The 60,948-nt window shown below is 39.6% G+C and overlaps 2 protein-coding genes across 2 annotated transcripts in view; both read right to left on the bottom strand.

The window, feature by feature from the left end:
* Window positions 1-200: 200 nt before the first annotated feature.
* Window positions 201-27,311, bottom strand: ENTREP1 (endosomal transmembrane epsin interactor 1). Its single transcript, XM_062641032.1, is given in 12 exon segments — window positions 201-1,126; window positions 1,128-1,268; window positions 2,401-2,687; window positions 4,784-4,933; window positions 8,598-8,673; window positions 9,285-9,414; window positions 14,391-14,509; window positions 14,629-14,733; window positions 15,463-15,591; window positions 16,915-17,025; window positions 24,088-24,144; window positions 26,797-27,311. Coding segments are annotated over 12 exon segments (1,782 nt in total). The 5' UTR covers window positions 27,208-27,311; the 3' UTR covers window positions 201-1,060.
* Window positions 27,312-57,615: 30,304 nt separating this feature from the next.
* RFK (riboflavin kinase) overlaps window positions 57,616-60,948 on the bottom strand; it is a 4,058-nt gene continuing 725 nt past the window's right edge. Inside the window, exons 2-4 of the mRNA XM_062641018.1 lie at window positions 59,778-59,929; window positions 58,356-58,458; window positions 57,616-57,804 (exon numbers count right to left, since the gene is read on the bottom strand). Coding sequence (XP_062497002.1) covers window positions 57,674-57,804; window positions 58,356-58,458; window positions 59,778-59,929 — 386 coding nt within the window. The 3' untranslated portion in view covers window positions 57,616-57,673. The remainder of the gene's footprint in view (window positions 57,805-58,355; window positions 58,459-59,777; window positions 59,930-60,948) is intronic.

The raw sequence follows: 60,948 nt of genomic DNA, 5'->3' as shown, positions 1-60,948 counted from the left end.
CAACATTTAAGAGCTCAGGAATTAACAAATGCCATTACTATAAATTTCTGGGATTTCCCTTAGGAACATGAAGCATCAAGTCAATTGTGAACCACTAGCTGGACTAGGACTCCACCTCCTGACAGGAAAAAGTCACTTGCTATTTATCAAATAGGGTGCTTTTTACACCAGCAGGTATGGTACATATGTCTGTAAGTCAGCACAGTCAGTTGTAAGATCTCAGTTTGTATAATGAATTGTAAATATACTGGTGAAAGGTAATATTGTGATTGCTTGGCCACTGCAAGCCAGAGGGCTCTGGTAGTATATAGGGACCACAATGAAAACACCACCCATTACTGGCCTTTGCTTAGGTGGACACCTGTACATAACCCAAAAAAGGAACATGGATAATTTTGTATATGTTTGATAAATAGCCAGAGGTGTGAATTCATGGGTCACTGGCCTAGTGGTTAAGATTGCCCAAACAATGTTAAGGTGTTACTTAACTGCTGCATATATGCTTCCAGCATGGATGGTAGCTGGTACATAATAAGCACCTCTACTAGGAAGTAAATTGCTATATGCTAAGGAAAACAAAAGAGAAAAAATTTACAAAAATATCAGTGGAGATATGGAAATGCACACCAGATGAACAGGGGCACTGACACTGACCCTGCTCTCCAATGAGATACAAAGTGCACACATGCATTAACTGACCTTGCCCCACCTCAGTAAACCAAGGCATAGGGCTGTTCTGCCATCTCTCTTGTAACCTGAGGTAAAAAAAGCAAATCCATCCTAACTGGTGACAGACTAAAGAGGTGTGACAGAACAGTACTGTACTACAAAAAGACTAGTTGCACCTGAGAGGCCAATACAGGCCTGATTACAATCTGCTTAATAGGCTTTGTAGAACAAGCATCCCCTTAAAAGTCTGAGCGTGGGGGTGTAAAAAGAAAATGGATTATCAACACGCTCTTCCACCCACCTAGTTTGAGAAGGGCAGAGATGATTTTCCTATGTAGCACGTATGTCTGACAGACAGAAGCGCTCTACAGAGGAATAAACATAAACCAGCTCAAAGTACAGTTTCCCTGACAACACCAATAACACTATGAGGCTGTTCACGCTCTGCTTTCCGGATCCCCCTCATCGTTCAGTTCATCTTTATCTGTGGTGAAAGTACTCAGGTCACCACAGCTCTCCAGGTGAAGCAGTCCGGGATGCTGACTGGGAAGTAACGCATGGAGATTCAATGGCATGGCTTGATGAGCAGGTGACAGCATCTTTAAAAGGGGAAAAGAAAAAAAAAAATCAGATCTGTTTTTGGGCTCTTGTTCCATTAAAACGGTTTCCTACCCAACTAGGAAGAGGCTGATTGATTGTTATTCTTTAAAAATAGCAGACAGCCCTACAATCAAAGAAAGCTAAGACTAAAACTACTGTTTGTCAAGGAGGCATGGGAAGAGCGATCCCAATTGGGAAAAGAAGTGAGTGTTGCCTCTTTTTATCTTTAAAGCTGCATGAGAATTATCTCACCCCAAACCATGGTGTGTCAGGTGTCGCTTAATAGGAACCCAAATGTTGCTTCCTGCTGAAGCCACTTGTCTGTAATAACCTTCAGGCCAGGTCTATCAAATCCTCATGAGAAACTTTTTTTTTTTTTTTTCCCAAATGGTTCTTCTGTCAAATTTGATGAGGCTTTTGTTGCCTCTAGGCTGCAGGAGGAAATTTCACTTTATCTGCAGAGTCTAAATTACAGTCTTTAATGTGTTTTATGCAATAACCAAAACCAGTTGTCACAGCAAATCAGTTGTACCTTGCATGAATCAACTCATCTATCCAAATGGTCTCTAAGCCACCAGAACATTTATTTGATAAGGTCTGTAATGTCTGAAACTTCTGAATACTCATTCCATGAATGTAAGCACATATTTTCTACTTTCTGCTTTTCTCCTTCTAGTGTTAGAACTTAATTTTATCCTAGGAGCCAATCATAAAAAAGTTGTTTCTAGGGGGTTGACATAAAAATTTCCTTGTCAACCTCCATTTCTTCCAGTTTATAATAGTAAGTGCTTTATTAACACCTCTTCCCTATATACTGCCACACTCAGTATAAAACACTGTCACATTATTTATAGCTCCTGATTCTACCACAGAAGACCATCTCCTTTAGCTTGTAAGTACACATGTATTCAGTCTTCTGAAAACTGTCCTGACCATGTGCTAGGGAGAGCAAAAGACATCATAGCTGCATAGCCTCTCACAGACTTCCTAAATAAAAATAAAGTACTAAAGGAAGTTAATTGGGTTCAAAAACACTGATACATAAAGCAGAGTGGCAAGCGTAACCCTATACTCACAAATGAAGGCCGACAGGTTTCCACATCGTTTGTTAACTACAAGTGATAAAACTACCTGCTCAAGGAACGTGGCACTGGTGATAGCTTCTGCCATATGTTTCTCATCTGATTTTAAAACAGACTTGATATTTTCCACCAATTCGTGTATGTCAGGGCTCATGCTGCAGGACTGCTCTAGGATCCATGCCACAAGCTGTTTCGTGTCTGTGTAAGACTTGTAGTCTATCAAAGATCTAGGTCTTCCCCTCAAAGGTCTTTCTCTCAAACTGTTCCGCAAGGTGACAGCAGAGAGTGGTGGTTTTACTTCAGTCTGTGTGGCAGCTTCATAGCTGGGCACTGCCTCTGAAGACAAAGACCAAAGAAAGCAAACAATCCACCTGGTTCACAGTACTGTTATTCAGCAACTACCCCCTGAGATTTCAACCCTGGTTCAGCAATGATGTGGTGCACATTGTAACCATGCAAAGCGTAAGAGTCCGGCATGGTTATGGCAGCATGCAAGGCTTGCTCTGTAGTGCATTCACTCTAGAGAAAATGCCTGTAAAATAGAGTCGTACATAGCTATGTTGAGTGTGTACCACATGCCAAAGGGTCTGGAGGGACATTTCTGGGAAAGAAATGTTTGCTAGTTGATGTACATCAATTCCTTTCTCTTTTGCTTCTCTTCTGAACAGACCTGAAATGAGCCTGGAGTGTTAAGGTTGATGCACAGTTATAAAAGCAAGGTAAGCAAAGCTTGAAGGCTTTTATGATCTCTCCTAAACTCTGTAACTTTCAGTTATTACCAGTAAAATGACTACTTACAATATATCTTACTTACAATTTTTATATATATATATATATACAAGGTATATATATATATACAAGATACATATATATACACACAAGGTATATATATATACACACATATAAAAAAATATGTACTTACAAGATAATTGCTTGTCAAGATAGAAAAAGCTAGTAATACTACAAAGTGGACATTTAATTGAGGGGAAAACCAGAAAAAAAAAACAAATAAAACAAAACAAAACAAAAACAACAAAATAAACCATAGCCAAAGACAGCACCCAAAAGCCTTGAAAAGAAAAAAAAAAACAACAAACAAAACCAATCAAACAACAACAACAAAAAAACAACCAACAGAACACTGAAACTCCAAAACAAATACCTTGCAAGGACTAAACTAGGGCCAAGACAGAATCTGTTCCACTGTCTTTGTTCCAAATAAAAATCCAATGCCTTTGAGCCAAAAATCATCATCATTTTGGCCCCATTAAAAAGAAAAAAAAAAGTAAATATACCCACATAGAGGTTGTTCAAGAAGCACTTTAATGTTGGCTTTATGCCTAACTCAGCAATACCAGGCAGAGATGCAAAACTTGCCAGCAAGAAGAGCCCTAACTAACTTGAAGCAACTTCCTTTGTTCTGTTGCAGCTGAGTTCCCTTTCTGCAGCAATCATATATTTAACTCTCAGGTCCAGTGCTGAACAGACCTAGCCTCAGTTACACTGAGCCTAAGGAACCCAAATACTTCTGACTGATGGAATCTCTCAACAGTAAAAATGCTCTGCTCCACTTTCACAACTGTGACACAGCAATGGCTCTGTGTCATGCAACTACTGCTTCAGCAGCAGATTCTGCAGAATGCTGTGGTGTAAGCTGATAGGAGGAAAAGAATAGCACATGATACATCAGAGACATAAAAACACTCCACAGATTAGTAAGTGTAATCTGGGTAAGTATGTGCCCAATATTTAACATAAATGGTTGTCACTAATGTGTCTCCTCTCTGCTTACATTTTGTGAGTGCTAATATGCAGCCACTATCAGGATTCCAGTATCCTTTAATAAAAAACTGCAAGACTCTTGACAAGTGGATTTTTAAGACTCAGCAGAATCAATGACTCTGCAGTCACACTAGCAGCTTTCCCATAGCAACTGAATTGGATGACTGACACAAACGTAGCTGCAACAGACTTCATCAGCTTTCCACTGTGTTTTTTCTGTATTGAGGGTTTTGGGAGTTTTTGATGCTATGAGGAATGAGAAAAGGTATGCAAATTTATAGGCTGGTACCAACTACCCAAGCTAATGTTGCTTAAAATTGCTTACTCTGACAACTCTTGAAGGCTTTTAGATGCCAGTGTATGAATACACTGAGAAATCCTATGTGCTCCCTCCCCCTCATCTTCCACCATGCCTCCCACCTCCCCAGGCTGACAATGCCTGCTACAGACCCTGTTCCTAGATGTGAAAGCCTGAAGAGCGACAAGACTAAGGTGCTGGTTGAAGAATATTTGGCATCTGCTGCAATGTAGGTACTCTGTTAGGAGACAGTAGCTGATTTCTGCACGTACGAGGTTCAAGGTGCTAGCCTTCTGACAAATGGTCTTTTAAGCACCGATTACGTAAGCACTGATAGAGAAAATCGAGTCACCTTGGAGCAACCGACAGTACAGCAGAGAGTCACTGTTGGACCGTTTCATCAAAGGATTGAAGGCTCTTCCGCCGGCTCTGTCTGCGAGCACCCAGCTTGCATTTGAAGGGGAACGGCTCACTCTGCTGGAAGGCTCAGGCATTTCTTCACCTGAGTAACCGGGAATTATAAAGATGAAGGAAAATCATTTAGAATAAAGCAGATCTGTAAAAGCCATTATTAGAAATTACTACTGATTTTTTTTTTCTCCTCCATAAATGTGTAACGATTTAACACAAAAGTTTAAAGGTGCATGTATGTGCACATATACCCGCACTCGCCAGTAACACTGGTCTAAAGCCTGCTTAAACCCTGTAGAAACCTGTTCAGTCTCAGCTACGGCAGCTGCAGTAGCAAAAAAATGCAGCTTTGCCTAGTAATGACCTCATCTTAAACTATCTGATCAAAGGGAGCTATAGCTTTCTTTGACAGAAAACCAAACCCCACAGAGGCCGAATCCTCCTGCAGATCAGCTGTCATACCAAGATAGGGCAGCATATAGTCAGAGGTCAGTTACCATTTGTAGTTAGGTAGCTCAAAGATCACTCACCAATCCATAGAAGGGAATCAAAGACCCTTTTCATGAGATTCTTTAGTAAAAGTTTTTCCTGAATTCCTGTGATATGTTTCATTTTTCAGGGTAGGGTTATGTGCTGCAATTCCTACAGCTGCCTTTTAGTGAAAAAGGACAAGATGAAGGTATGTGTTTCTCAACAAGCTTGGTTCTTTACCTTCATCTGACAGCACCTGGCATATTATAGAAAACAACATTCTTGCTCATGCAAGACCAAAAAAACAAATTAATATACACAGCCTTCAGAACATGGCAAATGTTTGTGCTGCAACTGTAATGGAAATGTGTCAGAACATTCAAGAAAATTAAGGCTTGGATGACATGTATTTGTTGAACATAGCACCTTATCTCCTACTGAAATGCAATCTAGAATCTTTAAAGAGAACAGTGACAGAACCTATATAAAGCAGATACCAGCCTAGAAAGTCAGGAGGTAGGAGCCAGGAACCAAGCATGGCAAACCAAAAATCAGTCAGGATTAAAGAATCCATCATCAGCATAAAATTTTAACACCAGTGGAGCTGTGCCAGCAGTCAGTCTTTGAGGTACAGTGCTGCTGGTACTCTGGAGAAGTTGGAGTTTCTTAACTACTAAACAGATGGAGTAATCAATTTCATGATCTTTTGATAATTCTCCATTCATATTAATGTTTCAGATGTCAGAGAGATAACTGACTTAAGCTGCTGCATACTGGACGTGTGCATACCTAGTATGTGAAGATACACAGCAGCTGCCAATAATAAGCTATCTGTAGAACACTGCATGTCTTCCTACTTACAGTCACCAGGGAAAGTCCGATTTCGCTTTACAGGAGTGCTTTTTAAGTCAGTAAAACCATTTTAGCTGGCTTAAAGAAGCTTACATCTCCTGCAGCCAGCAGGCAGGACTCCCCGAGTTCTGCTGGCAGACAGTAGTGCGTAGCTTCAACTTCTGTCGGGAGCTACACTTAGTCAGTCCTGATGATGCCAAGAGGATCATGGCATCATACACAAATGCCCTGGCATGACAGACTATCAGCATAAACTGAAAGTTCAGCTTTTATTTATAGACTGTCACTCTACATCAGCTGAGACAGCCCATGGAGTTACCCTGACACAATTCCAACACGTCCCCTCATTTTGAATTTTCCTCCTGCTGAGGTCTAACCCCAGTAGGCTGTTAAGCCCCACACAGCTGCTCACTCACTCCCCCTCTGGTGGGAAGGGGGAAGAATTGGAAGGGCAAAAGTGGAAGAGATAAAGAGTTTGGGGGAGTGCAGAGGGCAGACACCGAAGCACCACCAACAAAACAAACCAAAGAAAAACCAAGTGGTGCATAAGCAGTAGCTCACCATCAGCTGACTGATGTCCCTGAGCAATGGCAAACTGGAAAACTGCCATGTGGCATGGGGCATCCTTTTGCTCAGTTGGGATCTGCTGTCCCAGCTGTGCCCCATCCCAACATCTTGCTCAGCCCCAGCCTACACACTGCAGGGGTGAAGGGGCAAAGTAAGAGATGGAGCAATCCTCATTGCCGTGCAAGTACTGCTTAGCAACAGCTAAAACACTGGTGTGTTGTGAGCACCATTTTGGTCGGAAATCCAAATCAGCACCATATATGCTGCTATGAAGAAAATGAACTGCATCTCAGCAAGGCCCAGTATACCCCCCTAAACACGACTAAAGGATGAGATACTGCTCAGCATATTTCCTTTTCTTAAATTCATTGCTCTTAGGAAACCTTGGCTTCTAGAAGAGGCAATGTTAATATTCTTTATTAAGATTACTAGCCTTTTAATTTGGAGGAAAAGAAGAAAAAGGAGAGAGAAAAAGAAAGAGCAGGAGAGGAGGGTATAATTTATCACATGTGCTCAGGTCTGCTTACTTGCAAAGGTAAGTTTTTAAATATAAAGAACACCTCAAACAGTACCTCAGCATAAGTTTGGTGGTGGTGTTTGCTTTTGTGTTTTCACTTTTGGTTTGTGGGTTTGGGTTTGGGTGGGTTTTTTTCCTGCCTCTCCTTCACAACATCTTGCATTTTTTACAGTATTGTTTTCCTATTTTCCATTCTCATAACTTTAAGCAGTCACCATGCAGCCTTATGTTTGATATCCCATTTTTGTTTGCGCTCAAAGTGCCCAGAGACAGCAACAGCAGTTTTATTAATGACTCTTGAGAATTAAACTTTTTGCTACAACTCTTGTGAATTTTTTCTGGTTATCACAACTGATACGGTATCAGAAGCATCCAAGTGCTTGTTTTCAGAAATCTCAGGTAGACTGCCAGAGTGTAAGGGAACTTAGAAGGACTTGTTATTTGTTTGAAATATTACTTACTGTAAATTTTTTTCCTGCTGCCACTTGGCAGGGACAATTCAGCTGATGAACTTCACACCAAGGTTTTCCTATAGCTTGAGAAGTAAGTTGGCAGAAGAGAAGCCACAGTCAAATAAAAGATTTGTGGCTCCCCCGCCAGCCCAACTGTGTTTACTCTCTATATGCTTGAGCTGTGAATGTTGTGCAGATAGGCAGGCACATAGCCATCTGCTGCACAAAATATTCTCGCCCATAATGGCAAGTTCAAGTGAAAAGTGGAACAGTTGCAAAACTTGCCTGTGACTTACCTGGGAGCTGATAACATTTAGGTGCAAGTGTGTATCACAACAAAGATTAGGCTGAAAACAACTTGGAACCATTTCCATTCATTTTCTAAAACAATACTGAGCAAAGCTGGATGTGGTATCTACACGTAGTCTAGCTAATGTCCTGTAAGTATGCATGAACTATGTATTAATTAATTCTTCTGGTGCAAGGTGCATAATAGAGTAATTCCTGCATTTAGCTCAACACAGTCTAGCTTTATTTTATCATTTTCCTGTTTTCATCAGCAACAAACTGTCAACAGACACCATCAGTACTCAAAACAAATTGAAGCACTGGAGCTGAGCGTTCTTTCCTACAGCACATGGACTTATGAGTCAGTGGCCATCTTGCAGATTCTTAAAAAGGAAATATATCTTTGTTTCCGTATCTTAAAAACAAACAACTTTTTACATATTTTAATCATTAATTGCTGTCCTACTGCACAAAACAATTATGATTCTGTAGCTCTCTGGCTTGCAGTATTGTAGCTGTCTTTCAAAGAAGTAATAATGCTGCTGCTACATTAAGTCATCTGGGCTGGGTAGAACTGTCAAATACAAATTCTAAAGTACAGTTTTTACCTTGAGAAGCCTCCCTGTCACTCACTTCCTCCGGATCACCAGCAACTTCCATGACATGTATTTGGAGTGCACTTTCCTGGAATAAAATAGAAAGGTTCAAAAAATCACAAGCCACCATCTTTTTTCTGGTACTAAGACCTGCAACATCCACTTTACAAAAGTGAACACGTCTGCTTAACTGCACAGTGACTATGTCATATATATTTAATCCCACTCCAAAAACAAGGCTAGTGAGTATCTAAAATTAGTGTTCATCATCCAGGTCAGCCAATTCTATCCTGCTGAGTATTTTCATTTTCTGTGAAAAAGCACCTGTCTCCTGAAAACACCAGTGAAAAGGCATCAGTGAGCATAGCAAAACCCTGACCCAGACCCACATGGGAGGGAAGTAAAGGAAGAAGGCAGCACAAGTGTCCTCTAGAATAACCAGCAACAGATGTGCCCAACAGCACATTCTGCTCTTTTTCCAATGTGTGGACAGAGTTTTCCAACTGGGGAACTTTTGCATTCTAAAGGTGGTTTATTAAAGTCTTCAGTAAAATTTACAGCAAGCCACATTAGTAAACACACATGTTCTCCTGCTATTCTGAAATTTAGAGATACTGGACTTATGTTTACCATACCTCAGTGCAACTTCACCTCTGTAGTGGAAGTACAAGCTACACTTTAAACTCCTGTGGGCCATACCTGCTCAGAGCTGTTCTCGCTCTGCACAGCTTCATAAGGAGGAGGTGGCTCCAGAGGACAGAACACTTCAATGCCCTTGATTCGTGACCCATAAATATGGGGCAATGGAATCACATCAGAGCCAAGCATCCTGCAAAAAACAACACCAAGCAACTCCTTCAGTATGGCCACAAAAGATTATCTGCTACCAAAGTCCACTGGCTTTCCTGTGCCAGCTCATATTTTGGGATTTTTCCAATGTTTTCATCAGAACTTCAAACATCTTTGGGCAGTGCAGCATCCAGGAACCCATTTCAATTTTAGTTCTCAGAGATGCAGTTTTGTTTCAAGAGATTCAAATACAGGTGGTTACTTAAAATGCAGCAACCTGCTCTAATTTTTGTGAGCTACCAAATTCTGAATTATAACTGAAATTCAAGAGACTTCTAATCTCATGTTAAATGTTCAGATACAGCTGCATAGAATAAGGCAAACTCAAACTAAAGGCTGTTTTTGCGATGATGCTCAACTAAAATTTGCATAAGCTAAATGTACCTCATGGTTAACTTTACTTCTCAGTTTTCCAAGAGTTCTATGAAACCTGGAATGCAGCAGGTATCTTGAAGACCTTTTGCTATATCATCTTACTCTTAGGAGGTAGCTCAGAGAAGGAAGAAATCAGCACAGCGCCTGGAGAAACTTTTCGGCAAATGCCAATTTTGATAACGTAAGTTTACATTACACTGTTAACACTGGAACAAAGTGTGGTGGTTGACAGCAGAGCTACCAAGGGGACCTTCCCCATACATTCTTCAGAGAAGTCTGTGACCCAAAGTATCTCAATTCTTCTCTGCATTTTATTCTATTCTAAATTTCTGATTTGGTACTGAGAAGTGACCTCAAGCAACACACAGAAGTCCACATTTTGCCCTCTGGACCTATGTCAGACTTGCAGCTATCTCTTGCAGCTAGTGGATGCAACCTCTCTACAAAGAAATGTTACACACGAGCAAGTCCTTCCTCCCGGAGTTTAGGGCTTCTCAGGACACTGATGGAAGGAAAAACGATGACTATGAAAATGAGTTTCTTAAAAGGTGAAGGGAAAGGGCAAAGTGAATGGCTGCTTACAGAGAAAAAGAATAAAGCTTCCAAAAAAAGAAATGGGAGCACTTTTGTGAAAAGGTCCTGGCAAAATAATGGGGGTAATGCATAGAGAAATTTGAGGAAAAGAAAGGAAATGTTTTCATAACTAGTCATTGGGTGTTTTAATCTTAAAAATGGGGGAAATACAAAATGCTACAATAGTTTTTAATCTCATTCTATTTCCTCTGTTCCTTAAAGCTTCAGAATAATTTTGGAGTACGATGAACATCGATGCTCTGTTGTCACTACTTCACGTTTTTCTAGTACATTCATGCTGAGCTTACATTCTGTGTAGGCCATAAAATTACATACTTCTTAACCCTTAGTTTTGTTTTTAAACATGTCTGATCTGGCCTTCCCAGCTGTCACACCTTGAAAACTGATCTTGCATCCAAGAATTATATCATGTTACAACTTTTTATAGAACATGCAACTAGAAAAGCATTCCCTTAAGTCGCGTAATATAAAAGTAATTTCCAGGATGTGTACATTTGTCAGTCTGTTCTTTAGCTCTTCATTTCCACTCTCCCTTTTTATGTAAGAAAGTCGATTCCTGCGTAAAGCCTGCAGCTCTTTGAAGTGATGATACAGGAAGGTAGGGAAGAGTCTATTGCCCAGAGACTGTTCCAGACCATGCGAAGGCTCTGTACCACTGCTAGTAAGCAGGACACTGAAGGGGGAAGGCACATCCTTAGTGACCTCTTGAGCACCTTCTGCGTTCATGCCTCAGTGGAACAGCAGAATCAAGGTTTTGTCCTCCCGAAAACTTTAGTGTTGCGGTAGCAGGAATATGTTCAATGGTTAAGAAACAACTTTCAGCAGCATATGGGTGCAATTTGAGACACATACTGAATCTGAGAATACACAACTTGGATAAAGAGAGTCGCATTTTGGCAAATGTCTCTAGTCCCCAAATGGTACTTTATACTGGACGGGGGTAGATTTCTAGACTCCAGGTGACTGGATTGCTCCCCAATATGGATCACCTCTTCCCTTAAACTCACATGCCTTATGACATTTTGTATTTTATTCTTCACATGGGAACTCAGCTGTAACTCCCAATGTTGTACCAGTCCTGAAAAACAACTTTATTGTCACTTCCTTATTTATGAAATAACAAGATAAGAGGTAGAAGTTGACCAGACATTTGTAAAGCTGTTTTGTTTTGTCTACTACTAAATAAGATAAATATAGAAGTTTTCCCATGAACAAATGAACAAGCCAATTAATTGGTTTTGCAGCATCTCGGGCTCTGTGATTTAAAGGATGGAGAACAGCTACATGTTCCAGATATGTTCTTGGCACATGTTTTGATCACTGCAGTGTTCCCTTTGTCAAAGGAATGTAACTGGTTTAGAGTCACCCCAGGTGAAGATTGCAGGTGGTGGTTCACTATCCTGGGTGCAGTTTCTTTCACCCCTCTTTCCCACAAAGGTTTTGGATTGGAGTCCATGGGATGTCACCATTGAAAGCCAGGTCACAAGTGCAACACGGTGCTCAAGGTAGAGTCTGGGTGGGGAGGTAGAAGTGTGAGATGACGCGGCTGAGTAAGAGAAGGCCGGGTCCCATCCCATCCCATCCACTCTGCTGGATCCAGACTAGAGTGAGTCATATTCCCCCATTTGCCAAGAACGGAAATTGACTCTTGTCTGTTGTTTTCATTTCTGCGCTGCTGCATAACTACCCTGAGCACCTTGAAAAAAGTAGCCTGACTTCAGAAAGAAGTCACCATCACTTACATGTTATTATCAACAAGTTTTAGTGCAGTCATAAGCAAAGTAGCTATCCAATATTAGACCGCAGAAGCCTTAAATAACTGTTCAGCAGCCCTTACTGTGCTGAAAATAGACAAAGAGAAATAGTGTTGCTGGGAAGGAGATAACCATCTAGAATGACATGCCAGATAAAGAACAAAAGTCCCATTTTAAAGCAGGGAAACTGTGACAAACATATTTCAATAAATACCTATATTCAAAGGGATCAATTGTCTTGGTTTAAGCCCAGCTGGTAACTCAGAATCACGCAGCCGCTCGCTTGCTCCCACCCCTTTCCTTCCCCACTCCCAGAAGGATGGGGAGGAGAATCGAAAGAATGTAACTCCCACAGGCTAAGAACAGTCCAGTAACTAAGGTATAACACAAATCACTGCTGCTGCCACCAGTAATAATAATGATAAGGGAAATAACAAGGGAAGAGAATACAACCGCTCACCACCCACTGACAGATACCCAGCCAGACCCGAGCAGTGATCTAGCCCTTCCGGGTAACTCCCCCCAGTTCATACAGTGGGCATGACGTGCTGTGGTATGGAATACCTCTTTGGCTAGTTTGGGTCAGGTGTCCTGTCTCTGCTTCCTCCCAGCTTCCCCTCCTCCCTGGCAGAGCATGAGACTCACAAAGCCCTTGGTCAGAGTAAACATTACTGAGCAACAACTGAAAACATTGGTGTTATCAGCGTTGTTCCCAGGCTGAAAAATCAAAAACAGCTCTGCACCAGCTACTAAGAAGGAGAAAAATGGCTGCTACTGCTGAACCCAGGATATCATTACACACAGACACACCATTCTCGTTGGATAACTAGGTTCAACCAAGACTTGCATTGATGATTTTTAGTAATGTTTGGAAATCAACCCCAGTCTTTGGTGTTTTAGATGATTTAGATGATTCCTGTGAAAGGGACTTTTTCTAGGTAATTCCAAGATCTGTAATTACCTCTACAAGGGCCACAGAGTCTTCAAAGTCATGCATGCCATTTCTGATGAAACTGAAATAAACTAAACAGTTTTGAATACTGCAAAAAGCAGGATTTTTAAAGAAGAGCAGAGCAATACGGTCTGCCTCAGTATCATGATGTTCTATGTATAAACATTGTGTGCTCACAACAGAATAATGCAGCCTCATTTGAGTCATAAGCGAACAAAAAAGCTAAACTGTAAGTTACTGGGAAGAGTGCAAATCCACCTGTAGAATGAACAATAACAACATCCAGAAGTCATCACCAAACTGCAAGTAATATAGATACTAGTAAGTCCCAGTACAGCAAAATAATGGAGTTGATGCCTAATTGACAAGCTACATGATTTTTAGCCGTACTGTTCTTCAAAACAAAACAAACAACCCCCCTGCCAAATTTACATTTTAATTTTTTATCAGACTAACTATACTGAAGACGGCATCCTTCTGCAACATGAAGACTTTCTGCGTGTTTTCTTACTCATGGGAAAATTTATACAGCTATTATTTTAACCTCCTCCCAATACTTGTTGCCTTTGTAGTCATGAACTGAAGAAAAAAAAAAAAGCAGCAGAGGGATGTAGGGGACAAGTAGAGATTACCATGATTTGTGACTATCCTTTTCAATATGTAAACTCATCCTCCTTGTGCACTCTCACTCCTCCTCCATTCCACAGCTGCCACTGTGAAGGAGCCCTGCAGTAACACCAGGTACAAACCCTGCCTCACAGTTCAAAGCTGAGAACCAAGATAAGGGTAGTGATTACCCATCCTGGCAGTACCATCAAAACATACCCTGCAATCAGCCCTAATTGCCAAAGAGTGAGAAGGAGAATCACTGTGGCAAGAAGGTCTGTGGGGGATCAGGCTGCCATTCAGGGGTCTCTCACACAAGCCTTGCCAAGAGATTGCTCTTGGCTTTCTATCACTGCATTGACAGCATCATAAAAGCTTTCAGCCATGTCAAATCATGGTATTTGTCTTACCAAGAAGCAGTTCCTACAGAATCTAAAGTGAAAACCACAAAATTATGCCCTTCAACAATGCTGTATTTATACTGCCTCTTAAAAAGCTTTTCCTTCCCCCTGTCTACAAAGTCACCAGCCTTTATCAGTAAATAACAGAGAAAATGGTCTTGAGAAAAATAAAAAAAATAAACAAAACAAAACAAAAAAGAACAAACAAACAAAAAAACCCCACCAGATTATGCAATATTCCCAAAGACACTAAAAGAAAGGAAGAGAGGCTTACCTCCAAGTCACTCGTGGAGTAAAAGAATTGAAAGTTGAAAAATAGGAGGGAGGTGGCACAGGTGGGACAAAATCATCAAGATCCAAAGTGTGATCTTGGTCTTCAGCCTGAGATTCACCCTAATCAAATGAAACTTCTGTTAAAAACCTTCTGAGACACAAAAACTTGCTGAACTGTGTAATTCAGTAATGCTGTTAGTACTGCTGTTTATAGCAGACAACACCTTGTCCCTACTTACTATGCAGGATCTTGTTGCAAAATTCTGTAAGCAACGCAGGGTAGCCGCTACCAAGCAAACTGTGATGGTGAAAGCATTCAGGGCACAAAGAGCAGAGACAACTTTCTGAAGAACATGAAGATTATGGGTATTAAAAGATTAAATCAAGATATTTGTAAAAGTACTAAGTATAATAAGCCAAGACAAAAACACACAGAGAAAACACAAAGGTAATCATGACAATTACTTCTTAGGAACATATATGATGAAGCCTTCAGGACAGGTAGTTTCCAAGGTGGGAGAAATTTGCAAAAGCTTGTTTTGTCCTATTGTATCCTAACAGAGAGATCCAGAAATGTTTACCACTCAGATGTGATTTATAGTCCATCTATTAATCAATAATTACAACCTTCCTCTTAACCTTTCTGTGGGAAATCCAGTGGTGAGATAATTGCTATTAAAGAACTGTCAAAGTACTTTTATTTTTAAGAGGATGCTGTTTGGAAGTTGTATTTTAACAGTGTGTAAGCCAAGAAAAGCTGAGACTATCAAAAGACCAGTGAAGGCATCAAATTTACACCATAATTACTCATACAATCTTGTCTGAAGTCAACTGTAGTTTTGGTTGCATAAAACACAGAAAGGACAAGAACTGTACATTGTATTAGCAATGCACTGGTCAAAACCTATAGATGAGGAAAAAAAACCTGTTGCATGTTAAAGAGCTTCTGACTGGTCTGGAAGACCAGAAAAATAACAGAATTTCTCTTAGTAAACACTGCAGTAACCTCAGCAAAGCACAGTTGTGAAAGCGGGGATACTATCAAAGCAGTCATGTTAGTGTGTGTTGGGTACCTTGAGAAGAAGGTGAGAAGCACTGCATGACTTCAGGTGGTATAACGTCAGCACAGCCTCTTCTTCTGTGCATTTAGTGAGATGAAATTCTTCACAGCAAAAACAAATCTTTTTTTCACCCATATCCACCTTTGAAAACATGAAACTCCACTTTTTAATTTATAGTGTTTTATGCAACATTTTTACCTGTACAATACAGAGCCCATGTGTTAAACTATACCTCTGACTTCAATACAAGCTTGCAGAACTTCCATATGCTGAGAATTCACACATAATAAAGCTATATTATGCAGACTTCTTATTTGAATAGAAGCATTACTGATAAGCTCAAGACATGTAACTACAACTCAATCAAAGCTGCACTGCTTACTAAGCACTTTTAATATCCATGCTCCTTCAAACACACAGCAGTTTGGAAATTCCTTCTTTGACTGATGTCTAAGCCACTGTATAGGGAGTGATTCACAAGTGTATTTTGCATCTCTGCAGATAGAATGAAACCTACAACTATCATTTCAACCCAGGCAAATCAGTAATAGTTTTATCTGTACACCACTATTATTTGTAACGTCCAAATGAATGTTGTCATCTTAGTTTTCAAGCAGAAATTCAGTGTTTCTGTATCTAGATGTAACTGGCTCAAACTGTCAAAACTGTCAAACTCAGGAGAGTCACAGTGTTAGAGACCTTTCACCTGCATAAACCACTCTACAGAATAATTTATGATTTCAGGAATGCCTTTCAGCTGTACCCTATACTTCCAGCATCAGAGGGCTCCAAAATTCCTGAAACATTTTCATCACCTTTTCTGGATTAACAGTAACAGTTCTCAACTCTACTTTCTTACATTGATACTGAGCGAATCAAGCACTTGCAATCTTGGACTCTCACTTCAATACACCTACTGGCATGGTGAGGAACCAACAATAGCTTTCCTGAAGTAATAAATGAATGAAAACTAATATTCAAAAATCTTTCCATTAACCTTATAGTCCTTCAAACCTTTACACACAATCATCTTTATCACCAAGTAACCCTGCATCTTTCAGTTTTAATTATTTCACAAATTCTGGTTCCTACACATTCTTCTACTTCTCATGATACTCACACAAGAAATATCTTTTGCATTCTGTCCTTTCTTTTGCAGATTGCTTCTTCCCCAAATAGAAGCATTATGAAAAGCTAGTGTGATTTGATCTACTTATTTTTTTCTTCATAGTTCTTGCTGTAAGGTAGTAACAGTAATTGACCTCACCAAGTGAGGCAAACCAGGAAAAAAAACAAATGCACACAGAGATTATATTGACTGAGCTACTCGTAGGTAGCTCATCAGTACCTATTCATGTTTTTTTCAAGAGTTTATCTTTTTTATGTTACGATAAAAATCCTTTATGCTTGTCTTAAATGACTATGATATTAAAGAAATAAATGTAAATCAGTATGGCTGCTCACCAAATCGCATCTGGGTACACTGGACACAAACCGAATGCCTTGATACCCTAAGATAAATCCAGACAGGCTCAGCAGAACACACGTAACAGACAGCGCAACAAATAGGTTATCCTGTAACAGCAAAACATAGTTAACAGCAGCAGAACAGGATCACAAACCTAGCTCAAGGGAGCCTCTGGCAGTGCAAATTTCACTCCCAAATTGAAGCTGGGAACAACACTACTTTTCAAAACTTTGTGTGACTTCAGTGCCCCAGGGTGTCTTATCTTAACCCAGTAGATGATTACTGCAAACACCTGTGTCTTCTCTCTCTCCTTATTCTGCCCTAATAAAAACAGTAAGTGCAGTAATAAAATACATTGAATCATAGAATCAACTAGATAGGAAAAGACCTTTAAAATCATCAAGCCCAGTCATTACACATGCAACTATTGAAAAGTACCTAAATGTTCTTCTGGAGTGTGAAGTATGTCTTGGAAGCCATCCAGCTTCCACTGTATGTCATATCCTTGCGATGAGTTTACCTCTCAACACATTCAGATCAGTAAGAAACATCTTAAGAGGATATTCATTATGCATAGGATTTCCAAAACTATTTTGCAGCACATATAAATAAAAAATATTTGTCCCAGTACAGTGAGGACAGAGACACTTAAAAGACCTTGGTTATGTTATTTTATTTTCCTCTGGCTACTAAAACCACTGTCAGAGTACTGTAAGACTACTATTTTAGAGACAAATAAAAATAGCAAATTCCTCTCCTGACATGTTTAAATTTTAAGCACCTAATACCGCAAAACAAACATCTGGTCTTTAATTAAAAAAAAAAAAAATCCTAGTTAATAACAGTCTGCTCACTTAGCTGGCTTTTTGTCAAAATGGCCTAAATTTAAAATGCAGGAGGTGACAAAAATCTGAGGAAGAAAAGAAACTCATGAGGGACACCGGCTCAGCTCTGCTCCAACTAGCTTTACAGTGGATCCAGCAATAAGAACTTCCTAAACATGCACAAAGTCAGAAATTGCTTTCCAAATTAGCTGACGTATCATGGCTAACTACCTAGGAAGCCAGACCAAAAATAAATCAGAGCTGTTGCATGAATTATGATCCTGTTTACTCAGGTTCAGGGAAAAATAATCACCCCTGAATGGACAAGAGCCAATGAGCATTACTGTGCAAGCTCATTCCTTAAATTACAACATCTCATTACTAGCAGGCTTTCCAGAATTTTGACCATAACATTACCACATTAGGTGGGTTTTAACCTCAAAAAAATCCCAATAATTAAAGTTGCTATTAGTACTTCTCTGAAGAGGATAGGGACTATTTTGCATTTGATATACTAAGAACAATCAATAATAAGAGGAACAGTATTTTCTCCTGGCTTTGTAAGTGTAAAATGACAGATAAGAGGATTTTAATGTTAGTAAGCACTTCGAGTGCCATTTGTTTTTCTGTACACAGAATTTGATCTTTTTCTTTTTATATTAACTCCATGCTCAGTACTCAGATGAATCTGAGTAAAAAACACATTTGAAAAGCACATTTCTTGTGCTTTAATCTAAACTATCTCAGTTACCCTTTTCATTAAAATTACACTGAGAAAAATAAATTGATAGACACAGGTATTTCATACAAAGAAAGCTTTTTGCCTGTGTTCAACACAGGGCACTGTCAAGTGGAAATTAGCCAGGTTTACAAGTGAAATAGAAACTGTTCCAACATAAAACATCTTTATAGAATAAATCGTAAGAAATGATATTAAGGAAAAAAAAGAAGTACATTTGTCCTTTTTCCACTGATGAAGAAATAGAGGTCCTTGGAGGTCCTGAGCAAAGAAGTTACTTGGCCAGTGGAATAAGTCAAGAAAGACTTAAAAAAAAAAAAAAAAAATACACACACACAAAAATAACAAACCAAAAAAACCCAAACCGAAATAATTCACATATAAGTTTCTCCTTTGATACAGAAGGTGCAATAGCAACAATCCAGTGTACAAGTACATAAAAAGTTGTTATAAAATCCTGACTCCTTATGTAATGGTCTACAAAATCTTGAATAAAAATAACAGATTTTTCTAAATAAACATGTTAAAATTAAAGACAATGGAAGAAATTTATCATTATTTTTAATATGCAAAGGAAGGATTATAATTTCTACATTTATGTTCTAATAAATTCTACCATTTTACCAAAAATGTAATCTTGATTTGGTTTTTATTATATGTATAGTCTATTTTTGACTGCATAACCAACTATTCAGACAATCCCATTAAAAAGGCAAAGCTAAAAATAATTCTTCTACATACAATCTAAAACACTAGCATGACCTGAACCATAAAATATACACTACATATCCAACAGTGGACAAGAGAATATATTATATTTTAATGCCAAGAGAAAAAAATCCTTTTTCTCTCTGGTCCATCTGATCAGTATTTTCACAGAATCATTGAGGTTGGAAGGGACCTCTTGAGACCATCTACTCCAACTCCGTACTCAAACAGGGTTGTCTACAGCAGGCTGCCGAAGACCATGTCCAGTTGGTTTTGAGTATCTCTACAGATGGATACTCCACAAACTGTCTGGGTCACCTACACCAGTTTTTGCCTGTCTTCACAGTAAAAAAGTTGGGGTTTTGTGTTCACATGGAATTTCCTATTTTTTTTCAGTTGTTTTTATAGCCTCCTATCCTGTCAGTGGGCACTACTGGAAAAAGTCTACTCCTTTTTTTTTCATTTCTTCTCAACAGCTGTTTACAGAGATGGAGAAGATTCCCCCTAAGCCTTCTCTTCTCCAGGGTGAACATCCCCAACTCCTTCAGCCTCTCCCCAGATGAGAGATTCTCCAGCCCTTTCATTATCTTGTTGGCCCTTCACTGGACTTGTTCCAGTGCGTCCATATCTCTCTTGTAGTGAGGTGCCCAGAGCTGGACACCGCACTCCTAGTGTGGCCTCACTGGTGCAGCAGGCAGGGGAAGGATCACTGCCCTCAGCCTGCTGGCAAGTCTTCTACTAGTACCGCCAAGGACACCATTAGCTTTCCCTGTCAGAATAGTACTTTGATGTCTCACAGATTCATACAATCATTTAGTTTTGAAAAGATCTTTAAGATCGTCAAGTCCAATCAACAACCTAGCACTGTGAAGTCCACCACTAAACCATGGTCAGCTTGTTGGCCACCAAGATCCACATGTTCTTTTCTGCAGAGCTGCTTTCCAGCAAGTTGTTCTCAAGTGTGTACCAGGGTAATTTCCCTGCACTGGCAGGACTTTGCATTTCCCCTTGCCAAGCTTCATGAGATTTCTTTCAGCCCATTTATCCAGCCTATCCAGGTCCCTCTGAAAGGCAACATTTTACTCAGTTTTGTATCACTGTGAATTTTCTGAATTTGTGAATTTGCACTCTGTCCCATTGTATAGACTATTCATTAAGATATTAAGTAGTATGAGTCCCAGTATCCACCCTTAGGGCACAAAACCCTCTACTGACCTCTGGCTAGACTTTCTGCCACTGATCAAAACCTTCTGGGCCCAGTTGTTCAGCCAGTTTTCAATCCACCTCACTGTCTACTCATCTAACATGTACCCTGTTAGCTTATTTTACAAGCTATATTGCCCTGCAGATGCAAATTTAAACATCTCTTCCATCACTACTCACCTACAATAAAACCAGGTGTTGCACTTTATCTCAGTGAAAGAAGATCCCACCCACAGGTAAACTAAGACAGAAGTACTCCTCAATTTGTAATAAACAGGCAAAGACAAACATACTATTTTAAAAGCCAAACAGAGGTAACTACTAACTGCAGTGACAAAAATGGAAACAACTCAAATTATGGCTATAGTTTGGCTCACAGCCATCATCTTCTGAGCATTAGATGCACATGAACTGTGAACAGCTGCAGAAAGTCTTGAGGAACATTTATATGAAATAAACTATAGGAAAGCAAAGTGAATTCTAATGTCAGATACAGTATTTATGTCTTGCATGGATGATCTCTTCCAGGTAAAAAACCATTATACACTTTGAGGACTCTGCAGCAGCATAAACTTGCATGCTAAGGTTCTGACCCTGTCACAAACAGCCTACCCATTCATTTTGCATGGGTAGACTGCTTGTTGTCCTGCTGCTGCTGTTGAAGCTGATATCTAATGCCAGAGAGGAACTGCTTTCACTTTAACATGCATAAACAGAGGAGTGATGCCCAAGCAGTCACTTCAATAAATGGAAGAAAAAACATTTGCTTCATCATCATCAACTCATATCTGTTTACATCCTATGTGTATACTTGCCTTCTAGGAAAAGGCAAGTCAATGCATCAATTTTCCATATATACAGCAGCAAGCATTACTTCAGCATTAATTATGGCACATTACTAATCTTCTATCAGTTGTGAGTGCTATTTATTGTACCATATGAAGACCTGAACTACAACTGTCAACAACAAAAAAACCAACACAAAACTAAAACACAAACTATTTCATTTAATTAAAAAGTCACATACTTTTAAAGACTACATTAAAACACACCATATGAATGAGAGAAGCTTTTTCAGCATAAAAATCAATGATTAAAAAAACAGAAGAGAACTGACTTCAACCTGATTATAGAGGTTAAAAACCTCTCTAAAGGCTTTTCACAGTCTCACACTTAAAAGCATATTTCTTTTTATTTACTTAGACTGACTTTAAAACCTTTGCATGAACACCATTTGTTGACTTAATAGTGAAGTCCTGCATGTGAGCCAAGATGTTAAAATTGAGATATTTTACTTCTAAAAATCCAGACAAACAGGCACTGCTACAGTAATTCTCACCAAAGCCAGATGACTTTGCTTATTATGATGCACATGGATAGGGCAAGATTTTATTTTGGGTTTGTTTTTGTTGTTTTTTTTTTGCAGGGTTAGGGTCATGGTATGCAGCTTTTGTTCACAGTGCTTTATATTGCTACTAGCAGGGCTAAGATTTAAGAATGTCACTTCACTAGCACCAGTATTTTGGCCTAAACATTAAATTTTAGTTAAATTGATGCAAATTAGTCGAGGTGCAGATATCAAGAAGGCCATAGCTAGCCCTGAAAATCTTTATTTTAAAGCTGCTGGAACATATTTTTCTTCTGATGAAATTCTCCAATTAAATAAAAGATACACTATAAATTTATTCTTCAAAAGTTTCCAAGGTTTTACATAAACACTGGAAATCCATAAACTTCTGTTTTCCAACAAAGAGCTGTATTTTTTTTGTCATAAGAGCTAAAATACTAACACTTTTTGAATTTTACAGTTTTAGTTTTAGTTACAAATGTCATAACTATAAGCCACAGCTGTATAAGGAGTCTTACGGCTAATGTATTTAGGAAACTTGCTTTTACAACTCATACAACTCCTTATAATTCCCAAGAGAAAATGTTCAAGTTACTAAAGGGCAGTTATATTAGAAATTTAGCCCAAAATAAATACACTTCAGAAGCTAATAACGTGTCCTTGATACACTGTAGCTAGTTTAATGCATGATTTCTTTCATCTCATGAAATGTTCAATGCTAATTTCCTTTTTTGCACATATAATAGCGTATTTCAGTTGCAAGGGGCCTATAACAATTAGTTATTGGACAACTAGTCCAACTGCCTGACCAATTCAGGGCTGACCAAAAGTTAAAGCATGCTGTTAAGGCCTTGTCCAAATGCCTCTTAAACACTCACAGGCTTGGGGCATCAACTGCCTCTCTAGGAAGCCTGTTCCAGGGTTTGACCACACTCTTGGTAAATAAATATTTTACAGTGTCAAGTGCGATCTAATCTGGCTTCCAAAACACCTAAAACACACAAAAAAAAACCCCAAACATATAAATAAATACAGCTTCATAGACTCATATAACCACGGAATAACTGTGGCTGCAAGAGAGCTCAGGAGGAAAACTCTATCCTCCTGCTCAAAGCAAGGTCAGCTATGAGATCAAAGCAGAGCTGCTCAGGGCTTTAATCAGTCTCATCTCAAACTTGCCCATCTGCTGCAGGACATCACAGGGCAATCTGCTCCAGCCTTCGAATGTCCTAAAGATCATTTGATATAAAGGAAAGGATCAGGAAGAGTTTGGTGCTTTCATATTTAAGTAAAAGTAGGAAGGGCCCATAAACTTCATACAAAGGAGAATATGAAAATCTGAAGGAGCAACAACAGGCAAAAGGGAACTATGTCAACAATATGCTGTAGAAACAGCACAGAACACAGGCAATATAGAAACAAGGAGCAGTGTGCAAGCCTCAGGCATTTTGAAACAGATGGCATTTACATTTATTTTCAGGAAAATATGGTCGTTCCAGATTGGGAGCCACAGACACCAAGCTCTTCTTTCTATCCAAAGAACCAGTAAAAAATTTGCTTTGCTCTGCCTGTGCTAACCAATGCACCACTGAGAAACAGCAATTCATCCACAGCTCACACATCTGATCCTTGGTACTCCTCACTGATTACCATGTGGATCCTGAGGAAGTACTGCATAAAAATAAAACAACTGCTTTGGGCTGGTAAACATCTTCAGAAGTGATGGGGGGGGGGGGGGGGGCAATAAATCTGCTTCAAAACATTTTATTTTTCATCCCAACTCTGAGATATAGAGAGCCATGCAGCTTCTGATTTCACTTACAGGTGGAAACAGCTTGCATAGTCCACACATTAGTTTACTTTTCTCAGAGCGAGGTAACACCAACTGTATTTGAAACAGTAACTAACAAAACCAAAACCTGGATACTTTCTGTAAGATGGCAATGTTTAGGTTAGCTCTTAAACCTGCTGTGGAGCACTAAACCAATACAACTAGGCTAAGTTTTAAAACCAATTCCCCTCTTTAAGCTTAAGCGACACTGCCTTAGAGAGCTACTTTATGCTAAACTAGTATTTTCTTATACCTACACAAGCACAAAAAATTGCTCTGTAAAGAACATTAACATTTCTTCCAGACGTGGTCCACTCTTGCCCTTAATGGGGACTCCATGATTGCAGGAAATAATATGGCCTTTCAAGGTTTTGACTCTTCTTTCAATAATTATGATTCAACAGTTTTAAAAAAGAGACTCAGCAGTATAGTCTGTCTTTTCAAGGAGAAGCAAATGATTATTTTTATAATCATCTTCTCATAGTTTCCTTAAAACAAGTTCTAATCCATACTTACCAAATGCACTATCGGTCTCTTCCATGTTGTTAGGCCTAAGATTCCAGACAAGATTACCTACAACGTAAAAAAAAAAAAAAAAAAAAAAAGAAGTAGCATCACCAAGAAGTGAACAACTGTTCACAAAATGCTGTTTACGTGGTATTTATCACTGCTCTGGTGAGGTGTACTTTGGAACACTGCAACACTGGGAAGATGTGAAGATGCACTTTAAAGCAGAGGGGTTCTTCACTCCTAACAGCATCCTGTGAAATAACACAAATCTTAATTTTTTTATTTTCTTTCTGTTTTTTTTCTTTTTCTTCTTTTCTTTTTTGCTTTTTTTTTTTCCCCCCTCCCAGAAAATGTCCATGGGGACAAGAAGTTATGCCGGCAACAATGACCTCCACAATTGCCTAAAAAATTACTTCCAGCCAACTGAGTACTTCTTTTCTGCAACCTGGCTAAGCAAATCTAAAAACTGGCTGTTTCTTCTCCCTTGGTCACCACTGCGTGACTTCAGAGGCTGTTCCTGTCTCTTACTTTGTGCTGACTCTGGCCCCCTCCTGACCATTTTGGTGAACTAATTTCCAGAGCAGGAACCCTACCAAAATTGACAGACAAGCACCAAAACCATGTCCCTGAATTGACTTGCTATTTAGTTAGATGAATGCCAGTATTGGCACTAGGAAGGAGAAGTAAAAGCACCGCCTTCTGCTGGAGTAGTTGTTAGATCAAACTTGTCAAATCACCGAACTGAACCCTATGACTCTTTACCTTAGAGGGCAAAACAATTATGGAAGGAGAAATAATTGGTGTAGAACTGAAGCAAACAGTGTACCCAAACACTTTCTCACAGTAAGGATGGTAACCCTTATAAAGAAAGGCAAATCAGTTTTTCAGCAGGTCTCACAAATAAGCAGGTACACTTTAAATCTATGGGACTTTGTGACTAAAACAATCCATGCCAAATTCCCACCTAAAAAGAAATAAGAAGACTAGATAAAACAGTTAATTACCCATTAGAATTTTTGATAAGTTCCTTCTGTAACTTCATTCACTTGCCATGATCAATCTAAGCTAGTGTAATGTGCATATATGACCTGGCCTAAACACATACTGATATCATCAGTAGTGTTGCAAAACCACATACATAATTCTACAGTTTCATAACAAATTAATTTTGAATTTTTTGAGTGCAAAATAGTCACATGATTTTATTACAAAGCACATCAATACTGATGTGAATTGCTGTTTTGTCTTAAGAACATGACTTATTTCATTATATTTGTTAAAGCTTTAAGATGTGAAAAGGAAGTGTTTTCTGAGGTTAAAATTTTCCATTCTGCACTTAACCAGTGCACCATAACCAGCATGTTGCATCTGAGAAAAAAAAATATCCAAAACAAACAAAACCGGCACATCCTCAATTCCAGCTTGTAACTGCCTCCGTCTTCTCAGGTTGCTTCTGCGCTAAAAGTTTCACTCACACTGTACACCCAAAAGGCATTTTTGGTAACTTTTCCAAATGAGCATACTATTGTGTCAGAGCTAGCATTAAAAACGTAAACACCTCCTTCATTATTAATGAAAACAGATACTTCTATTTTACACATGACATTTTAAAACATTTCAAAAGCACAAGCATGGTTCTTTGTGCAGGACTCAAAGAAAATCCATAGCTTACACACATTTAAACTTGTTTTAATCTAAGGGAAGAAGAAGAAGATGAAAAACCGTAGGAGACACACAAACACACACATTTGAACGATCTGTGTTCACCTTTCCTTCCCATCCCTGTCCCCTCTCCTCCCCCGGTGCAGGCTGTCTATACTTTCAGGTATGAGAATCACATTATACACATGAATAGCAACCACCTGATCCCTAATCACAGATCATTGAGCACTTTTGCATTGGTTGTGAACAACACTAGAAACACAATTTAAAAGTTCAAACTGAGGGACAGGCTGATGCTGCTCCCACGAGCAGCAGGAGCAGAGCATGTGAAACACAGAACGACTTGCCCCCATTCAAGGGCCCTCAAACTGAGAACAACCTATCCAATTATCTCTTACTCATATTAACTTCTGCTTACTTCTGCTGGCTTTTGCAATTCTAACGACTATATATTCTGTATTTACAAATGTGTGGTTTAAAGCAGGGCCCAACAGGAGATGGAATAACTTTTCTCACATCTCTTTACACAACTGTTACAAGCCCACCCCTGCTGGTGAGCTTTTTTTTTGGTTTTGTCTGTTTTTTTTTGTTTCTGTGTTCGGGTTTTTTTTTTTTTTTGTTTTGTGTGTGTGTGTGTGTGTGCGTTGGCTTTTGTTTTCTTTTTCAGCAACACTGCTATTTTAGCTCTCTCTCACTAGAGTAAGGGCATACAACGCACGAAAGTGATATGCAACCTCTACATACACCACAACTTGAGAAAATCCTGTTTCTGATTGAGTGTAATAATTAAGTTGTCGCTAGCTGAGCTGTTGGGATCATGCTCTCACGCTGGTAAAACTGTTAGCACAAGCATAACTGCTCGTGATTTCCAGGTGGGAGAAAGCCGGCGCTCTGCTCCACAGGAGCTCTCGGGAGCACGCGTTCCCAGTGACAGGCGGCAGCTCCGCCTCGGAGGTCCCGCGCACTCCGAGCCCCACGCCGGCACGGCCCGCGAGGGTGTCCCAGCGCCGGGCGGCCGGCGGCATCGACTCGGACTTCGCGACGGCGACTTACCGAAGATCCAACCCAGAAGGGACAGGCTTTCTTCACCTGCTGGGAGCCGCTCAGCGACTGGGCTACGAAGTTCAGAGCCACCAGAGCGCAGCCCAGGACGACCTGCAGCAGCCCGAGCCACAGCAGCGGTCGCGGCGGCGACGGCAAGTTGACGCCCGCGGCCGACGCGACGGAGTGGGCTGCCGGGCGAGGGTTGCGGTGTGGCGACAGGCTGGGGCGGCAGCCGCGGGAGCGAGAAGGCGGCAGCGGCAGGTCGGCGGCCGCGGCGGACAGCGAGCCTGCCGCCGTGCCGGCTGCGGCCGTCTGGGATAGAGGGGCGAGCCCCGGGACGGGGCAGCAGGGGCCCGGCAGCGACATGGAGGTAGCGGCGGCTCCCTGCGGGCGGCCGCTACGCACGCTGGGCCAGGTCATGTTGGGCCGGGTCGTGCCGGACCGGGCGGGGCCCCGCCGCTGCCGCTCCTGTGGCAGCGCACCCGGGCGCAGACTCCCTGTGGCGCTGCTCTCCCCTTGCCTGCCCGCTCCAGCAGTGGACGCCGCCGCGCCTGTCCCGGCCTTAGCCTTCCCGCCCGCCCCCCGGCCGACGACGCATCAAGCACCCTGCAGAGCGCCTCGCCTGCCTGCAGACCCGAGCTCCGCTGCCTGGCTGCCCGCCGCCGTCCCCCAAACGCTGCCGGACGCAGACCCATCCCGCCGAGTCTCCGGTGTCGCTGCTGGTGCTACTCTATGGGCCCTTTTGCTCTAGTCTTGGCGGGCTTTCCCCTTCCCCTTGTTAACGCGCTGCCTCCCACCCTCCTGCCTTGCCCTTTATTCCTTTGGTCACTGTTGTTACCGAGCAGTGAGCCTAATGTTTTAAAATAACTCTTCCTGGGAGGAGGGTGGGGGAAGCCGCTGGATTGCATTTCGCATTGTTGGCGCCTTTCCCAACAAGAGGAGGAGGTTTGGCAGACAAAACGATGTGTGTGTGTCTATATGAGTGCGTGCCTGCGAGCATGCACAATGCCATGTTTTCTGAGCAAAGATACGGTCAAAGAAACCCCTTTACCCAGCATAGCTGAGTTTTCTGCCTTTTCCCTCCCTCATATTTCCCTTTGGAAAAGTTTGCTGTGCCCATGGCCTGTCCATCTCTTCCACTTGTCGCTCTCCAAGGAAGGAAGCTCAGGAATTTGTTTTGGCCATGTGTGAGGCCCTCTGCAGCTCAGCCAAAGCAATTTTATACCTGTTGGGCTTGTCTGGACACAACTTTGAAAACAGAGAATCTCAGAACTTTTAGTACCACAGGAAAATAGGCCTCAGTGCTGAAGGTGTCATTGGCTCAGATGACAACACTCACTCCTCTGCAGAGAAAGGTAGCAGATCCAGCACTCTTAAAAGTGTTTTGATAGTATGTTACAATAATGCATAAGGTCTCCCTCCAAGAAAGTAAAAAAAAAAAATCATCATTAGAGAGGCTGGTTTTGGAGTTACAGCCTTAGTGAATGTCTGGTTTTTATCTGAAGATTCAGATGTAGAGCAATCCTTATGAATAAATAAATAAATAAATAAATAAATCACCTGCCACCCTGGATCAGCATCTCGTAATCAAGCTCTTGCAAGTCAACCTTTATGCCAGGATTCATGGACCAGGGTTTAGAGCAATAGATTTTAACACCTAAGACTACGTAGGAGGGCTGCCCAAGTGCTACTACCCCTGTATATGACTTCCCCATCTTTAACCCATTCATTAACCAGTAAACTCGTAACTTTAAACATATATGTGAAACTGAAGACTGTTGTACACATGCTAACTTAAATGACACTTTCTATGATTTTCCCTTTTATTCTGTTAGATGAGAATAGAATTGTGATGCTGTAAATGTGCTGAAAGCTCACTAATACTGAGCAACTCTATGTCTATCTATTTCAGGGCTTCAGAGTAGATGCCCCAATCTTAGCGTGCCAAATCCACAAAATGCAGCCAAAGATAAAAGGTGCTCCATCAAAGGACAGATTTCAGCCATATCCAACTAGCAGGTTACTTGTGTAACAAGTAAAACCAGGGTATTTACCCTTGATCTAGCGAAGAGGATCTTGCAAATCTTCACATTTGTTTCAAATTTCTTCTGCAGACTCTTCTTCCTAACTTTCAAAAATACAAGCTGAAAAAGCACATTGTGAAAAAAAAATAATTCAGCAACAAGTTGTTATTTCGTGTCTCAAAAATGCAAACCTACAATGTAGTAACTCACAAGCTCAAAGTTCTCTGTGTTTGGGATCTGCAAATTGCTTTCTCTGTAGCTTTTTACTGCCCTGTCTTAATCTGGGAAACAGAAGAAACATCTAGATATTTTTTCTTAATATGCCCTATCTCATTCCAAGTATCTGAAACTCCAAAGAATCATAGTATCATAGAATGGTTTGGGTTCGAAGGGATCTTTAAAAGCCATCTAGTCCAACCCACCTGCAGTGAGCAGGGACATCTTCAACTAGATCTGCTTGCTCAAAGCCCCATCCAACCTGGCCTGAAACAATTCCAGAGATGTGACAGCCATAACTTCTCTGGGTAACCTGTCAGTGCTTCACCTCCCTCAGTGCAAAAAATTCCTTTCTTGTATGTCTTAAGTCATTTAGTTTAAAATCACTGCTCCTCATCCTATTGCTACCAGCCTTACTGAAAAGTTTGTCTCCATCTTACTTACAAGTCCCCTTTTAACTACTGAAAGGTTGCAACAAGGTCTCCCCAGAGCTTTCTCATCTCCAGGGGAGATAACCCCAAGAAAGACATAACCCCAACTTTCTCAGTCTTTCCTCACTGGAAAAGTGTTCAATCACTGATAGGCTTTGTGCACCTTCCCTGGACCCTTTCCAAAAGGGGTTATGTTTTTCCTGTGCTGAGGACTCCAGGGCTGGACACACTACTCCAGGTGAGGTCTCACCACAGCAGAGTAGAAGGGGAGAATCACATCCCTTGACCTGCTGTTCATGCTTTTTTTTCATAAAGCCGAGGATATGGTTGGCTTTCTGGGCTGCAAATGCACATTGCCAGCTCATGTCCAGATTTTCATCCACCATTGCCCACAAGTCCTTCTCCACAAGGCTGCTTTCAGTCCCTTCATCCCCCATCAGTATTGATGCGGTGGTTGTCCAGACCCAGGTGCAGGACCTTCCATTTGGCCTTGTTGAACTTCTTAAAGTTCAGAGGGGCCCACTTCTTCAGTTTGTCCAGGTCCCTCTGAATGGCATCCCTTTCAGACATGTCAGCTTCACCAGTCAGCTTGCTGTTGTCTGCAAAATCACTGAAGGTGCGCTCAGTCCCACTGTCTATGTCATTGATGAAGATATTAAACAGTACTGGTCCCAGTACGGACCTTTGAAGGACATCACTTGTCACTGGTCTTCATCCAGACATCGAGCCATTGCCCACTAGCATCTCCAGATGCTACCATCCAATCAATTTCTTATCCACCAAGAAGTCCGTCCATCAAATCCATATCTCTGCACTTTAGAGAGATGGACTTGGGCTTGTTTCTGAATTGGGCAGGTGATACAGAGGCAGCGGACATAAGACAATAGTACTCATTGTCATCTTTGTCATAATCAGCAAAGTCTGCCAGGCCTCTGCACCTATTGATGGGGCTCAATGAGAGATAAGCTACCAATAGGGGATGAAGACTGGGACAGGGATTGATTTCAGATATTTGAACCACACAAGTCTCTGAGACATTCTAGGTCCTGAAGGTGCTCAGGGAGGTGGCTGATGTCCTTACAAAGCCATTCTTCATCTCTGAGAGGCTGTGGATACTGGGGGAGGACCCCAGTGACTGGAGGAAGGCAAATGCTCTGCCCATCTTCATAAAAAGGTAGAAAAACTAACGAGGAGCTACACATCAGTTAGCATCACTGGGCTTTCTGAGAATGTCATGAGGTCAGGCACGTTCTTTGCCTGGGCACATGGAGAATGCAATGACTGGAAACAGCATGGGTTTATTCAAGGTAGATCATGACTGACCAATGTAATAATTTTCTATGGTAAAATGACTAGATCTAAGAGGAAGGAAGTGCATTGGATGACATTTATCTTTACTTCAGCAAGGCTTCTAACACCATTTCCCGCAGTATTCTTATATTCAGTCTGAATGGGAGGATGACTAAATGAGCAGAAAGCTGGCAGAAAAAATAGGCTGGCTCAGAGGGTACCTGGAGACCTGTACCAAGAGCAGTTGTGCAGTGGTCTATCATCAACCTGTCTCATTTAACATCTCACAAGGGTGGATGCAATGTACTCACATCAAGTGACATAACAACAAATAAGGATCAACCAGTTGATATGGTGGAAGGCAGGGCTGCCATTCAGGGGTACATGGAGAGGTGGGAAGAATGGACCAACAGGCACCTGAACAAATCCAGCAAAGACAAACAGGGAGTCCTGTACTGGAAAGGTAGGTCCATGCAGTGACACAGGCTGGGGCTGGTGCAGCTGGGGAGCGGCTCTGAGGGATGGCTCTGGATGCTGGTGGACAGTGATTTGAGCCAGGGCTAGCCGTGTGCCTGGGTGGCAGCAAGGACCACTGGTGCCTGGGGCAGTGTGAGCAGAACATGACCCAAAAGCCAAGTGAGGGGTTGTGACTTCTCTTGAGCGCTTGTTTAGCGCTTGTTAGACAACACCTAGATATTGCATCTAGTTTGTCCCCCAGTCTCCCTCCCACCACCCAAGTGTGGGAAAGATGCTGATAAACTAGGGTGAGTTCAGTAGAGAGGAAACCATGATGGCTGCGGGCTGGAGCACAGGATCTGCAACAGAGAGGCCTCTTTGGAGGAAAGATAGCTTTACTGAGACCTACATATGTGTTCAGTCCCCAGTATACACAGGGCATGAACTGAGGAGATAGAATCAGGGTCCACACAGTAGTCTGTGGTGGGAACATGAGAGGCAACATAAGTTAAAACCAGAGAGATTTGAACAGGGTATATGGAGAAACTCTATCAGGATTAGTTCCATCTGTGGAACCAGGGCCCAGAAAGTCTATGCTCCATCCTTGGAGGTTTTCAAGCCCTGACTGGGTAAAGCCCTGAACAACCTGGCCTGAGCCCAGAGGTGGCTCTGCTCTGGGCAGGTTGAACTGGCAACCTTTTGCAGTTCCTGCCAGTCTCAGGATCTCATGGCTGAATTGAAGGTACATCCTTTGGCATAGAGACTACCTTTATAACGCATATTATTTCTACCTTTGAGCAACTTCACGGTAAAAAAACCCATAAAGTTAACCAGTTCCTGTTCACCATTTTGTTACCTCACTCATATATATCCTGGAAAAAATATCATACATAGAAGTGAGAGTACAGTTATGTAACAGATCACAACATGAGACCAAGTGTCAATACAAGCTAAAGTATCACCTGATTGACAATGGAAACAGATTGTGTGAAAAAGCCTTTATTTCCCCTACTTTGTTAAAGATTTGGATTTTCTTCCCTTTGTCTTCTCTATACTTTTGCTTTCACCTCAAGGTGCTTGTTGACTGAAATCTCAGCATGGCAGTGTTCAAGGCCAGATTGGACAGAGCCTTGGGTGACCTGGTTTAGTGTGCGGTGTCCCTGCCCATGTCAGGGGGTTTGGAACTAGATGATGTTAAGGTCCTTTACAACCCTAACTATTCTATGATTCTATGAATTTTGGTACCTGGAAATACAATTGCACTCTCCATGTCTCTCTGGAAAGGTTCTTATGACATAGGAGAGCACTGGAGGAACATCCTACATGTTCCCCAAATTGAAAATCTAATTTTCCATTCAAACATGTCTACTTTTTTGGACTTCAAGACATATAAGCAGGTCAGCTCTTAACCAGTATGCATACTAAATAGTTTGGAAGAGAAAAATGTTGTTCTTCATTGTCCAAACCTATTTCCAGTTATGAAAATTTAGGAGCAATTAGGAGGAAGATAGCAAACTATCCTTTACCTATGCGCCATGAACTGTGTATACACCCATACAAGTATTTGACAGTGTTTGCAGATGAAAATCAGACTCCATGGCATCAGACTGTGTCTGCTGTGGCACTTTCTAAATCTTACAATAAGTGGTTAAATATCAGTAGCACTTCTTATAACTAGGAACCGACATTTGAAAGGCCAAAGGTAGCATCATATGCTATCTTGGTTTTGGCTGGGATAGAGTTCAATTTTCTTCCTAGTAGCTGGTACAGTCCGTATTTTGGCTTTAGTCTGAGAGCAATGCTGATAACACACTGATATTTTAGTTATTGCTCAGTACAGCTTACTCTGTATCAAGGTCTTTTTAGTTCTTCATGTTCTGCCAGTAACCTAACAAAAAACTGTAAGAAACTGATTTGTCTGGATGAGGAAAACAATACTGCTGCTCATACAATTGCTCCAAGTGAACCAGTGGGATTTCTAGTTGGTGAAGACAGCATCCTTTTTTGATTCCTACCTTTAGACTAGGATGGAGTCATTTAAGATTTATACTGACCTGTTCTCCTTTAACACTTCATATCTCTGGACAGATTTCTGTTGGTTTATGGCAGAACTTGTTTCTTTGATGTTATCCTTTACTGTGGTTTATCCTTATTTAGGTTTTGAAAAGATTGATGATTTGCTGTAACAGAGGGAAGCAGTATTTGTTAGTAATTCTATGCATTCACAGTCACTAGACTGATTTGTCAGCTGGTGCTATTTGTGTCATCAACCCTAAGACATGGAAGTGTGTCTAGTATAAAACTCTGAATCAGCTTGTGTACTTCTAATACTGGGAGTCCATGGTAGTGGTGCTCATTTATCCTTAAATATATGGAAACATACATGCTCAAATTCAGTGAAGAATTAATCTTCATGGTATCTAAAAATTATGAATATTATTAAATAAAAAAAGCTATTGTGGAAAGAAATCTTAGAGCTGTAAGACACTTTAATGTTTTGGGTTTTTTTCTTTTCCTCTAAACACTCCATCTGAGCAGGAGTTTGTGCACTTTATTCATATGCAGATAATATTGACCTTTACAAAATCATAATGTACCCGATTTGATGATCCCATTTATTTTCCAAAAATAACCACAGCCAAACAATGTCACAAAATACTTTTTAATTATTGCAATTTTATATTTTTAAGTGTCTGAATAGACAAAGAGGAAAAGAACAGTAAGATTTTGCCTTTTTTTTTTAATGACCCATAGCTATCCATGTGCATGCCGCATTAGAACACAGTTTGCTGAAACATATAAATTCTTTTTATATGACTGGTAGCCTTAAAAAGCAGTCCCTGTAATAGTTACCAAAAGCTGAGATGCTATTCTGTATAGATATACTGTAGTATCAAAAAGAAAGTTAATAGCCACATGAAAAGGTCTTATGTTAGATTTTAAACATTTCTGCATGCCTAACCTTCAAGAATCTGCTCTGAGGGTATCCAAATCTGTTTGAAATACTTACATATTTTACACAAACTTCAATAGGGAGAATATATTAACAAGTTCTTAAATTATTACTGTTATTGCCTCTTTTCAGTACTGTGGCTTTGCTGGGTCTCTGCTGAGGATTGCATTTGCGAAGTAGTGACAATAAACATACACTATTAGACCAGGAAAGCTGACTCCTGCTTCAGAAACAAAACAAAACAAGACAAGACAAAACATGAAGATAGAGTGCTACAAATTTTGCAGTAGCACATTCAGGACAAGAGACACAGAGTTTCTGAACTGTGGAAATTCAAATCCAGCAGATTCAAAACCAGGAGTATGACTTTGTCTTTAAACACTAAAACACTGTTTTGAATACCTTAGCAGTTGTTTTTCATGCTCTTTCAGCCACATTTAACTGCAACTGTTGTGTGGTGGCAATACAGGATTCTAGTTTCTAAGAGTTTTCTGAAGAAGATTCTGTCAGGAGCTCGACCTTTGCTGCCTGCCTTAAGCATCCCTTGAAGCCATCATCAAAAAACACCTTGTATGTGTTACTTTTTGGATCTTTTAACACAGAAAACTCTTCTTGAATTCATGCCTCTACAGAAAAACCCTACCCTCGAAGCTCTACATTAGCACTCTTTCTCTCTTGCCACCCCTCTTTCTGGGAGTAGGTAGGAAGGAAGCAAAGCAGCTCAGCAGTTGGTTGCAGCTAAGCAATGTAATGCTTTCAAAATAAAACCTTAATTGTTAGCCACCCAGACTAGACACTTTCAAATCAGCATAATATGTGTGTCCCTGTCTACAAGGAAGTAAACCAAACATATTTACTTTATGGATTTTCTGAGCTTAAAACTCCTTTGCAGCCATGGATGATTTGAGGACAACTGTTGACATTGATGAGAAGAATTATAGGACTTTCTCATATTAATACTCAGACAGAGAGGGAACCAGTTTGCTTCCTGGCATCAGAATAATTTTTCCCCTGTGTGAAGAAATTTGAGATGCCCTGCTGACAGGAGGTTGACTGTCAAACTTGATAGATGGAATTAACTGTATAGTTAATAACTAGCCAAGTATGGCTAGTCAGCATCCTAAATTCATCTTGCTCTTCAGGAATGCAAAGATAGGATTCTGTCCCAGTGAGTTTACAATGCAATTTAGAAAGTGGCAGTGACTATCATAAATGACAGCTATTTGGAGTTCACAACGTGCTTTTGGTATAGCATTTGAGGCTAACAATGCATGTAAAGTCAAAGCTATTCATGACACAGCTTTAAGATGGTTTTATTATATCTTGTCACCTCGGTGTTGGCTCTTTGAAACTTGGGTAACAGGACAATTTTTGAAATCTTTTCACAGAGACTTAAGAAAGAGTATTGCTCTACAAGAAGAAACAGTTGCATTTTATGTAGCACATCAGTATTTGCAAGCCACTTAGAGACTTGGAATCAGCTGTCTGGCTCCTTTTTCCTAGTTTTTGTGAACACCCACAAATCAGCTCAACTTGTGCTCCAGTTTTTCTGTCTATACAGAGCTTGGATGCGCCAGGCTTTGGTGTGACTGCCTGATGTCCTTCATGTAGTCTGTGGCTCGGCAGTGACAGAGGACTCCCAGTTCCCCAGCTGCCTGGTGCAGATTGATATAGGAATCCTGGTGCTCCTAGAAAAAGGGGAACGACTCTTGGGGATGTCAGATGAAGAGGCAAAAGTCAGGATAAAAATACATGCGTTGTTTACCTAAGAGAAAGGGAGCTGATAAGTACTGTGGTCCAAGCCACTCTCACATAGCTCTAGGAAAGTAAAAGAACTAAAGCCATACTAGTAAGCATTAGGAGGACCCATATACCCCACATAGCTGGATGATGCATATGCAGGCTCCTCTGTGGCAGAGGACCCCCACATTATGCTAGGGATGAACAGAGAATACTTGGAGATCAGTGAGTGACTTGTTAAGGACATAAAACAACATGAGACAGTTTAAGATTGTTAAGTTTGTTAATATTATTTTATTAGTAGTATCAGTAATATTAGTATTACTATTTTTTACATTATCATTATTAGAATTTATTTACTAATTAGATACTTAATGAATACCTGATTTACCTAAGCAGAATTGTGTTGTGATGTGTAATGCCTGATGGGATGATTACACAGAACCGTGACATTAAATTGGTGTAGTCAGTAGGATTCCTTTGGCAAACAACTGTAGCTCAACAGTATGACTGTTTAGCATAGCTCATGACATGAAATAATACTAGTAAGCAATAAGACCAGTATTACTGGGACCATTGCCATGAGGTAGAATTGTGGAATATGTGGTATATGGAAAGATTTAGAGCAAAGGTTTCTAAAGGAGGGATGTGACAAACTACTCTGGGATTCCTGAATGTCCAAAAGAAAACTGAATTGATCCTATAGCAGTTTTGGTCAGGTTTAAAAGACGGGAAGATCAGAATAAATTGAAGAAAGAAAAGGGCAAGTCAGGATTATGTTGGTTACTTGATAGACAGGTTAAAAGACAAACAAGGTAAAATCTCTTTGCTAGGAGGTGAGAAATAAGATCTTACCCAAAACAATGTAACCTGTAAACCCAGAAACAGTCAACTGGAAGCAAAAACTAAGTACTAAAACTTACAAAGTAAATGACAACCCCAAATCATTACCAGAGCTCAACGGTGCTAGGTCACTCCAAAAACCACTTCTAAAGACCAAGTAGGTCACAAGGGCTCTGGCAGTTTCTTTCCCTACAAGGGAAACTCAGCATGGGGCCATTCCTGATAGCCTGGAAATCATCACAGCTGAGTGTCTCCTTCCTTCCCCCAGGTACACAGTAAATATCGGCCCCATATATTTGCTTGATTCCCATGGCAGTGTTTGGAGAGCTGGGGCCATGTTGTCTCTGGGTGTTGAGGATGCTGACATAGTCTGTAGGACTCTACATCTCCATGGCCTTCCCTTTATAGAAATGTCACAAAACCTGGTCACACTTGGCCAAGTTGGGATACCTTATGACAAGTTTCATTGTGCATTTTTGGCCATTTGTTCTGGTTCTTCAGTGAAACAGCTAAATATCTCTCATTGTCACTGCCCCTTTTATGAATAACGTATTACATGTTCTTGTTCTGAGGAGTGGGGTGAGGCTGTTGGCACTGTTGGTGTTCATGTGAGCACCCTGTGTGTTTGTCTGTGTTTTCTGCATAGCTGGCCATGCATATAAATATGCATGAAATTCTTGTATACACATGCTCTGTGTGCATGTGTCTGCTGGGAACACATGCTGGACCTGGGGACATGGGGCTGCTGGATCCACTCTGATTCCTGTAACTGATGGTTTCTTATGATATTTGATGGGGTTCATAGTCCTTCTTCAGTTAGCTTCTGCATAGCCAAATTAATCTTTAATGAATTGTAACAAATATAAGAATAGACCATAAACAAAAATGTTTCTTCCTTAGAAGAGATAGTTACAATTTCTGTGAACAAATGTAATGTTTCTACCTTAATCTCTGTTTTATCATCAAAAGAGTTATTAATAAATTCCCATAGTTCATAAAAATTACTATCAAGAGCACAAGCCCATGTCCATCTCATGTCTATCTTCAGAGTCCTACTGTTCTTTCCAAATCTTGTATCTCAGCAGACTTTGGGTTTAGCAGTATATCTTTTGTCAGTATACCAAGTTTACTGAAATCACTATCACTGGGATGTGCTGATCAGGGCTGCCAGCTGCACATCTGCTTTACATAACACACTTGATGCAGCAAGTTGATAGGGCCGTATCTGTGTCAGCTACCAAAATAACCAGAACAAATACACACACACACCAGGCATAGTCCATTGCTTCCTGTTTCTGCCACATTTATAAAACAGGATGCAAGAATTCATCATTAGATTCATCAGCTGTGCCTGGGTGAGCATAATGTCCTAATGAGGTAGCAAACCAGGCCAAAAGGGAGTAGAAGAGCTCATCCGTAACTCTAAGGGCATGAAGGGTCCCACAGCACTATTTTTGAGCTGCAATGGCTTTTCAGTTGTGTCACCTGGGAGAAACTTATAGCAACTTTATCCAAATGTCCAGATCCTGTCACAATGATGCTACACTCTTACAATGGTACTTTTAATACTCCTCTCTTCACGGTAAAGAAGGAAAAGGGATGCAAACAGTAAAGGCAGAACACCCATGTGTAATTTTAACACTGTTAAGGAAGCCTATTTGATTAGCTCTCTCAGAGATTTCGTGCAACCTGCTTAACTTCATCACAGCTCTTCGGCTCATCAGGGCAGCAGATTTCCCCCTAGATTTCCCATTCCGAAACTGCTACTTGGCATTTCCAAAAGCAGTCTCTACAAAATAACAAGCACCCTCTTGTGTTCATGGTGAGCAAGTGGCCACGGCCTTGCTACGTCTTCAGACGGTATTTAAGGCAGTATCATACACCCTGTCTGCTTTTTCTACACCTGGAGACCAGCTTAGTGCTCTGCCCTAGTTGGATATACAGAACTCTGAATAGACATCGATTAAGCATATTCAGGTGAATATGAGAAACAACTATCACGCTGAACACACTTACTAAAAGCTACATGCATGACTTATTCATCACAATCAAAAAGACTATGATAGACTTTCTGGCCTGGCACTGTTTCCTGTTGGCTACTAAAAATAATGAAAGCATCTAAAAACAACATTGCAGGGGTTTATTAAGCTGTGCTGGTGATGAACTCCATGTTACTAGGGCAAGAACCACCTCTGCCTGACACAGAAGAGGAACTGGACTGAACACATTTCCTGCTCAAACGGAAAATAGTAAATACTCGTGCCTGGACCCAAATCAGCCAAAGTACCCATTGGAGGCACAGAGGAGGGTGAGACTGTGGTGCAGCTGACTGTGTCACAGAACCTGGAGAAAGGGCACAACAAAGATTGGGTTTGACCAGATTGGTAAAGTTTTGATAATTCTTTATGAAATTGAATGGCCACTGTTGGGCTAGAGCAGAGAGGAGAAAGGGGATTTCAGGGTTTCTTTTTAATTCTTATTAGTTTTATTTTTTTCATATAATAGAAAATAAGTGTTTAATTCTCTCTCTTAAAAAAAAAGGAAAACAAAAGGGTAAAGAAGGTAGAATTTCCATATTGGAATAAATAAATATATGCATCTCAGATGAGAAAACCTGTGGTGCTCACTATAAATTGCTTTCATTAAGTCTTGCTACATTCAGCTGGAGAGAACTGTTTGGCATTAAAACTTTCAAGTTCCTCCTGTATGTTCTTAGATGCTGGTCCATCTGAACTCCAGGATGACTGGGATTTCCTATTTGAGCTTGTTGTGTAATCAGGGTAACCCCCTTACTCACGTACTATCAGTTACATGATGCTGAACATCCAGCCCAGCACAGGCAACAGGGGTGCCAGGAGGAGCTGTGCTTCAGTACCAATCACTTCTGAAGCAGCTCAAACCCCTTCGTAGGCTGCCAGTATCTCTTTCTCAGTTGGGGTATAGCTGGCCTCAGATCCTCTGCATCCCTGACTCCAAAAGTCAAGGGATCGACCTCGAGTCTCCTCTGGAGCTTTCTGCCAGAGGCTCCAGGTAGGACCATTCTCCCTGGCTGCACAGCGTATTTTTTACATCTTTCCCTGCCTGGACTGGCCAAAGGGCTGCTGCATGAAATATCTCCTGTTAATTTGTTCAAAGTCTTGCTGTTGCTCAGGGCTCCATTTGAAATTGTTCTGGGTCACTTAATTGAGAGGGGTAACAAAGCATGCTTTAGAATGTGCACCCTCCAAAAACCCACAACACCCAGGAAAGCTGTTGTTTCTTTCTTATTAATTGGTGGAGACATTGCTGCTGCCTTGTTGATCACATCCATTGGGATTTGACAACATCCATCTCATCATTTTATTTCCAAAACCTGAATCTCCTGTGCACATCCCTTGACCTTACTCCATTTTAGAGCAAAATCAGCTTTCAGAAGGATTTGGTTTATTTATTACCCTTTCACAAAAACTTCTGCTGTACTGACCCACACAATGATGTCATCAATATATTGCAAGTATTCCAGAGCTTCACCCTGTTCTAGTACATTCTGGATCAGTCCATGATAAATGGTAGGGCTGTCAACCCCAGAGCCACATCACTGGGGCAGCATATGCCCCTCCAAGTAAAAGCAAACTGTGGCCTGCACTCTGCTGCCAAAGGAATAGAGAAAAATACATTTGCAATATCAGTTGTGGCATACCACTGGGCTGCCTTTGGCTCCAGCTCATACTGAAGTTCTAGCATGTCCGGTACGGCAGCACTCAATGGTGGTGTGACTTTGTTCAGGCCACAATAGTCTACTGCTAGTCTCCACTCTCTGTTAGACTTTGGCACTGGCCACATAGGGCTGTTAAAGGGTGAGTGGGTCCTGCTGGATCACTCCTTGACTCTCCAGTCTACGGATCAGCTGATGGATGGGAATCAAGGAGTCTCGGTTGGTGCGATATTGCCGCCGGTGCACTGTTGTGGTCACGATTGGCACTTGTTGTTCTTCAACTTTCAGCAACCCCACAGCAGAGGGATCTTCTGAGAGACCAGGCAAGGTGGACAGCTGCTCAATTTCCTCAGTCTCCAAAGCAGCAATACCAAAAGCCCATAGGTACTCTTTTGGGTCTTTGAAGTACCCTCTCCTGAGGTAGTCTGTGCCAAGGATGCATGGAGCCTCTGGACCAGTCACAATAGGGTGTGCTTTTGCCACTCCTTCCCAGTTAGGCTGATTTCAGCCCCCAGTACAGTCAGCTCTTGGTATCTAACTGCCACTCAAGAAATACAAATGAGTTCCACCCTTTGACGTTTTGATGGCATCAGGGTACACTATGCATTGGTATCTCCTAGAGCCTTATACTCCTGTGGGACTGATGTTCCAGGCCATCTGATGCACACAGTCCAGTCTACCTGATTTCCCCTCACCTCCACCTGGCTGGAGATAGGGACCGTCTAGTACTGGTGATAGGATTCTCCACCTACTTCTTGCATAAACAGATTAGACTTCTTTTCCGTAGGATAAGGAGTAAGATTAGCTTTTACATTCTGCCTGGGGAAGTGCCCACTGGAGACTGGAGAAACTATTTTCCTGGAAGAACCCCCATTTATGGTTGTTTTTCCTTGCAATTCATGTACCTGTGCCCCCACGATAAAGGTAGATTTTCTGTCCCACTTCCTCATATCCTCTCTGCGGCCCTGCAGATAAAACCACAGGGTACCCTGTGGTGTGTACCTTCTATATCCTCCCTCTTGAACAAAAGGATGCTTATTGTTGATTAGCTGAAACACTGGTCCATACAGCTGTGGAGTAAGACATACCCTCTTTGAACTGCTGGAACTCATGGGAAAGTTTCATCACAGATGAGATGCAGGCCTGTAGGGAGGAAGAGAGATTTTCTTGGTATTGCAGGAGTTGATGAGCCACTTCATCCGCTGCCAGTGCCTTTTCATCTCTCCAGGTCATTACTATCAATGAATTAGTGAGTTGGCATATGAAGATGGTGTGCTCCATTCAAATTTCCACCACATGGCTTGTGTGCGTTGGACTTCACCTGGATCTGTGGCTGACTGTGCATTGTTCAGGTCATAATTCATCATCTCTAGCATGGCTAATTCCCTTGGGTACTGGTCTCCTCTCTCCATGGTAGCCCACTTTCCTGGGTTACATACAACATGTTCCTTGAAGGGATGGCTTCACATGGTAACACAAGCATCACCTCCACAGACTGAGGGATTGTGTCCCTTTACCATCTCTTTACCAACCACCTACTCAATTCAACCTGTCCTAGAAAGTGATCCCAGCTGCTTGGCTTTCCTACCCTCTAATTCCAAGCTACTAGCCTTGTTACCCCAGTGTTGGAGAAGACACGTGATAGTGTGCTCACCTGGATGATTGCTGAAATATTTTTGCATATCCTGCAGCTTACCCAGGGATAGGGGTCAAGTGGTTGACTCCTGTTTTGCCTCTTCTTCCTGTTCTTGTGATTGCCCTGCTCCATCCTTCTTCAGTAAACAGCTTAGCTGAGTCTCATGTCCATTTCCTTTTGTGTATATGGGTGACTAATACCAGCATAGGATGGTCCTCTGGTTCGACTGCGTCACCCATCAGTGGGGTCTGAGCAGCTGCAGTGCTTGTTGCTGGAATTTGAGTAGCCACAGTGCTTGTCAGAGTAACTGCAAATTGTTGTTTAACCCTAAACAAGGCCTGACCCACATTAATGGTTCCTAGCAATAGAGTCTTGCTGTTTTCAACATCCCAACGATACTCAGAATTTTCCCAGTTCTCAAACTCTATTGTGTTTAGCCAGGAGGAGAAGGGGAAGGTGTGGGAAGATGTCTCCTCCACGGACTGGCTCTCTGAGGAGAAAAGCAAAAAGTGTAATTATTAGTAATTTCCAGCAGATGGCTCCCGAAGTACAGAGGTGATGCCAATGCTGAGTACACACAGCGGGTAAATTTCACCCAGTGTTCCTATCACATCTTATCACTGTTACAAAGTACAGCAAAATTATAATCTTAGCCCAGGCCCCAGGAATTATGAACATCACCACAAGGAACACAGGCTGCGGGTGAGAGAGTATATGAAATAACCATGAAAACAAGGACAACTCTGAGAGTGAATAAATCAACATTGTGACCAGCAACTATTAAATTAATATAATGAATGCTTATAACAAACCTGTTTTAACATGCTTTGTTCAGATCTGTCATTGTCTCGTCCCTTCGAGCCCTCACTGGATGCCAAAATGGGTTTGTCATGGTTTAAACACAGCTGGCAACAAAGTACCATGCAGCTCTTGCTCCCTGGTAGCGTGAGGAGAATTGGAGGAAGGTAAAACTCATGGTTTAAGATAAGAACAGTTTAATAATTGAAATAAACTAAACTACAACAACAATGATGACAACAACAACAATAATAATAATTTTGAAAGGGAGATAACAAGAAGAGACAGTGGAATAAAACCCGATAAGCACAAATGATGAGCAATAAAATTGCTCACCACCTGCTAACCGATACTCAGCCCAGCCTGAGCAATGATGAGTCCCTTCCAGGTAACTCCCCCAGTTTATACCCTGGACATGACGTGCTGTGGTATGGAATACCCCTGTGGCAAGTTCAGGTCAGGTGTCCTGTCTGCTTCCTCCTGATTTCTTGTGCCCCTCCTCACTGGCATAGTGTGAGACTGAAAAGTCTGTGATCATAGTAAATGCTACTGAGCAACAACTAAAACATTGGTGTGTTATCAGTGCTGTTCTCAGACTAAAGCCAAAACACAGCACTGCACCAGCTACTAAGAAGGAGAAAAAAAAATAATTGTTACAGCTAAAGCCAGGACATTATCTAAACTTAATGGCAATAAATTTTCTCATAACAAACTAATGTATAATTTAGTGTTTCTTAGCACTGCTTGATAAACTAACTTACTCACCCACACAGTAAAACTTAGATAAACTAACTTACTACCACACACACTGATTAAAGCTTAAACTGATAAGCGAAAGGCCTGTCTATGGTTAAACCCAGACATGTCCATTGGTTCAAAGGCCAAGGATAAACATCTTGCCTTTTCATGACCAATTTCCTTGGCAACTTCACAAGAGTGTTCTTTGAAAGGCTCTAGCATTATTACTGGAAATACTGCGTACAGGTTTCTGTAGGAAGATTTTTGGCATCACCCCAGTCCATTCTGGGAACATTTTGACATGAAAGAAAAATTTTATTATATTTTTAGTACAGAAAAGTCTAATACCACTCCTCTTGTAGGCAATAGGAGTACTCAAGTTGAGGCATTTACGCTTCTATATCTGACTGTAAAGTTAAAGGTTATCACCTATGTCAAATATCAAAAGCCCAATTGCTTGTGTACATTCCCCTCTGGAGGTGACTGGCAAATATTACAGCAAACGCTGCTAAAAGAGCAAAGATTAAATGGAGGAGGAGAGGTACGTCACTTTTAAAAATTTATTTATTTTGACTTGCAAGGCTTTAAATGTTTTTGAAACTGCATTCTTCAGCATTAGTTAACCTCTTCTTGATTTAAACTTGCTATTCATATTTTGTATTACAACAATTCTCTCATCGGGAACAAGGTCTATTTCAGTGCAGACTTCAGTAATACTTTTGGCTTATTTCTTCACATGCGTAACCAGTGCTAAGTCATAGAATTTAAAACTACCCAGAAATGAAGCAATACATAGCCGGGATAAAGTAGCTGGATGCAAAGAAAATAAATGAGAATTTGTATATATTGTGTATGTATTCATAGACAGTTTAAATGGGAAAATGAGATTACAGCCTTCACATTTTCTGAAGTTTTTAGAGGCAACTGACAACAAAACAGAGGATGTCCAGCTGCAGGCAGATATCAGAAAGAGAGGGGTCTTTATCTCAGCCAAGATTTTAGAGGTAAAATCAATTAAAACCATATAGCTGTCCAATAAAGCACCAATTATTCAACACTTTTTCAGAGTGTGCCAAACAACTGGTGTCTAAAAGGGGAAAAAATACCTTAGGATTTATGGGGCAGTCAGGGTAGGAAAATGGAAAACTTCAATACTGCTCAATTCAGTCCAAACATCTAGCTTTCCCAGAATATTCTGTATATTCTTGCAGGTGACACCAAGAAGGGTACTCCATGAGGATTTGTTCAATAAGAGAGTCACGAAAAAAATGTGAAACAAGGGAATAGTCTCTCAAAATCTGGTGATGGTGAATTTCTGCATCTCACAAGAGAGCAAAGGTCACCAGCAAGAATGGAGTGAGAAGAGGTTGGGCTTCTGTGTGCTAGACACCTTCCCTAATTGCACTCTTTCTAGAGACCCTGATTTCCATTCTCAGGGCAATTTGCCACCAGCTCTTCAACAGGACATCCTCACCAGTGGCTAGGTGAACAGACCCTCACCACACCCTCCATCTCAAACTGGCATCTTCTTGCCCTTTTGGCTCTACTACTTCTGCTTGGAGGTGACTCCAATATTGGGTGATCCCACAGCAGTGCCAGGCTAGTTCCTGGATGCTCTGCTGCTCACTGGAAGTAACATCAAGCTGTAACTGTCCCAATCCACTCTTCTCCTGCTTCTGACCTCTCTGGGAGTGGCAAACACCTGGTTTGCTTGCCCTTAAAGTTCACACCAGCACCACAATTAGCTGTGGGTACTGGGGGGAGGTAGAGATGGTGAGAAAATAAAGAAGCTGGGTAACCAGCTTAGGGAGGAGAATGGTCCTATGGACATAATTGGTTAAGTCTATAAAGAGGCTTTCACAATAAATGTCTGCCTCACTTTATTTCCTTAAACAAAGACCATAAGGAGAATGAAGCATATCAAATACAAGTATTGAATGTTTCGCATAGCTTATAGGCAAAAAGAGCTTTACCCCTGCTAAACTCATTTGCTATTGCTCACTCTTCCTTTCAGTTAGTTACTTGTTTGGCTGTTGAGTACAGGCCACAAATGTTGTTTTGCACATTTGCTGGCATCTGCAGAGGCTCACTGCTTCAGCCTGGGTTTTTTAATTTTTTTTAATTGTTATTATTCTTTCTGTACCTGTGACATGTTATGCACACACCCACTTTTCTACTCAGGGCATGTCTTCTTAATTAAATGCCCATGATTCCATCCAGTGGAAAGAGGCTCAGTATGTCTAAAGTTCTCCCTCCTCCTCTTACTCAAAACATTCAATTTCCTGTCATTCATTCAAAATGTCAGCATTTTAAAATACTTTCCAATAGCAGGCAGAACAACAAAGTATAATTATTTGCTGCATGGGGCTAATGGATACTGTCAGCCACTCCATCAACTTATCAAAATCATATTTATTTGAAACCTCTGGATACTCAAAGTGAAGTGCCAAGCACAATCTGCACCCCACTTTGGGTTTATTTTCTTTTTTTTTATTTTCAGCAACATGAATAGCCTACTGTCTCGTAATCGCTCTTTCATCAGACATCTGTTTTTCTGTTGCTATGACTGCTCAGATCAAAACACAGAATTGAATGCTGAGAACCATAACCTTCCTAGTAGCCTTCCTGTGTGTGAGGTACAGTGCACAAATCTCCTTGACATTTAGGAGCTGAGTAACATGTTGAATAAAATCGGTGCCAAGCATAACCGAAGTCTTAGTCTTCTGCAGGCATAGAAGCTCAATTTGGCACATATCAAAGCCACCTTGTTGGAGGGAAACGGTTAGGTGAGAGCACTGACGAGAGCTATTTTGCACAAGTTCTTCCCGAACTTTTCCTTTACTTCCCTTCATACTCAGTTTAACCGCTTAGATACAGCATAATAGTATGCTGTAGCTAGCTAGTACAGAATCTCCATGTGAATATCTTCCTACACCACATCTTCTAATTCCACGTATGTCCCATCTCTTCCTGTTTGCACCCTGTTCGGATAATAGAATTGGATTTGGCTTTGGAGCACTATACTGAAATTTTCAATATTAAGATGAATTATTCTCCCCATTTACATTAAACACACGATTCACAAATCATAGAATCGTAGAATGGTTTGGGTTGGAAAGGATGTTAAGATCATCCAGTTCCAACACACCTGCCACGGGCAGGGACTCCTTACCCTAAACCATGTTGCCTAAGGTTCTGTCCAACCTGGCCTTGAACATTGCCAGGGATGGAACATTCACCACTTCTCTGGGCACCCTGTGCCAATGCCCCAGTACCCTCACAATAAAAAGCTACTTCCTTACATCCAACCTGAAAATACACCCAGCTTACATCCCCTCCCTTTCCCCAACTGACACACTGATGCACTGCTACTTTCAAATGACCAGTTACAAGCAGTGCCCTTGTAAATCCCTGAACATTTATACTTTCCTTTATTATAGCAGCTCTTAAAATTAAGAGTGTGGTACTGAATGTGATAATGAATTTGTCAAACTTATTGAATGTAAAAATAGAAGGAGGTTAATTATAAAAAGAGCTTAGAGAAAGACAGTAGGAAATAGCCCTCTGTTCCATGAAATAAACAAACAAAAAAAAACCGTCAGACGATCAAAACCAAAACTTACTTTTTTGCTCTTCTAGATAGAAAAAAGCCCCACACATTCACAATCCTATGAAAAGTAGAAGATCAATAACTTGCAACACAATTTAAAAATCAAAATGCCACAAAACTATCTTAAAGGTGAAAACCCCAAACAAATAAATACTGTGATGTCTTGTTTTGAATATAGTCAGGTATTTTTCAGAGCAAACTTTAAGAGACTCTTTTGTTCTGTGACACATTTATGTATTCAGTTTCTTTTACCTAAATTATACTGTATCTAGTTCTGAACCGAACAGCATTATTCCCCTTGGAAATTGCATCCTATTCTCTCCACAGCATTAGTTGATAGCTAGCAGGTGCCACTCCATTCACTAGCCTCAGACTGTATCATATTGCAACATATAAAAAAATCTCTTGGGTAGTGGATATATTGGATAGTGCAGATGACTAATTATGACATAACAATACTTAGAACTGTGGAAATAACTAGAATAGTTCAGGAACTATTAAAATGCAACTGTACAAGAACATTATAATCAGTGACACCAATATTTTGGCATAGATTTCAGACAAAAAGATATTGTAATTTCATTTTTCAGACTGTTTCAAATGATTGATTTTTATTTTATTTGGGATTAATATATGAGGACAGATTTTCTGTTGTAACTACAGAAATATTAAGATGAAATATGAACCAGTCCCTCTAAATGGCAAAGCTCTAGGTGTTCTGAAATGTACCTGCAATGGTGATGTTGGAACTAAGAAGTGCTGCAGTATGTCTTCTTTCTCAAAAGCAGGAAGTTAGATCCTCAAAAAAATCACATACTAAATTAACCAGGTTGCAGAAGGTTGCTCTCTTCACCTGTTTGACTGCTAACATGAACTGCTGCATATCCATTTTCTTGTCTTCAGACAGAAAATGTCTAGTTGCAGACAACTGAACAGACATGTTTTAGCATTACGTAGAAAGAAGCACTCACTTTAATATTTGACAGAAAACCTGTATGTAGTGCCTACCTTCAAAAATGGCCTTATGGACAAAAAGTACATATGATAACACATAGAGCACATATGATACTTTATTTGCACCTAGTTAAGCACATGTTTTTCCTACACAAGAATTTATACTGTTATTTCAACACAAATTTAATTCATGAGCGCTACTGGCATTTAAGGGCTTTATGACTGATTGGAGTGACATTTAAAAATGAAAAGCAGAAAACAGCAAGTGTACTGCTGAGCTGCAGGCACACAGTGTGTTGCTACTGCTCCAACACCAGACTAGGCAAGGCTTTACTCAAATAACAGCAACTGATATGGGAGATGCCACCTTCTCTCATTTGCAAATATTGTTTGAAATGTCCATGTTTTCATAAAACATTTGACAGGGAAGTATTTACTTCAATGGATAGCAATCAACAGCATCGTATCAAAATGACCTCATTGACTTCAAAATAACTACAGCATCTTACAGAAGATTTGTAGAGTAAAGAAATGTGCTTCTTAAACCAAACTGATACAATATGGAAAAGCAGGCTCAGGCCACACAACCAGTCTTCAAATATTTCTAGATGCCAGAAAGTTAAAAACCTAAGTATTTTTGAGGGGTTTGTGTTTCTAGCCTAAGGTTAGGAAGTAGGCTATGTTTGTGTCCCCATTAGCTTTTCTGCTTCTGACAATTCCTAGTCTAATAAAATTAAAAAAAAAACCCACAGCTGTCCTACCAACTCCCTCTTTGCCTCTATCCTCACATCATCACAGCTACATCAAGGGCACAACTGTGGTAGTAGAAGGGTAAGGAGGTAAGTCCCAACACATTAGAAACGGTACACTAAGTTTAATCACTTAAAGATCTCTCCTTCCTGACTTCACATGATTTCTTTTTTTTTAAGTTGCTGGTATGACTGTGTATTATGATCCATTCTACACCTGAGAAAAAAAAAACCTAAACCACTTACCAGCCGATTTTATTTCTCATTTTTGCTGGAACCGTTGCATGTATCTGGAGAATACAGCGAGCCAAAGCCACAGCTATTGGTAAGGATGGGTATGAGAAGTTGATGAATGAATCCAAAGCCTTTCCTTCCCCTGTGAGCAACATTGCCAGAACACCAACTACCAGGAAGATCAAATGATTGAGCACAGAGATTGAGACTGGAGATGAAAATGATACGCCATATATGGGACAGGATGTCAACAGTCCATTGTAAATTAAAAAAAAATGGACTTTTGGGGACAATAAGAAAAATGAGCTTGAAAAGGATGGAAGCAAATCATTTAGAGAACTCTTTACTAATTTACAGATTTTCCACTCTGCTGCCTGTCTTACAAAATTACTGCCATATATTTAGTTACTTCCTAGCATGCTGAGCTCAAAATTTTTTAGCCAATACATGCTGGGAGAGGGGCATGATTTCCAAAACCGTATTTTTTTCTAAAGCTTTATGTAAATACTTTGGTAGGCTTTTAAGCAGCACTCTAGACATATACTGCTTACGAGACTCCAGTTCTGACCAGTGTGTAGAGGGCAAATCCTTTCTCGATATGCATATGGGCACACTGTAACTAATACAAACATCTAATCAAACTGTGCACACACACACACACACACACACACACTTACTGAGAACTGTGCCAATCACTACCAAAACATGCAGAGACAAAAAAAAAAAAAAAAAAGGGTATAATTATCTATTTATCTACATGGTGAACATCACTGGGATGAGCTGTCAGTAGCTTACTGCTATAGAACTATATTTGCAAAGCAGTTCATAAAGTAGGCAATTTACCCAGATTTTCTTTTCTGATCTCATCTGGTGCACCTGCGCACTCAGGGGTTGATACTCTTCCAATTACCTCTACTGTATTCATCATTTTCATGAAAAATATCTGAAATAATTTATATGTCATCAAACTCCAATTAATCTTAATTCTGTTTGCTGTTACGTAACATAACACAGATTTTAGACTTACTGTAAAGTGAAATATAATCTGTAAGAATGTTGGCAAAAGGATTTCTTTAGTCTTTTTAACTATCTCCTCTGGCCACAGGGAAGTTAAGTGAGACAGAGCATTTACAACAGAATTTTTCCATTTATCTTTTAAACGGTCCAGCACTTTCAAACTATGCCAAAGGGAACAAATATGACTCAGAGGATAATTTAACTTAAAGGACACAACGTGATTTTTTTTTTAGCATTACATAAGAAAACTATGCTTTTTACAGCCCCTTGCTGTCAAAGAACAAATACTTTGCACAAAATCACAATGAAAGTGTTGTTATTTGTTGTCAGTATGGCCAGATAGATAAGAGTATTATTACTGGAGATTTACTATTCTAAACAGTAGAACTGTTAATCACTTACATTTAGCTTTACAAAGGAATTAAATGTGAGACTGATTTTTATGATATTAACTGCTTATGAGATTTTTCATTATGTTAGTTACTCTTGAAGACCTCAGAATTCTTCTCTTTGTAAATTTTAGGGAGTTCTGTGGACTTGGCTTTGGATTTTAATCATTGCACCTTCAGTAAGAAAAAGGTATTCAAAATCATGCAACAGACTGAAAAGGACAAAATAAGAACCTATATTTGGCAAAAGCAATATAATAACAAGGTACTTTGGAGAGGCACATCTGATCTGTCACTTCAACTCAAGCTGTTATCTGGAGAAGTTCTCCAGGAAACACAAAGGAAGAAACAGAAAGTGAAAAATAAACTCAGAGGGTGATGATGAAAAATACTATTTGTAATATCCTGTTCTCCTACACTTGTTTGGATTAATAATATGCTTTATTACTGTTAGTGGTTTATATAACCTGACTCCTAAACATTTCAAAAGCTTAATCCATGGAACACCTGAGTGGCCTTAAATCCCTACAAGAAAGGGGTGTAGGAAGCATTTTGTCTATGGACTCTCAGACCATCATCATTGCTTTATGAAAACTTTTGTACATATAGTACATTCAAAAAAAACAAAAAACAAAACAAAACAAAAAACATACCAAAAGAAAACAAAAAAATAAAATTCATAAAAAACTTGAACAATAAAAAAAAACACCCTGATCCTTCTTCCCCTCCTCCCGCCCCTCCCCCCCCCCAAAAAAAAACAAACTAAAACCAAACATTTACTTTTATAAAAAAATGTTTCTTAAAATAATTTGGTATACATTAACTCAAGTAAGACTGGAAAAAAACAAAAAAAAACCAACCCCAAAAAAAAACCAAACACATTTCTGAGTATGCATCCAAAAAATGAAGAGCTCCAAATTCTTCTCAAATGCCAATTCTTTTCAGAGGTTCTCTCCTTTAGTTTGAGTGTAACATTTCACCCATGTTTTGAATTTATCCGCTGCAGGAAAGAAGCAGTACTGGTATCTTCTTTCTTCCAAGAAAAGCCGTGCTTTTGGCAGGGCTCAAATGACAGGTGGATGACAAAAGAAGCCTCTGCCTAAGCAGCAGGAAGATTGTGTGATTTTATGCTTTACAGGAAGGGTAAAAATGTCTATGTTTTACAAGGTGGCAGAGAATTGCCTTGAAGGAGCTATCCTAAGAGTGTAACAGCTAACTGATGGGTAACACTAGAAAGACACGGTATGAGGAAGAGAATTGTGAAAAAGAATTCTGTGAAAAAGTAGCATTCTAAAAATAGTGGTCAAAACTAGAGACCTCCAAAGCCACATCAATTTTATAGTGTTTTCAATTAGAACTGCCTGCTGAGAATGCACAGGGAGACCAAGAATCACAAACTTTGTAAGAGACCATTTGTTCAGAAGCCACTGACTCAGAGGGAATTGCTGATTAATCACTAGTACCTCTGGAGAAAGCGTGTAGAAAATGGTACCTGTAAGAAAACCAATGATAAATACACACAGGAAACAGCACAAAAAGATCTGAAGTACTGCTTTCTATTCTATTTTATGGACTTACTGTGTCTATGTCTTTTACACTGTCCTGAAAAAAACCTAGAGAAACTCAAATCCACAGCTGTTCAAATCCACAAGTCCTGATCCCACAAGGGTAATGCTTCTTCAGTCTTCCAGCCACCATACTTAAAAAGATTTCCTGAAGAAAACAAACACATTTTAAAAATGTTTTCTTCTTTCCTCATGCTGTAACACTTTCTTTGCTATTCTCATTTACTCATTTATCCAGGGAGTTAACCGAGCCCAAGCCTCTTCCTTAGCTACTTATACTTTTTTTCCCTCCTAGAAAATCATCTCTCATTATTCTCTCATTAATAATGCTCTTTCAAAATGGTCTTGTAAATTCACACCTCCTCCAGTGCTCGTTATCCTTTCTCTTTCCAATGGAATAGATGTACGCATATAGGAAAACTTTCCTCTCCATGAACCTATTCTGAATTTCTGCTAGAAAGGAAGTGAAAGTACACTGTGTTATAGTCTAAGCACCTTGGGGCCCAAAGTTCCTTCCCACATAGACTAGTCCCCAGATCAGACTACATTTTTGCTGTACACCATGTGATTGCCTCCAGGTCTTGTATGACCATTACATGACTTCTGGCCAAAGATGCAGACTGGAATTTCAAACCAAAGAGAATGATAAAAATATCAAAAACTCAACTATGCAAGTTACCTTGGAAGCATTTCAAATGGGGTTTGGGACATTTGGTTTTCTCATGACAAATGAAAAATATTGCAAGAGAAATATGTATTAGCATTATATATATGAGGAAGGCAGGGAGAGGTAGGTACATTTCTTTCAGCAGAGTAGAGCTGTGCTAACCATAGATTTTTTTATCTACCCTCAACCTAAACAAAAACCCACAAGTGTGATTTCAAGCTTGAATTCTAAGGAACAGCCAAGCATGCAACCTGATGACGAGCAGATGTTCTGAGGGTTCAAAAGGACTTCTGAATAGAAAGACTAAGTTTTTCCCCACTCTTTTTGTTTCTACCTAGTAGGTAAATGGTAATGCCAAAGATACCAGAATCAGGAATTAGGGTTTAAAATGTCATTTCAAGTGTTGAATCAATTTAATACAAAATATCATAACAGCACCAGTACCTTTTCAAGAATATGGATACATAAGTTATCGATTCTGTAATCAAACCACAGATGACTGGACATAATGCATTTGCAATGAACTAGATAAATTTATGGCTACTAAGATCCAAAAATAATAGTAGACATCATATGCACATGTAACTTCTGCTCTCTTTACAAATGGGTCCCATATGTTCCTACTTTTATTGGTTGTTTCCTACTGCACAGAAATATTTAGGGGTGTTGCCTAACTCCCAAAATGTCTAAAAATTGAATTTCACAGATCTCCTTAAACTTCATTAATTGTGAACACAACAGAAGACTTTTCCCCGGAAAGTATAAAACATTGTAAAGTAGTCAGCAATTACACCTTTTTTCCATTGTCCCTTCTCAGAATAGGTTTAAGCAGGAGGCAGACCTCCTTAACCTACAAAACAGATGTTTTTTCTTTGCATGACTTTGCAGATTTATATTCAATTGACTATTAAAAATGGAAATATATTTTTTTTTAATCCTATGTTCTCATCAATAGGGAACAAAAATAATAGATACAAACCTTACTGCATTCATTGATTGCACTGAATTGTGTCTTCATCTTTCACATATGAATCTTAGCGCTGTGGAAACAAGCCAACTGCAAACTTAAGTAAAAGAAACTAAGCATTTAGCAATTATGAGCCACAAACAAGAGGTCAGATTGGTTCTCAACCATTATAAATCAACATAGAAATAATTACCTTCAGTTATGCACTTAATTAGATAGTAACAGCCATTGTTAATGTTTTTAAAGCTCCAGCCTATTTAAGAACAAAACAGGCCACAAATCTACCCAAATGTTCCTCTAGAAGAGCAGATAACCTGAGGTTTCCAACCATCACAACAAGCCTTCTACTTATTAGGTTTGGGTTGAGGTTTTTGTTTTCTATACTTTTTTTCTCCTTCAGAAAATACAAGCATGCATCTAAAAAAGCTTATAGTTGTACATAAAGCATATTAATTTAAAAAAGACATCTGAAGGCTGGTATTCTTTTTATTTCATGTTAATTCCAGAAGAAAACCTAGTAGAAAATATAGATGCTTGGAAATGATAGTGCTGAGTGTTGAAGAAAAGCCCTGAACAGCATAGGTGCTTGAGGTGTTTTTTTTTTAATCTGTATCTCAAGTCTGGGTGCATTGTTGTTAAAAACCTACATTGAAGAGTCCATGAGATAAAAAAGAAAAAAAAAAAACACACATACACCACCATGATATTACATTCCTTCCTGATACAGCTTCAGAGAGGTTATATAAAAGGTCTACAAATGAACAGTCACAGAGTCAAAGTATGAGAGGAAATTTTTTGCAAAAACAGACCAGAGCCAGAATAAAGTGTTTTAAGATGTAGGCTTGACTCTCCTTCAGCAGCAACAGATATATCTTTGCCCTGACCTAGATGAAGCAGAATACAGGACAAGAATGCAACTTCTTCAATCTGAATCCCCAAAGAAGTAAGCAGTTTTTGAAAGAAAGCATACAGACAAATTGATTCACAGGTTCCAGACTGTGAATTCTAAAGGCTGTAGCTCCCAGAAAGTTCCCAGTAAAGCACAAAAGTACCCAGAGAGGGGCTGGTTTTCAGACATACGAGAATGGCTGGACAACATCTCATTATTCTGTGTCTAGCTTTTGTGGCAGTCATCCTCAAGAAGTCTTACACAAAGCTGAGACAACTAACTTTGCTAGGTGTGGAAAAGGAAAGGAAGCCTACAACAAGAAAGACAGCTTTGTTAGTTAGAGCTCCTTTATTAATGCTACAGTGCAGCAGCAACATCAACTGAAATATACAGTTATTTGTATAGAATACAAAAAATATAACCCTTCATAAAGTTTAAACTGTGCTAGAAATTATGAATTCAGCTAAACAGTTAATATAGAACATTCTCTCAAATAATGTGGACAAGTACACTCAGCCAACCGAACATAGTATTTTCTCTAATCTGAAGACAAACATACAGAGCAGTTTAATAGTTCAGTATATCCATATATCACACCTAAGCTCAGACTTGCGAGCAAACTAACAGTTTTTCAAGTTTTTTTCCTTTATCCCTGTTCTCTATTGATAGCACAGTGGTTCCATAACCAGACAGTGACTGAATTTTCAACAGTAGCATTCATTAGCAGATACAGAGAAGTACTATTCAGACAACCAGCTTAAGGTACCATGGTTTCCACAACAGACACATGATATTACTGGCAAAACCCCAACTTTATAGAAGGCTCTGAGTATTTAGCTATAGTACCACTATGAACAACAATCTATTTCCTAAATATATTCTTTACAATATATTCAGTTGACTAGTGTATCTTTTCTTCATTCTTTTAAAAGAAGTAAAATATGAGATTTTGACATTACAATCTCAAAAATGCCTCAAATACTTGCAAAAAAAAAAAATTCTCTCTTAATTCCTCTTTTTTTAAATGAAAAAAAAAAAACTGCAGACTTTTAAAAAATAGTTTCCAACACACTATATAGTAAAAGTCCGCAAAGTTACACTGCTCTTCAAAAGAAAGTATATCCAGCTGCTAATAACTGCGCCCCCCTCCACCTGCTTCTGCATTCTGTCTGTTATCAACAGCACTGGTGAACAATTAATTTCATTTAAATGAAATAAAATTTCACCTCATATCCTGCAGTGCAAACACAAGCCCTTGATTTGCTCAAGACCTCTTCACTAATAACATCCTATGATACTGGTGGAAAGTTAAAACTGTATGAAAAGAACTAACATCCTGACAGTACCTGCCACTAAGGCCCCAACAGCTATGATGTTAAAACTCAAACTCTAGATCGAAAAGTAGGATTCACATAGGACAGGACAAGGAGTAAATTTATAAAACTACACCACAGAAATTGTGCATTCCAAATGGTACATGGTAGTTGAGACACATAACTACAGTAGACACATATCAACAGAGCTATTTCAAATTTTAGGAAGCGTTCCAGCCATGTTACAAGCTGATGTAAAATGATTATGACAAAGTCACTGCAGTTTACCTAATCCCACTCATTAACAGATAGATTTTTTTCTAATTTATAGAAAAATAAATTAGAAAAATAAAATTTATAGAAAAATTTATATAAATTTTTCTAATTTATGAGAAAAAAAAAAGAGAATAGATCTGGAACCATGCGTTACATAATTTAAATTACTATCAATTCCGACAGTACCCTCTCCATTTATCTATCCCTAGATTTCAGAGTATGACCAGCTGCAATTACTTGTAATAAATAACAATCCCCGCTATAGCGTTGGTATATTATTCCATGAATCCCCAAAGGCTAATTGGTCAGCCAAAACCTTAGCTCTTATCTGCATTTAGTGCAGACTTGATGAGATTTTTCTATGCCTTACAATAACAGCAATCTTGAAGTCAGCCATTTTATTGTCAGTGTAGTGAATAATATCAAGATTCTCCCCATTTTTTAATAACAAATACCAGCAGCACATAAAATGTAAAGTTGCATTTCATTACCTCTTTGCCTTAAGGCCAAATGAGCAGAAATCTTGTTATACTGTTCCTGATCTTTTTAAATGCCTGAGCCTTTAAAGTTTATTCATTCATTTATTTCCTGAATTCTGTCACTCATTTCCTGAATTTTAGTGAAATACTTCCTCAGAAGTAAACTACAGGTCACGTGTTGTCCTATGTAGAGTCAACTATGAAGAAGTCCATCTCAGATTCCAGTAACTCAATGAGCAACAGTGATTTCCTCCATTTCAAATAAACTTAAAATAAATACCTTCAATTAAATTAACAGTTTCAATCACGACAGCTGTGTAGCATATAAAAAAATAAGAGCTATAGAGAATTAATCCTACTATAGTTATCTAATTATTGGCTTCCTGAACCACAGGAAATTTCTGACTCAATCAATGGCAAAAATTTGCGAAGCTACTACTTGAAATTAAGATGCAAGAATGACATAGAACTGGTAAGAGGTTGGAATAACATTCTGTATGTTAAAACCAGACATTCTTCACTTAAGTGAACTATCCACACCTTGGGGTCAGAAGAGGTAATGATAAACTTTGGTCATGTTCTACACATGCTCAGATCTCTGAACAACTGGTAACTTCAGGATACACAATTTATCTGTGAGGACCTAAACCAGCCTTCTTCTCCTTTTGCATCATTGGGTTAGTAATGAATTAACACAAGGAAACTGAATTAAACTTGTATGTTTGGTTCCAACCTCAGTTTACCCGAACAGATATATGACAACAAAGTACCTATAAAAGCAGTGCAAATGTAAAAGCTCAATGACAGGGGAGAAAAAAAAAATAAAATAAAACAGAAAAAACCCAAACCAAACTAAACCAAAAACCAAACAAAAGAAAAATGAACAAAACAAAACAAACAAAAATCCCACAAAGGGAAAAATAATAAGAATAATAATAAAAAAGCAGTATGAGTTTGCTTAGTGGTTGTTCACTATTTTGCCTTCTGGCAGATGAAAGAAGTTATCTTCTTTGAGTTTAAGATGCTCTGGTAAATCTAGCTGTCTTTTTGCTTCTTCAATGTCTTCTTGAATTGCTGAAATGAGCGCCTCTGAAAAAGATAAGCACAGGCATACTTAAAAGTTGGTCTGAATTCTGTGCACACAATAGCAAGTGAAATAACATGTACCACAGAATACCAGATAACAGCCCCAGAAGTAGAATATAATTATTACCATGGCATTTGAAAGGCAAAATTCTTTGGGTTTGAAATGTGGTTTTTTTTTTCCTAACCATACCAGGGTTGCATTTTTCATCATTATAAGCACTTCTCTCTCCTTGTTCCAGCACACATTTCAGCATTGCTGTTTCAATTCTAACAGAGCTGCCTTTTTTAAAGAAATTAACAGGCTAAACTCATGCTTTTACAAAAAAACTGTGATTTAAAAATTATTCCTCAGACAAGTGACAATACAGTTTAGTGTGAAACATTGGAGGTTTTTTTTAATTAAAACAACTTGTACATTTAGTAAAAAATATTTTACTGAAATTTCAAAGGTTAACAGATCAATATCTCATTATGGAAAGACAGACTGAAGACACAGTACTTGCATGAATAAGACAAATCAAGAGACTAGTTTGAGGGAGACCTGCAATACTGACCTAAGGAATCAAAGTTTTTTTCCGGTCGAATATATCCTATTATGACTATACTAAGAATTTCTCCATAAAAGTCTTCTTTGAAGGTGTGGATAATGTGTGTTTCCTAAAGGAAGAGAAATAAGTCAACATTTATGATGAACTTTGAGTTTATTTACCCCCAGTGTAAAGATGTAGCTAATACCCCTAATTCAAATTCTCCCCAACACATACCAATCAAGGGAACATTTAGTTAAGCACATACAATGCCAGAGGAAAAAGCAAGGACTTTTGGTTATGTTAGAAAGGAGAATTGTACTTTGCATGGAATTAAAAAAAAAAAAATTATTCACTTAAGAGTACTCTGATATCCCCCCCCCAAAAAAACAAACCAACCAACCAAACAAACAAACAAAAAAAACAAACAAAACCCCCAGATATTATTCAGGGGAAATGCTTCACCACTTCTTGGAGGAAAAATTTCCAGGCAGCAAATTAGGAACAGAGCTTAATATTTCATTCAAATAACTATTAAGATCTTTACTGAAGTGGCTTAAGGAAAGCATTTCTAGCTCACATAGGAACCAACATCTTATGCTCAAAACCACACAAATTTCTGTCTCCAATATAGGCACACACACACTAGATCCAGCAGAGATATTGGATAGAAAGCTTTTCAGTACTTGCTCAGAAAAGTCTGCTACAAAACTGTTAAGTATACATTTGCACAAGGCAAGCACATTCTGGAGTCTGCTTAGAACCTTGGAAGCATAGATTCATGCCCCAATAAAAGCAGTTTAAACCATCAAAATAGAACTCTTTAGAGAGAATCAGGAAAAGCACCAGCACTTGACAGCATGAAAAAATATAGCTGCTGCAGTTCAGAATTTTAACTCAACTCCTCCATCCTATTATTATATACCTTTAAATATTTATTCTGTAAATCAAGCCACAGCACATGTCATGTATGGATTCCATCATTTTAAAAAAAGAACTAATAGAAAATCATTACAAATTAAGATGCCTCAACATCTGATATGAAAAGCAGGCAGACTGCAGAGCGCAATAGATTAATATGTTCCAGCTCATGGTAGGGCTCTTGTAATCAGTAAATTCAATGCATCGATCAAGTTTATGCTTACTTAGCTTCCAACACTGTAAGCAACCACCATTTCAGAAATACTGTTAAATTTTTATTTGGGAATTATTTAAATAATGCCAGAATAGAAAGAAGAAAATTACCTTTATTTACCTACAGCTGCATTCTCTCTGGCTACTGAATTTTCTTTTCAGAATACAAACATGCAATATAGGTATCAAATACATTTCTAAGAGAAAACAGGATTTCTAGATTTCATTTATGGATCAAATGCTTCTTATCTTATTCAAATTCAACATCTGGTTCATTTATTGCAATAAAAATCCCACACAAAGCAAAATTCTTACCACTGATTTCTTAAAATTCTTATAGAAAGGATTCCATCCTATGCTCAATACCATTTTATGCACATCTCCATTTCCAACACAGGCCCATCCATAGTATATACCAGTAGAGATATCAGATGGAAAGCTTTCAACTACTTGCTCAGAAAAGTTAGCTGCAAAAATTTTGGAAAGTATAAAAGTGTGAGTGACTTTGTGTAAGTCAAGGACATAACAGAATCTTCATTTATAAGCCAAACTGCCTACATACTATTTACCAGCTTAACACTGATGATGATGATGAAAATGATGCAACATGCCATTTGGCAAAATACAAAACAGCGCCATAAAATTCAGTCACTGTGATAATACCAGAGTTATCACATCTGTTGGGCATACAGTATTTTATAGTTATACACATTCTCTTACATGGCAATAATTAACAAACATGCAATACATCCAGTCAGAATGCATTTTTCTCTTAGGATAGCTATCAAAACTTCAATATAGTGAAAGATGAGGTTAAAAAAAAAGTTTATTCTGCACTATAAAATAGCATCACAGGAGTATTTACTTGTCAATTAAATAATTACTTATGAAATAAAATATGTAGAAATGATAGCATGATTTTGTCACCAATCAATTTTGTACATATTGCCGTTCAGAGGCATCTGTGGATTTCCGGAATTTTCTTTGAAAACTACATATCTAAAGTGAAATAAATTCCCTTCTAACTGAACCTAACATTCTTTCAAAAGTACTAATTCTACTTCCCATGTGAGTAGATCTATTCATGTAAGACAAGTTGATTTAGAAGAATATACTGTTACCGAGTTTTTGTCAAACCCCACAAGCAGTAACAACTTATGCCACCTGCTCCCTAGCACCAATGCACCATTCATACACAATAGAGAGAAAAATCTGAAGTTATTGACCAATGTTGTCATAAATCCAGACCTCAAAATTGGTCTTAAAAAGTTTCCTTGCCTGCTAGGAGTGGCGCAACATGACTGTTGACTTCAGTGTCTAAGTCAGGCTAAAATTCACTTGAAATACCCATCTGTCTGCGTTTAGACAACTGAAACAAAGATGAGCAATAGGAAGATATTTATTTGTACGCCAAGTTCACCTGCCTGTTTTTTAAAATCTGCATTATTCCCCATGAAAGTTCTTCCCTACAGCTACTCCCAATGCC

This window comes from Pezoporus occidentalis, unplaced genomic scaffold (assembly GCF_034315485.1).
Source record: "Pezoporus occidentalis ecotype Australia unplaced genomic scaffold, CSIRO_AGI_Poc_V1 ctg117, whole genome shotgun sequence".
Classification (NCBI taxonomy): domain Eukaryota; kingdom Metazoa; phylum Chordata; class Aves; order Psittaciformes; family Psittacidae; genus Pezoporus; species Pezoporus occidentalis.
The sequence above is the reverse complement of the archived record's forward strand: the minus strand, read 5'-3'. Positions and strand labels throughout refer to the sequence as shown.